Source organism: Arachis ipaensis, chromosome B8 (assembly GCF_059453495.1).
Source record: "Arachis ipaensis isolate K30076 ecotype BB chromosome B8, ASM5945349v1, whole genome shotgun sequence".
In the NCBI taxonomy this organism is placed as follows: Eukaryota; Viridiplantae; Streptophyta; class Magnoliopsida; order Fabales; family Fabaceae; genus Arachis; species Arachis ipaensis.
Window position 1 is genome coordinate 103,006,938 of NC_142443.1, and position 72,089 is coordinate 103,079,026.

The 72,089-nt window shown below is 37.7% G+C and overlaps 3 non-coding genes and 1 pseudogene across 3 annotated transcripts; 2 read left to right on the top strand and 2 right to left on the bottom strand.

Annotated features, from left to right (window-relative positions):
- Window positions 1–1,339: 1,339 nt before the first annotated feature.
- Window positions 1,340–57,173, bottom strand: LOC148549056 (uncharacterized; annotated as a pseudogene).
- LOC148549057 (small nucleolar RNA R71) lies at window positions 27,035–27,142 on the bottom strand. Its single transcript, XR_015898042.1, has one exon. It is a non-coding gene; the product is annotated as a small nucleolar RNA R71 (small nucleolar RNA).
- LOC148549058 (small nucleolar RNA R71) lies at window positions 45,571–45,678 on the top strand. The gene has a single exon (XR_015897115.1). It is a non-coding gene; the product is annotated as a small nucleolar RNA R71 (small nucleolar RNA).
- Window positions 56,667–56,774, top strand: LOC148549059 (small nucleolar RNA R71). Its single transcript, XR_015897261.1, has one exon. It is a non-coding gene; the product is annotated as a small nucleolar RNA R71 (small nucleolar RNA).
- Window positions 57,174–72,089: the final 14,916 nt, after the last annotated feature.

Here is a 72,089-nt window from a genome sequence, read left to right on the forward strand (position 1 = left end):
TACGCGTCAACTACATTCTGCTCAAGGCACGCGTCCGCATCATTTACGCATTCGCGTCACTGCATTTTCGCGCTAGGCACGCGTTCGCATCGTTCATGCGTTCGCGTCACTGCCTTTTTCTTAAAAGCTCCATTTTTGTGCTTTCCTTTCATTTTTGTATGTTTCCTTTTTGTCCTTTGAGCCATTCGTGTCCTATGAAATCTGAAAATACTTAACACACAAATTACGGCATCGAATGGTAATAAAAGGGTAATTAAAATTAATATTTTTAAAGCATAGGAAATATGTTTTTCACTTATATTATAAAATAAGGAAGGAAAAGTAAAACCATGCAATTTACATGAATAAGTGGGTGAAGGATTGAATAAATCACTTAAATTAAGCACAAAATACATCATAAAATATGGGTTTATCAAGCATCATTCACTTTCTTCTCTTTTTCTACAAAAACTCCATCAAATCCATCCGAATGCTACCTGAAATAAACAGAATTGCACACGACACAATGTAGCATCCATAGGGGCTAAAAAATATTTAAATCTTGATTAAACTAAAAAATTTGAATGCAAATTCACTAGAAAAAGATAGAAAAGATGCTCACACATCACAATACCAAACTTGAATTGTTGCTTATCATCAAGCAACCAAAACTAATATTGGCATAGGGTGTGAATTTGCATGAGAAATGAGTGTTCAATTAAGCTCCTGTCTCTTCTTAAAGTGGGGTTTATACACCTGAATAGTTTTGGCATCTCACTACCCTTTGAATCAGAGGAATGTCACTGTCATTCGGAATTAGAACCCGGATAATATTATGAATTCTCTAATATTTTTACTTCGGATTAATCCTTGAACATAGAAAATTTCTTTTAATTCTCTTTTCTTTGGTGCTTTGCACCTTGGGCCTAGCCATGACTTTAAATGCTTTGTCTCAAGCTTCACTTGACATAAAAACACCACAAGCACTTAACTGGGGAACTCTCTTTAAGTTCTGATTTTTCTTTCAGTTACTCCCAGACAGTGGTGGTCAAAGCATTGGGCATACTCTGTTAAATACAATTGATCTCGACTCTTAGTGCTTTGTCTCAAAGATTATTTGACACATGTACACCATAAGCATATGACTAAGGAAACAACTTTTTGAGCTTTTAATCATGTCTGACCTCCCTAGTCATTGATGCTCAGAGCCTTGGACCTTGTTTTTATGTTTCTTTTGATATTTATTTTGCTTCAAGGATTAAGCTTTAGTTTACTTCAGAGAATTCATAATATTTCTCAATTTCTCATGCAATACAAAGGATCATGCAGAAACCAAGACAAAACAGTAGAAAACATGAACTTAACATAGTAATGGCAGAATAAAATAGGAAGTGAAACAGGAACTAAGCCACCTCAGTTTCCATGGTGGGGAATCTCTCTCATCTGGATGTGATCCATATGGTCCTCTCAGGCGGCTATAATCCTGTTTCAGCTGGGAAATCTCCTGGCGCTGAGAGTCCTGAGCAGCCCTCATATGATCAAGGGTGGTGGTGAGATACTCCCAACGGTTATCTTGTGTCACCCTCATTTGCTCAATGGATGCAGTGTATTACTGCCAGCGGCTATCCTATGTGATCCTCATATGCTCAATAGAGAAAGTGAGCTGCTGCCAGTACTCCTGAGGTGGAAAGTAGTGTCCCTGAGGCAATGATGGCTGGTCCTGTTGAGCTTCTTCCTCAACTTATTCTTCTCTGGGGACCCTCTGCTGTTCCCTATGAGTCTCCATGGTCTTCTTGGTAATTGGCCTCTCAACAGGAATGGGGAAGTCATTATCCACCTTTACCCTTGCTGCTTCACACAAGCGGTAAATCAGATGTGGAAAACCAAGCCTAGCCTTCTTAAGAGGATTGGAGGCAATGCTATATATCTGTTCTGGAATAATGTCCTCTACCTCCACCATTTCTTCCTTAATAATATAGTAAATCATGGCAGTCCGATCCACAGTGCATTCGGACCAGTTGCTAGTTGGCATGATAGACCTTCGGATTGAAGTCTAACCATCCCCTAGCTAAAGGAAGAAGATCAGTGCTCTTTAGTTGGTTTGGCTTTCCCTCTGCACCTATTCTCCACTGAGAACCCGGAATGCATATTTCTTCAATGACTTGGTCCAGTTCCTGGTCCCTATGTATTCTCTCACTGTAACAAATAGACATATGATCTGGATCCGGCGAATATTTCTTGGACTGAAATCAATGACCTTTTCTCTTACATAGCTCTGATATTTCCTTTTATTGACCCCTCAACATCCTTGTAAATAACCCAGAGATTTCCAAAAAATTCTTGGACCATTAGTTGTCCAACCTCAGTGTGTGGGTTGCATAAAAAATGCCACCCTCTCCTCTGAATTTGAAATTGAATTTCCGGATATTCATCGGGTTGCAGTGCAAATCTCACTTCCGGAGTCACAGCCTTTTTGTAAGTATGATCATAAAAGTTTTCCCTATGGAGCTTGGAGCGGAACCTATGTGCATCATGAGAACTGGTGGCTGGCTCTTTGCCTTTCCTCTTCCTTGAGGACGCAATAGTTTTTGGTGCAATTACAATGAACAGAAAAAAATAACAAGCAAAGCGACAACACCAAACTTAAAACCTTTGCTCGTCCTCGAGTAAATTAGAAAATTACAAAAAGGAAGACAGAGAGAAAATCAAGAAGGAAATATGAAAATAATGAAATAAAAATTAAATTTAAAAATTTCTTTTCTGTTCTTTTTTTTTGAATTAAGTAAATACAGAAAAATAAAAAGAAAAGAAGAGAGGAGATGGGGCACGGTTGAGTATAGGAAGGGGGAGGTGAGATTGGTTAGGTAATGGTTTGGGGTAAGAAGAAAAGGTTATTCAGAGAAGTGGAGGGACGTGGTTTGTGTTTATAGAGGGGCTGAAGAGAAAAGGGATTGGTAGTAGGAAGAGAAGGGGGAGTGAAGAGTGTTGCTGTATGGTTAGAAGGGTGAATGGGGGGGGGGGGTTATATAGAGGGTTGGGTGGGGCTTCGTTGGGGGGGTGTCACGAGCTGGTGTCACGGGTTGAGTTGGGGGAAGGCTGGGATCACGGAATGTGTATGGGGAAGGGAATAAGGTAGGGGCAAGGGGTTAGGGACAGGAGGCACGGGTTGGTGTTCTTGAGAGAAGGGGATAAGGGGTTTTGGCTGGGAATTTATTGGGAGGGGAAGAAAATAAATTGGAATCAAGAAGAGGGATTCACGTGTGATGGGGTTGTCTTTGGTCAATATATGGGGAAGGAATTAAGCGAAAGTAGAACCAGGAGGGGGTGTGGTTATATAATCATGAGATATGCTTCAGGAAAAGTGATATTTGGTTTGGAATTAGACAATTTAGGGGAGCTGGTGCCTAACTTGAGGAGCATGGCGCCTAACTCCACGCTGAATTCCTGACCTGGCGCCTAACTTCTCCACGGTGGCGCCTAACTTGGGCTTGTGCGTCTCACCCAATGCCTAACTTGGGGATGAATGGCACCTAATTTCTCTGGCAACTCACACCTGGCACTTAACATGAGGTTTGTGGAGTTAGGCACCGGGATGAAAGTGGTTATTGGCCTTGATTGCTTCATTGGTGGTGCCTAACTTCATGGGGCCAAGTTAGGCGCCACCCCTCTAGGGAGCAACATCAATTTGTAAGCATCATTGGTGCCTAACTTCAAAGGGTGAAGTTAGCTCCCACCCCTTCAGCAAGCATCTCCCAAAATTGGCGTGTATGTGGTGCCTAACTTGAGAAAGCCAAGTTAGGCGCCACCCAATCCGAAACAACTTCCTCCAAGGTGTTAGAAACTCTGTCTTAATGTACTTGTTTCTGTTCTAATCACTGTGCATGATCCAAATACACGTAAAATAAAGGAAAAACAGTAGAAACTCAAACAAAACAAAACTAACTAAATAAAAATCAAAGTAAAAAAATCAAACTGAAGGATACAAAAATATCAGGTTGCCTCCCGACAAGCGCTTCTTTACCATCACTAGCTTGACGGTCAGTTCTGCTAGTTCAGCAGATGAGTGGACCTTTGGCGATCAATCTCGCCTCCAAGATAGTGCTTCAACCTCTGGCCATTCACTGTAAACCTTCTATCAGAATTCTCTTCTTGAATTTCTACATGACCATACGGTGATGCTCTAGTTACCACAAACGGTCCTGACCACCGGGATTTCAACTTCCCACAAAAGAGTTTGAGCCTTGAGTTGAACAATAGCACTATCTGACCTGGCTCAAAGACTCTTATGGCAATCTTCTTGTCATGCCATATCTTGGTTCTCTCTTTATAGAGCTTGACATTCTCATAGGAAGAATATCTGAATTCATCAAGCTCATTCAACTGAAGCATCCTCTTTAATTCCTGCAGCTTGAGCATCAAAGTTCAGAAACTTGATTTCCCAGTACGCTCTATGCTCCAGCTCAACTAGAAAGTGACAGGCTTTACCATAGACCAACTGATAAGGGGACATGCCAATAGGAGTCTTGTATGCTGTCCGGTATGCCAGAGAGCGTCATCAAGCTTCCTAGACCAATCCTTCCTTGAGTTGCTGACGGTTTTCTCTAGAATCCTCTTGAGTTCTCTGTTAGAGACCTCAACCTGTCCACTGGTCTGAGGATGATAAGGGGTTGCCACTTTATGACGGACTCCATATCTCTGCAGAAGTGAGTCCAGCTGTCTGTTGCAGAAGTGACTTCCACCATCACTAATGAGTGTCCTTGGGACACCAAACTGGCTAAAAATATATCTCTGAAGAAAGCTCATCACCACTTTGGCATCATTGGTGGGAAAAGCTACAAATTTCACCTACTTGGACACATAATCAACTGCCACTAAGATATAAGTGTTGGAGTATGAGGGTGGAAAAGGTCCATGAAGTCAATACCCCACACATCAAACAACTCAATCTCAAGAATAACCTATTGTGGCATCTCATGGTTGGAAGGGAGATTCTTAGCTCTCTCACATCTGTCACAGTTCTTCACAAATGCTCTTGAGTCCCAGAAGAGAGTCGGCCAGTAAAAATCGCTCTGAAGGACCTTTGTAGCTGTCCTTTCACCACCAAAGTGGCCTCCATAATCAGAGCCATGACAGTGCCAAAGAATCTGCTGTGTTTTCTCATCTGAGACACACCTCCAGATTATACCATCTAAGCATCTTCTAAAAAGATAGGATTCCTCCCAAAAGTAGTACTTTGCATCAGTCAGTAGTTTCTTCACTTGTTGTTTACTGTACTCTTTTGGAATGAACTTCATGGCTTTGTAATTTGCAATGTCTGCAAACTATGGAGCCTGTTGAATGACAAAAAGTTGCTCATCTAAGAATGTCTCAGTAACAGTTGTGGGTGGTTGCATTCCTTCTTCAGGTTCAATTCTGGAAAGGTGGTCAACCACTTGATTTTTGACCCCTTCCTGGCTTTGATCTCAATATCAAACTCTTAAAGGAGCAGCACCCATCTGATTAATCTTGGTTTAGAGTCCTGTTTGGTTAGAAGGTACTTCAAAGCAGCATGATCAGTATAAACAATAACCTTAGAACCAATTAAATAGGACCTAAACTTATCAACAGCATACACAACAGCTAATAATTCTTTTTCTATAGTTGTGTAATTCTTTTGAGCATCATTTAATACACGACTAGCATAGTAAATGACATGCATAAGCTTGCTTTGCCTCTATCCTAAAACAGTTCCTATAGCATAGTCACTAGCATCACACATTAATTCAAATGGCAAGTCCCAGTCAGGGGGAGCTATGATGGGAGCAGAGGTAAGGTTTACTTTTAGAGTTTTAAAGGCATGTAGACAGTCATCATCAAAGATAAAAGGGACATCAGCAACCAACAGGTTGCTCAATGGTTTAGTTTTAGAAAAATCCTTTATAAATATTCTGTAAAATCCTGCATGACCCAAGAAACTCCTGACTGCCTTAACATTAGTTGGTGGTGGTAATTTTTCAATTACCTCCACCTTGGCTTTATCAACCTCAATTCCCTTGCTTAAAATATGGTGTCCAAGAACAATACCTTCTGTAACCATAAAATGACTTTTCTCCCAATTTAAAATAAGGTTTGATTCTTGACACCGTTTCAAGACCAGAGATAAATGCTTAAGGCAGGATTTAAAAGAATTACGAAAGATAGAAAAATCATCCATAAATACCTCAATAAAATTTTCAACCATATCAGAAAAATTGAAAGCATACACCTTTGAAAAGTTGCTGGGGCATCACAAAGTCCAAACGGCATTCTCTGGTAAGCAAATACTCCAAAAGGACATGTGAATGCCGTCTTTTCTTTATCTTGAGGGTCCACTACAATTTGGTTATATCCAGAATATCCATCTAGAAAATAATAAAAAGCATGACCAGCTAACCTCTCAAGCATCTGATCAATGAAAGGCAGGGGGAAGTGATCCTTCCTTGTAGCAGTGTTGAGCCTCCTGTAATCTATGCACATTCGCCATCCTGTGATGGTCCTTGTAGGAATTAGCTCATTCTTTTCATTCTTGATCACCGTCATCCCTCCTTTCTTGGGAACTATCTGCACAGGACTCACCCATGGGCTATCAGAAATAGGGTATATAATGCCGGCTTCCCATAGTTTTATTACCTCTTTTTGGACCACCTCTTTCATGGTTGGATTTAGCCTCCTTTGTGGTTGCACAACCAGTTTAGTATCATCTTCAAGAAGGATCTTGTGAATACATTTGGTTGGACTAATCCCCTTTAAATCATCAATGGTCCACCCAAGAGCTGTTTTATGACTCTTGAGCACTGTAATCAGCGCCTCTTCCTCACCAGGCTTCAAGGAAGAGCTAATAATCACTGGATTTGAATCATTTTCACCTAGGAACATATATTTCAAAGAATGAGGCAAAGACTTGAGCGTAAGCTTAGGGACTTCTCCCTCCACCTTAGGCGTGCTCACCATATCCTTCTGAGGTGGTGAATCATCAATCTCAAGTAAATCATCCTCAGAGAGAGGATCTAGAATATCATCAAGTACCTCAGTTTCTAGTACCTCTTGAACAAGTGGTTTAACAACATCAACTCTCATACACCCCTCAGAATCATTAGGGTGTTTAATAGCTTCAAACACATTAAGGACCACCTGTTCTTCATTGACCCTCAGGGTTAATTCACCCTTTTGCAAATCAATCAGAGCTCTACCTATAGCTAAAAAGGGTCTTTCAAGAATAATAGAGGACTTTTTATTCTCTTCCATATCCAATATGACAAAATTAGAAGGAAAAATAAATAGACCCACTTTCACAAGTAAATCCTCAACAACCCCTATAGGAATTTTAATAGAAAGATAAGCAAGTTGAAGAGAAATACGCGTGGGTTTTACCTCCTCAATTTGGAGCTTTTTCATCACTGAAAGTGGCATGAGGTTGATGCTAGCTCCAAGATCACACAAAGCTCTCTGAATAGTGACATCTCCAATGGTGCAAGGAATTACAAAGCTTCCTGGGTCCTACATCTTCTCAGAAAGGTTATGTTGAATAATAGCACTGCACTTGGTCAATACCACTATCTCATTTTCCTTCCAATTCCTCTTGTTAGTCAACAGTTCTTTCATGAATTTAGTATAGAAAGGCATTTTCTCAAGAGCCTCAGCAAAAGGAATGTTGATTTGAAGCTTCTTGAAGACTTCTAAAAATCTAGAAAATTGCTTGTCTTTAGAAGCCTTCTGAAGTCTCTGAGGATATGACATTTTAGGCTTGAACTCAAGAGCCTTAGGCAATGTAGGATGAGTGTCAAGAGAGACTGGGAAGGGGTTGTCTGCACTCCTAAGAGGAATGTGTTCCACCTCCTCTTTCTTCTCCTCTGGAGCTTCTTTTTTAACTAGCTCCTCATTGACCTTAGTCTCAGAACCAGCTACTTTACCACTTCTCAATTGAATAGCCTTGCAATCTTCTCTTAGAATTTACCACTATATCATTAGGAAGTGTATTTGGAGGCCTCTCAGGTACTTGCTTGCTCAGCTGGCCTACTTGCACCTCCAAGTTTCTAAGTGAAGCTCTAGTCTCCTGCATAAAACTAGCCAGTAGTGCTTCCAAATTAGTGTTCTTCTGGGGTTGAGAATTTCCCTGCTGAGGTGGTTGCTGTTGAGAAGACTGAAACTAGCGGTTATTATAATTATTCTGTTGAAAACTGCCCTAAGAATTATTATTAAAATTATGTGGCCTCTGAGGTTGCTCTCTCTACCCTAAATTTGAGTGATTTCTTCACCCCTGATTATAGGTCTTGGAATATGGATCATTATTGGAGTTTGTAGGAGCATTCTCCATGTAGCCTATTCAGAAGGAAATTGAGCATAATCATAATTCTCACCTTGCATGAAGCTACCAATCATATCATAAGGATCCTCTTGAGGGGGCATTCTGAGCATTAACAACTAAAACCTGCATTCCACTCAAGTGTTGAGTAAGCATATTAATCTGTTGAGACATAACTTTGTTCTGAGCAAGAATAGCATCCAAGGTCTCGACTTCTAAAATGCCTTTCTTCTGAGGAGTTCCAGAGTTCACAAGATTCCTGTTAGATGAGTAGAGATATTGGTTGTTAGCAACCAATTCAATAAGCCCAGTAGTCTCTTCAGGTGTCTTTTTCATGTGCAATGAACCACTTACAGAATTATTTAAACACATTTTAGACATTTCACATAAGCCCTCATAAAAGATCTCCAGTTAAGTCTATTTAGAAAACATGTCAGGGGGGAATTGCCTGGTCAGCAGCTTGTACCTCTCCCAGGCTTCATAGAGGGTCTCACCATCTCTCTGCATGAAGGTCTAAACCTCCACCCTTAGCTTAGTCAGCTTCTGTGGTGGGAAGAATTTAGACAAAAATCTAGTGACTACCTTATCCCAAGTGTCCAGACTCTCCTTGGGCTGAGAATCTAGCCACAGCTTTGCTCTATCCCTCACAGCAAATGGAAAGAGCATGGGCTTGTAAACCTCAGGATTCACTCTATTCATTTTCACAGTATCACAAATCTATAGGAAATTAGAGATAAATTGGTTTGGATCTTCCTGCGAAAGTCCATGATATGACTAACTGAGGCTTCAGTTCAAAGTTGTTTATAGCTATAGGAGGCACCACAATACTATTCCCACAGAGATCTAGATTGGGGGCAGTGTATGAGACAAGTATTCTTCTCGGTTCATTCTTATTCAGATTCGCCACATTGGCATTAACATCACGATTATGATTCATAGTGGACTCTAACGCTTCCCTTTTAAAAGTCTTACTTAGATTTTCACTAGCATTGTAAAGCCTAGCTTGTTGCAAGCGCCGCCTCAAAGTCCTTTCAGGTTCAGGATCAAATCTGTAATAGGTTCCTTGTCTCTATTCCTGCTCATAAACAAATAGAAAACAAGAAAAGTGGGATTTCCTACGTCAGAGTGTAGAAAATTCCCAGTGAGGTAACCTGTGTAAGGAAATAAAATAGAACAACTAACTAATTAAAGCAAAAAATTTTCGAAAATTATAAATAAAATTAAGCTATAAAATTCAAAATTTATAAAAAAAAATGAACAAGAAAATTAAAATAAAATTAACTAGGTAACACCAAACTTAATTTCAGAAATTAAGAAAAAATACTAAGTAGAATTTTTGAAAATTAAGGAGCAACAATTAAATAAAATTAAAACTAAAATGCCTAATCTAAGCAATAAAACAACTAATAGCTGTCAATCACAGTCAATCCCCGGCAACGACGCCAAAAACTTGGTGTGAAATTTATAACCCACAAACTAACCGACAAGTGCACCGGGTCGTACCAAGTAATACCTCAAGTGAATGAGGGTCGATCCCACGAGATTGATGGACTAAGAAATAATGATTGCGTGATTTACTTAGTTAGACAAATAGAAAATGGTATTTTGGGAGTTCAAAAGCATTAACAGTAAATTCAGAATATCAGAAAGCAAGCAGTAAATTGGTGTGAATAATCTGGAAGAAAACAGTTAAGGTTTCAGAGATATTTATTTTTCGGATTAACTTTTCTTACCAACTATTTTAATCATGCAAGATTCAATTCATGGCAAACTATATGTGACTAAACCCTAATTCCTTAGACTTTTTTAGTCTCCTCTAACCTTCATCAAATGCCAATTCCTTGGTCACTTGATTCCAATTAGAGGGTTAAGTTCAATTCTAGTTTATATGCCACAGAAATCCTAATTATCCAAATATAAGAGGATTATATGTCACATATCCTATTAAGTTCAGATAATTAGAAATTTAGGAGAAAGTGTTTTCAAGCTGTTGTTCAAGCCAAGAGCTTTTTCAAGTTTTATAAGAACTCAATTAGAACAAGGGTCATACTTCCGTTCCACCCAGACTCATAAGATAAAGAACGAAAATAATTCTTGAAATTGAAATCAATGCATGAATTAAAATAGAAAATTAATAGTATTAATCCATAGAATAAACAAAACTCCTAACCTTAACAGTGGAGGTTTAGTTGCTCATGGTTCAGAGAGAAAACTAGGGTTCTATAAAACTGTAAAGTGCGGAATGAGGTAAGAGAGAAGAGAAGAGCCCGAAGGGCTGATTCTTTTCCCTTTTATATCTAATCCTAATAATGTAAATTATATTTTCTAAAACTAAATAATATATTTTCTTATTTATAAATAAAATAAAATCTTAATCAAAATATAAAATAAGATCTTCGAATGCTTCTTGCTACGTGGGGACAATGGAAATTACTAAAGGCTGGCGCCTAACTTCACAATTGTGAAGTTAGGCGTGAAGGGGGCAGCAAGCAATTGGGCGTGTTGGTTGTGTCTTGGGGCCTAACTTGAGAAAAGCCAAGTTAGGTGCCACTTATACAGCATGGTTTTGGCGTGTGAAGTCTCCTTTGGCGCCTAACTTGGGAAATCCCAAGTTAGGCACCACCAAGGCCGAATTGCTAGAGAAGAAGTATACAATATTATACATCGTTGGAAAGCTCTAGAAGTTAGTTTTCGAATGCCACTAGAATCACGTCAATTGGACTTCTGTAGCTCGAGTTATTTTTGTTGGAGTTCAAAGAGGTTAGGATTGACAGCATCATTCACTTTCTTCTCTTTTTCTACAAAAACTCCATCAAATCCATCCGAATGCTACCTGAAATAAAAAAAATTGCACATGACTCAATATAGCATCCATAGTGGCTAAAAGATATTTAAATCTTGATTAAACTCAACAATTTGAATGCAAATTCACTAGGAAAAGATAGAAAAGATGCTTACGCATCATCTATCCGTGAACGAGATCAACCATCGTCCTCACAATGTCAATCATAATGTCTTTTCAATTATAATCACAACACAAAAGAGAGAATCCTCAACCTCAAGTTGTCTCTCGCAATAAGAGAGAGGGTCCTTGTAAACTCTGAAAAATGAATAAATAATTGGAATATAAATTAATTATTTTTCAAAGAAATTAGGAAATTAATTTTTATGGTTTAGGGAAGTAGAAATATTAAAAATACGAATTTTGACACTAATTTTAAGGCTTTGGCTCAAAATTGGGACAACGGGCTATACCAATTGAACCGGACTCATGTTGGGCCCAAGCCCAACCTATAAAAGCTTGCAATCAGCCATCCTTTTGTTCCCATTCTGCATTTCACATTGAAAAAAGATGAGATCTTGAAGAAACACAAAACCCTTTTCCCCAAATATTCAAATCCTTATAACTTTCAATTCGGAGCTCCGATTAATGAATCGTTTGTGGCCACGCGTTTGTATCGGAGTCCTCTTCAATTCTATTTAAACAAAGTAGTAAGTATTCTTAAATCTTGTGCTCTGTTTTCTGTGCCCCCTTTTTCCATAAATTTGGTTTGAATTTTGAGTGATTTTGGTGGTTTAGGTGCAATCTAACGTTGGATAATTGTTAAATTTTACTCCAATAATCAATGGGTAAGGTAAAAAAACTCTAAATCATTGTGGTTTATCCAATTTTGTGTGCCCTAGTACTAATCTTGAGGAATTATATGAATTAGATTGATATTGTATTGAATTAGAGTTAAATTATCAAATTGGAGCTCTTGGAACAAACTTTTGGTGGCTGGAATTTATTAGAGTTGATTGAAAATCTTGAAGCTTGAACTTTGGTGGTTTTGAGCTTAGGGAGGAATCGGCCAAGGTATGATTTTGGTTTCTCATAAATGTGATTAATGATGAGAATTGTTGAATGGTTGAATGAATTGATATGTTGACATATTATTGTATATGACTTGTATATGATGGTTTGTGATATTTATGAATAGTAAATTGAGAATTGAATTATGTAATTAGGTGTGAAATGACTGAGGAAAGAGGGATAGATAATTGGTATTGAGGAATTGGTTGAAATTGTTATAAAAGTGGTTAGTGAAGAATTGATTGTGAACTTGTTGAGTTTGTTATAGGAATTGTGTTGATGAATGTTATTGACGAGTATTGACTTGAAGTATATTAAATTGAGAACCTTGAGTGAGTTGAGGAATTGAGAATTGAATAGTTTAAATGGTTGAATGATTGATTAAAGGTAGATGAGCATTTGGTATTGATTATGAGTGTTTTGGTTGATAGTGATTTGGTTTGAAAATGAGAATTTGGAAAATAGAGGTTTAGAACTCTTTTGGTAAAAACAGATTTTTAATGAAGTTTGGCAGTCCATAACTTGAGCCTCAGATTCTGGATTTGAGTGGATTTTGATTCTAATTAAAGATAATCTTATGAGCTTTAAAACGGTTTAAAGTTTGCAAAAGTTAGAATTTTGTAGAGAAAGTTATAGACGTCGAAAGTTGGGTGTAGAAAACTAATTTTTGGCTAAGTTGCAGAAAACTGGAAGTTCTGGTATGTGTGCGTACGCACAGAATGTGTGCTTAAGCACAGGATGGGAATGCACTCTGTTGCGTGCATACGCACAAACTCTGTTTTTTACATAAAACTCTATTTTTCACTGTTTGACCTTCCCAGCAAGCCTGTAAACCTCTGAAACTATTATTTTGATAGAAATTCATTATTTTTGAACTATTAACCGTTCTTCTAATTTTTCAAACCTTTATAGTTACTTTTTAAAGTCTCTAATTTAGTTTTTAATCTTAGGGAGTGGAAAAACCTGGAGAAGTAGTTAACTTGACGGTGAGGAAAGGTTTAGAAATAATGATTTGTGGTTGAGGAAGTGTTGAATGCCGAGATTATATGAATGAAGATAATGAAATAGGGTATGAAGTAATGAGGATAATGACAACGAATGATTTTGAATGGAGTAAAATACTATATGATGACGAGAATGAACTTGATTTGAAATTGTTTTGTGGAGATAGATCATGGTTATTTACCACCCACCAGATTTTAAAGAAATTTATTTTGTGAGGATCATGGTTATTTACCACCCACCAGGTTTTAAAGAAAATTGTTTTGTGGGGATCGTGGTTATTTACCGCAGATAATCCCCAATTTTGTGGTTTATCTTGTGCTTAATTTAGGGGATTTTATTAACTTATCCCACATTTATTCAATGAAATAGCATGATATTTTAATTGTCCCTAAATTTGTGCTTAAGTGTGAAAACATACTTTTTAGGCCTTAAAATAGCTAAATTTAATTCACTTTAATTCCATTCGATGCCTCGATATGTTTGTTGAGTGATTTCAGATTCATAAGGCAAGTATTGGATGGAAGAGGTGAAGAGAAACGCATGCAAAGTGGAGAATTCGTGAAGAAATAAGCATTTGGAGAATTGAAGTCCACACGAACGCGTCACCCATGCGTACGCGTGAAGAGGACATTCAAGCCACGTGCACGAGTTACCCACGCGTACGCGTGATGAGAGAATTTGCCAGCGACACGCACGCGTCGACCACGCGCACGCATGACGCTGATCACGTGACCTCATTAAAGTGAATTCGCTGGGGGTGATTTCTAAGCTTTCTAGACCAAAATCCAACTCATTTCTAAGGCTATATTATGCAGAATTGAAGATTGGACGAGGGGGGAGCAATTAGTTTAGGTTAGGTTAGGATGATCCTTTAGGTAGTTTCTAGAGAGAGAAGTGATAAACCCTAATTTTGTGGTTTATCTTATGCTTAATTTAGGGGATTTTATCAACTTTTCTCACATTTATTCAATGAAATATCATGGTTTTGTAATTCTCCCTTAATTTGTGCTTAAGTGTAAAAACATACTTTTTAGGCCTTAAAATAGCTAAATTTAATTCACTTTAATTCCATTCAATACCTTGATATGTTTGTTAAGTGATTTCAGGTTTAGAAGGCAAAGATTGGATTGAAGGAATGAAGGAAAAGCATGCAAAGTGGGAGAACTCATGAAGAAATGAAGGAATCGCTAAGCTGTCAATCCTGATCTCTTCGTACTAAAACGATCAAAACTTGAACTACAGAGGTCCAAATGAGGCGGCTCTAGTTTCGTTAGAAAGCTAACATTCGGAGCTTCAAAATAATATAAAATTTGTCATAGTTGCCTTGCATTTGGTGATGTGTACGCGTCATTCCACGCGCACGCATTGCAGGATCAGCGTGAGCCATTGTGAGCAACACGTGGCCTGCGATTTCTGAGGCATTTTGGGCCCAATCCAACTCATTTTTGATGCTATTGAACCCAAGGATTGAGGGGGGAATGGACTAAGTAGTCATAGTTGAGTTTTTATCATGTTTAGATGTAGAATTCTAGAGAGAGAGGCTCTCTCCTCTCTAGATTTTGGGTTCTTAATTCCATTTCTTTTTTTATCTAGATTTTAATCTTGTTTCATTTTAGTTTTCCTTTTACTTTTATTTGTTCTAGCATTTTAGTTTACTTACTTCTCTTGTTAATTTCTTATGTTGCTCTTTTTTATGTTGATGAACTATTTTTGAATTCTATTTTCTCTTAATACAATTTTATGTTTCCATGTCTCTTTCATGTTTATCTTCATTGTTATTGTTGATTTCTTGCTTATGTTAGTTATGGGCTTCTTTAATTCTTGCATTTGGTAATGTTTACTTTTCTTGCACTCTAGGTGTTTGATAGAATGTTTCCTCTAGTTATTGTGTAGTTTTCTTTACTCTTGGCCTAGGCTAAGGGAATTGGATGACCTTGAGTCATTGGGTCTCATTGAATTGGTGATTTGAGAACCTTATGTGTCAATTTGATAACCATTGACTCTAGCCTACTACTAAGTTAATTAGTAGCTAGGTTAGGACTTATGAATTGATGTTGATCAAGCCTATTTGACATACTTAATGCTTTGAGGTTGATATTGTACTAACTTCAAGCATAGAGGTATACTTAATAGGTTAGTCCCTCATAATCGTCAATATATGGTTTGTTGACAAAGATGGCGATCTCAAATTCCTATGCTTAGCCAAGAGTCTTTTCCTTTCTTTTATTAGTTCTTGTCATTTACTTTCTTGTTGTTTACTTTTCTTGCCAATTATAAAATCAAACCCCCTTGTTCTTCATAGCCAATAATTGATCACTTCATTGCAATTCCTTGTGAGATGACCCGAGGTTTGAATACTTCGGTTATTTTTATTGGGGTTTGTACTTGTTACAAATAAAATTTTGATTGAGGATTGTTTGTTGGTTTAGAAACTATACTTGCAACGAGACTTCATTTGTGAAATTCTATACCGACAAAATTCCTTTCAATCAAATGGCGCCGTTGCTGGGAAATTGCAATGGTGTTATATTATTGGCTATTGTGAATATGTGAATATGTTTGCCTTTTGCTTGTTTGTTAGTTTTTGTTAGGTTTAGGACTGTTGCTTATTTTTGTTAGCTTTTATTTTTATTTGCTACTATGAATTCTAATCCCTTTGGCTATGAGTTGGTTACAACTATGTTAAAGGGAATAGAAGCTTCAATGAGGATGTGCATCAAGGATTTGGGAATCAAAGATGGGAGGAGCCTCAAGAAATTGATCAACCTTCTTGGCAACAACCTCCTCCAGTTCCTTATGGGTACAATCCAACTCCTAATGCATACCAATCTAATGTATGTTGTGACCCTTATTGTGATTGTCAACCACAACCACCACATACATGTGACCCCTTCCCTCAACATAGCCCTCAACAACCATAATCACAAGCCCATACCACCAAACACCTCCATATGACCCTAATCCTTACCCACCATACCAACTACCTTGTGAATCATATGAACCATATGTAGTACCACCCCAATTCCATCACTAATACCCTCAAGAACCACTACCTCACTATTCTTGCCAAGATAAATCACCTCCCATGTATGATAACTTCCAACCACAAAATGAACTCCCCTTTCCACCACAACCCTCCATGGAAGAATACCCATATCCATTGGTCCAAGAGCAATATGATCCTACTTATGTTAGTCAAGTGGAACAAGAGCCACTAGATTGCTTCAAGGAAGCAATAGACCGGCCTCAAGCAATCGTCCGTCAAAAAGAGCACAAAGAAGCCCAAAAGATGTGCGAAGATATCATGGCTAAACTTGCCAAAATTAAAGCCACCTTGAACTCATGGGACTCATGCAACAAGCAAAGCACCTCCACGGATGAATGTGAGAAATCAATCAAAGAGTGGAGTATGAAGGAGATTTTAGAATCCCAAGATGAGGACAAGGAGAGGGGGTATGTCTTGCAACTAGTGGAGGAGGAAGAGATTGTTGAAGAAGAAGAAGTGGTTGAAAGCCTATGCAAAGTTGAACAAGAGGTGGATTTCAAGCTTGAGAACACTTCCACGCCAAGTGATGTTGTTGATGATTTTGTGGAAGTTGTTGAACTTTCTTCCATTGAACTTGAAAATGATGTTGAGGAGGATAATGCGCAACCTCCAAGGCATAGTATGAATGATGAAAGATTGGAAGAGGTTGATGAAGAGATGGATTCAATCATTGATGAATTCCTATCTATAATTGAATCCTCTCTCATTGGACTTGACATTGAGATCAAAGAAGAAGATGCATAACCTTCCATGCCCTTGGTAAGCAATGAAGAGGAGATTAACTTAGAAGAAAGCCACCAAGAGGATGAGGTTAAAATCGAGGAAGCTTGTGAAGAGGTGGAGGTAATCGAGGAAGAGTACAAGGGAGTGGAGCTTGCAAGATCATTGGAACCACCCCTTTCTAAGTCACCATCCTACACAACATTCAAGTGGGTAAAATTCTTATCCTTAAGCTTTACTTTCTCACTTGAATAAGGTTTGATTGAAAATGATGGTCAACTTAGAGCTCTTCGTGGGGTTAAGAGTAGGAGAGAGTTGTATAGTAGTTGAAAACATCACTCTAAGTTTATGATGGTTGCATGCTCAAAGTTGAATAGCGATGGTTGGTGTAGAACCAAATTGCATGGATCTAGGAAGTTGTTTGGAAGCTTCATTGAGAATTCGGCTTGTCTACCACCCAAGTGGAATCATGATGATCAATTAGAAGATGAGTGTGAAAATAAGATATGGGAACCCGGATCACAACATGAAGACCAATCTTGGGAGCTCATATATTGGGAAGAACTTCCCCCATGCTTGGTGAAGACGGTTGGAAATTCTGACAACCGTTTGAGGAGCAAGCATCCTTGGAGGTTCAAGGATGAATACAAGCATAAGCCACCATGACAAGGAGCTTCCCAAATGTCCAACTTAAGGACTTAAACTAAAAGTGCTAGGTGGGAGATACCCCACCATGGTAAACTCATTCCATTCTCTTGTATATATAATCAATGAATGCATTGAGTTGCCATTGTTAGGTAGTATTCTTCTTTGCATATTCTTGTTTATTTGGTGTTTTGGTTGTTATCTTGTTTGATTAAGATTTGTGCCTTAAGTTGTAGAGTAGTTGTTGTTGAGTAGTGTTTTACTTGAAGTGTAAGTTTTGTTTGTTTTGTATTTGAAATTTTTTTCAAAAAAAAAAAAAAAACCAAAAGATTTATTGTTAAATTTGAATTTTGGGTGATTTAGAATGTTTATAGGTTAGGAGAGTATTAAATTCTGTTTTAGACTTCTTTTTAAAAAAAAAAGGGGGGGGGGGGGGAGGGGGTCAACCCACGCTTAAGCGTGGGTGACACTTATGCATCGTTTGGCATTTTGACCCTCCTGGTACAAAAACCAGAGAGTTGTGCTAGAATTGTGCTAGTTTTGTGCGAAGATCCATGCGTAAGCATAGGTGACGCTTATGCATCGATTGTCCCTGCTGCAATCCACGCGTAAGCATGGGTGACGCTTATGCATCGATTGTCCCTGCTGCAATCCATGCTTAAGCGTGGGCGACGCTTATGCGTGGATTGCACCCTGTTTTTCTCCTTTCTCCTTTCTTTCTTTTTCCTTTTTCTTTTCTTCTTCTTTCTTTCTACCTTTCTTCTTCTCTCTTCTTCCTTTCTTACTTTCTTCTTTTCCCTCTCTTATAAAAAAAGAGAAAAAAATAAATTAATAAAATACTAAAAAGAATTCTTTTTCTCTTCTTCCATTTTCTTTTATTGCATTTGCATACTTTTATTCATTACATTTTAATTTCGTTCTTATAACTTGTTCTTATTTTATTTTCTAAGTTTCTTATTTTAATAATGGTGTTGAATTCTCTTACTCAATTGTTGAGAATTTCTTGCATTGTTTTGGTGCTTCGTGACTTGTTTAGCATTAATGGTCATATTTGTTCCACACACAAAATTAGTGCTTTAGTCCTTCCTAATTCATTATTCTTTGTTTCCGTACTTGATGCAACATGCTCTTCATGTTATTCACTTATACTTTGACTTTCCTCTTGCATCAAGTATTCATTGATTGGTGCGGAATTTATAACCATAAACTAACCGGCAAGTTTACCGGGTCGTACTAAGTAGTACCTCAGGTGAATGAGGGTCGATCTCACGAGGATTGATGGACTAAGCAACAATGGTTGATTAATTTACTTAGTTAGACAAGCAGAAAATGATGTTTTAAGAGTTCAAATGCATTAATAGTAAATTCAAAAAATTAATAAAGCAAGCAGTAAACAGGTTGTGAAATATGTATGGAGAAACAGTTAAGGCTTCAGAGATATCTATTTTCCGGATTGACTTTTCTTACTAACTATTTTAACCATGCAAGATTCAATACATGGCAAACTATATATGACTAAGCCCTAATTCCTTAGACCTTCTTAGTCTACTCTAACTTTCATCAACCGCCAATTTATTGGTCACTTAATTTCAATTAAAGGATGAAGTTCAATTCTAGTTTATGTGCCACAAAAACTCTAATTACCCAAATATAAAAGGATTATATGTCACGTATCCCGTTAAGTCCAGATAATTAAAAATTTAGGAGAAATTATTTTCAAACTGTTGTTCAAGTAAAGAGCTTTTCCAAGTTCTACAAGAACTCAATTAGAACAAGGGTCATACTTCCGTTCCACCCAAATTCATAAAATAAAGAACGAAACAATTCTTGAATTATAAATCTGTACATGAATTAAAATAGAAAAATAATAGTATCAATCCATACAATAGATAGAGCTCCTAACATTAACAGTGGAGGTTTAGTTGCTCATGGTTCAGAGAGAAAAACTAGGATTCAGGTAAACTGTAAAGTGCGGAATGAGGTTCCCGAGAAGAGAATAAGGGCTGATTCTTTTCTCTTTTATATCTAATCCTAATTAATATAAATTATAATTTCTAAAACTAAATAATATCTTTTCCTATTTTTAGTTAAAATACGGTTTAATTAGAAATCTAGATAAATCTTCGAAAGGCCTTAATTGGACGCTGGGACCACTTGGTGGTTGAAGATCTTGCGCCTAACTTGAGTTGGGGCACGCCTAACTTGGAGTGGCCAGTGAGAATCGGCATGCAAAGCTTTCCTAGGCGCCTAACTTGAGTGATCATGCACCTAACTTGAAGTGGAGGGGCATTACTTGCGTGTTGTTGTTGAGCCTTGCGCCTAACTTGAGAAATCTCAAGTTAGGCGCAGCCTTGGCAGATTTGGTAGAGAAGAAGAATAAACTATTATACATCGTTGGAAAGTTCTGAAAGTTAGCTTTCCAACGCAACTAGAATCATGTCCATTGGATTTATGTAGCTCGAGTTATTCAGGTTTGAGTGCAGAGAGGTCATGGTTGACAGCATCATTCGCCTTCTTCTCTTTTTCTACGGAAACTCTATCAAATCCAGTCGAATGCTACCTAAAATAAATAGAATTGCACACGACTCAAAGTAGCATCTATTGTGGCTAAAAGATAATTAATTCTTGATTAAACTCAACAAATTGAATGTAAATTCACTAGGAAAAGATAGAAAAGATGCTCACGCATCACAACACCAAACTTGAATTGTTGCTTGTCCTCAAGCAACCAAAACTAATACAGGCTTAGGATGTGAATTTGCATTATAAGTGACAGTTCAATTAAACTCATGTCTCTTCTTAAAGTGGGGTTTATACATTACAATCCTAAATAGTTTTGGCATCTCACTATCCTTTGAATCAAAGAAATACCACTGTCATTCGGAATTAGAATTCGGATAATATTATGAATTTCTCTAATCTTTTATTCTTCAGTTTAATCCTTGAACACAACAAATTCCTTTTAATTCTTTTTTCTTTGGTGCTTTGCACCTTGAGCCTAGCCGTGACTTTAAATATTTTGTCTCAAGCTTCACTTGACACAAAAACACCACAAGCACTTAACTGGGGAACCCTCTTTAAGTTTTGATTTTTTCTTTCAGTTACTCCCGGACAGTGGTGCTCAAAGCCTTTGGCATACTCTATTGATTGAATTTGATCTCGACTCTTAGTGTTTTGTCTCAAGGATTACTTGACACATTCACACCACAAGCATATGACTAGGGAAAAAACTCTTTGAGCTTTTAATCATGTCTGACCTCCCTAGTCATTGATGCTCAAAGCTTTGGACCTTGCTTTTGTTTTTTTTGCTGTTTCTTTTGCTTCAAGGATTAAGCTTTCACTAATTTCAGAGAATTCATAATAGTTCTCTAAATTCCTGTTCCTTATACATCAACATCCTTTGATTCAAATTCAGATATGCATTGTTCAAGTCATGCATTCAGAATCACAGAAAATACTACCACATTTAAGTAAAGAAGACTACTCTTAAATATAAACTCAATTTTTCATGCAATACATCACTTCTTTTCTTTTCTTTGTAGATTCAAGCTCAGTGAGCGGTACATGAGACAAATTTATTTATTATTTATTTATTTATATTTTTTAAATTAAAAGCAAATAACAGAATAAAAATAGCAAAATAAACTGGAACCTAGGAATTGAAATAACATAGGATCATACAGAAACCAAGTAAAATAGTAGAAGGGAATATAACATAATAAGAACGGGAGGAAATATAGAATGAAAGGAACTCAACCACCTCAGTTATCCTAGTGGCCGTCTCATTCTTTAGGTTGTGCTCCTCCGTGAATATGATTCACCTCCCTTTGGTGTCATTAAAATAAACAGAAAAGCCACAAGCGAAGTGACAATACCAAACTTAAGAGTTTGCTTGTCCCCAAGCAAAGAAAAATTAAAAACGGGAGAGGCATAAAAAAATGTATGGAGGAATAAAAACAAATATTAATGCAAAAGAAGCCGAAAATAATAAAAAGGCAAGAAAGATAAAAATTAAAACTTATTTTATTTTACTTTTTTTTATAGACATATATATAATTATTTATTTATTTTGTTATATATATATATATATATATATATATAGGGGGGAAAACGTATATCTGTATATAAGGGGGGATTATATAAGTATAAAAATATATAGTATGGGAGGGGGTATATATATATATATATATAAGGGACCACGGGTTTGATGCTTAAAAGGGATATAAGATCAATTTGATAGGATATTGATTTGGTTCAAAGATCTGTTGGATATGGTATGGATTTATAGAAATCAATCCAATGATGGCGCCTAACTCCCAGGATGCTACGCCTAACTTGAATGTTTAGGCAAAGACATTGCGCCTAACTTGGAGCCTTCCGAGTGTATCAACGATCCAGGCGCTTAACTGAAAATTTTATGCGCCTAACTTGTTCGGTTGTTCCCTTGGCCTTCAAACCTTGCCCTAACTTGAGAATTCTCAAGTTAGGCGTGGATGAGGTAGTAAAAATTTTTCTTGTGCGCATCATTGTGGCGGCTAACTTGAGAAACTTTAAGTTAGGCACCAACCCTCTTGAGAAGAATGCTTCTTTGCACGTCGCATGTGGCGTCTAACTTGAGATTTTTAAGTTAGGCGTTACCCAAATCTGAATTAATATCCTCCCGGGTGTTCGAAACTCTATATTCAGGAACCTGTTTCTGTTTCAATAACTTTGCATGATCCAAACACACATAAAATGAAGGAAAAACAATAAAAACTCAATAAAAATTAAATAAATAATAAAACCACTACAACGGAAAATAGACTAAGGATACGAAATCATCGGGTTGCCTCCCGACAAGCGCTTCTTTACCGTCACTAGCTTGACGGTCAGCTCCTCTAAGGAGGAGGATCATAGGGACTCAGCTCTTCACCCCTCACTGTGAATCTTCTCCTTGTGTCTCCATAAAGTAGCTCAATATGCTCCAGAGAGAGGATTTTGTTTACTGTATAAGTCCATACTAGATTGCTAGTCAACACCACCTTCATTCCTGTGGAGAAACCTTCAGTGGGGATCTTTTTGTTTCTCCATCCCCTGGGTATTTTCTTCTTTTTGGGAACTTCCTCCTTGGTGGATGATGCATTCCCGACACCAAACTTAGGTTTGATGTCAGGAGGAATTTTATTCATTGTCACCAAAGGAGGTTTGAGCTGCAGATTCTGCTGTCCGTCATCAGGGAGTTCTTGAAGGTTTGGATCAATAAGCTCAGTCTGCATGCACCTATTTTCTTCACCTGCTGAATGTATATCTTTGAAGACATGAAAGACCAGTTGCTCATTATGCACTCTAAGCACTAATTCACCTTCTTCCATATCAATTAGAGTCTTCCTGTGGCTAGTGATGAGCGGATAATTTATACGCTTTTTGGCATTGTTTTTAGTATGTTTTTAGTAGAATCTAGTTACTTTTAGGGATGTTTTTAATAGATTTTATGTTAAATTCACATTTCTGGACTTTACTATGAGTTTGTGTGTTTTTCTGTGATTTCAGGTATTTTCTGGCTGAAATTGAGGGACTTGAGCAGAAATCAGATTCAGAGGTTGAAAAAGGACTGCTGATGCTGTTGGATTCTGACCTCCCTGCACTCAAAGTGGATTTTCTGGAGCTACAGAACTCGAAATGGCGCGCTTCTAATTGTGTTGGAAAGTAGACATCCAGGGCTTTCCAGCAATATATAATAGTCCATACTTTGGCCAAGAATTGACGACGTAAACTGGCATTCAACGCCAGCCTTCTGCCCAAATCTGGCGTCCAGCGCCAGAAAAGGATCCAAAACCAGAGTTGAACGCCCAAACTGGCACAAAAACTGGCGTTCAACTCCACAATTGGCCTCTGCACGTGCAACACTTAAGCTCAGCCCAAACACACACCAAGTGGGCCCCGGAAGTGGATTTATACATCAAATACTTACTCATGTAAACCCTAGTAGCTAGTTTATTATAAATAGGACCCTTTACTAGTTTTTGACCATCTTTGGATCATCTTAGGATCTTAGGATCATCTTTGAACGCATTGTTCTTAGACCATGGGGGCTGGCCATCTCGGCCATGCCTGGACCTTTCACTTATGTATTTTCAACGGTAGAGTTTCTACACTCCATAGATTAAGGTGTGGAGCTCTGCTGTTCCTCAAAGATTAATGCAAAGTACTACTGTTTTCTATTCAATTCTTCTTATTTCGCTTCTAAGATATCCATTCGCACCCAAGAATGTGATGAAGGTGATGATTATGTGTGACGCTCATCATCCTTCTCCCTTATGAACGCGTGCCTGACAAACACTTCTGTTCTACATGAATTAAGCTAGAATGAGTATCTCTTAGATCTCCTAACAGGAATCTTCGTGGCGTAAGCTAGAATGATGGCGGCATTCAAGAGAATCCGGAAGGTCTAAACCTTGTCTGTGGTATTCTGAGTAGGATTCAATGATTGAATGACTGTGACGAGCTTCAAACTCGCGAGTGCTGGGCGTTAGTGACAGACGCAAAAGGAGGGTGAATCCTATTCCAGCATGATCGAGAACCGACAGATGAATAGCCGTGCCGTGACAGGGTGCGTGAGCATATGATTCACTAAGAGGAGGGGATGTAGCCACTGACAACGGTGATGCCCTTGCATACAGCCAGCCATGGAAAGGAGTAAGACTGATTGGATGAAGATAGCAGGAAAGCAGAGGTTCAGAGGAACGAAAAGCATCTCCATTCGCTTATCTGAAATCCCTGCCAATGAATCTACATAAGTATCTCTATCCCTTTTATTGTTTATTTTAATCTAATAAAGTATCATGTTTAAATCCGCCTTACTGAGATTTGCAAGGTGACCATAGCTTGCTTCATACCAACAATCTCCGTGGGATTCGACCCTTACTCACGTAAGGTATTACTTGGATGACCCAGTGCACTTGCTGGTTAGTTGTATCGAAGTTGTGACAATTATGAATTAAGATCAGAGCACCAAGCTTTGGAGCCATTACCAGGATTTGTTCGAGCCTGGACATCACAATTTCGTGCACCAAGTTTTTGGCGTCGTTGCCGGGGATTGTTTGTGTATGGACAACTGACAGTTCATCTTGTTGCTCAGATTAGGTAATTTTCTTTTTGTTTTGTTTTCAAAAATTTTTCAAAAATCTTTCAAAAATTCCTCACTTGTTTTCGAAAAAAAAAAATTTTTTTACTAAAAATAATGTTTTCAAAAATAAATTATTCTATGGCTTCAAAATTTTTAAGAATGAATTCTAGTGTTTCATGAAATATGTTGAATCATATCTGGCTATAAAGCCATACCCAAACTACTTTGGGATTGGTATTCAACTAATCACTCCAGCCCATGTAATTATATGTTAAAGCTTGGCTGGCTGTTAAGCCATGCCAGACCCTTTGATTGGAGCTTTAAGACTAACATGGTAAGATTCCTGGAATTCATATTAAAAATTTTGGAATCCTTATTTTTCCTTTTTCTAAATAACTTTTTGAAAAATATAAAATAAAAATCCAAAAAAATTAGAAAATCATAAAAATCAAAAAAATATTTTTGTGTTTCTTGTTTGAGTCTTGAGTCATGTTATAAGTTTGGTGTCAATTGCATATGCATCTTGCATTTTTTCGAAAATATCATGCATTAATAGTGTTCTTCATGATCTTCAAGTTGTTCTTGGTAAGTCTTCTTGTTTGATCTTGATGATTTTTTGTTTTGTGTTGTATGTTGTTTTTCATATGCATTCTTGAATTCTTAGTGCGTAAGCATTAAAGAATTCTAAGTTTGGTGTCTTGCATGTTTTCTTTGCATTAAAAATTTTTCAAAAATATGTTCTTGATGTTCATCATGATCTTCATAGTGTTCTTGGTGTTCATCTTGACATTCATAGCACTCTTGCATGCATTCATTGTTTTGATCTAAAAATTTCATGCATTGCATATTTTTCATGTTTTTCATAAAAATTTCAAAAATCAAAAAAATATCTTTCCCTTTTTCTCTCATCAAATTCGAAAATTTGGATTGAATTTTTCAAAAATTTTTAAAATCAAATTGTTTCTCATGAGTCAAATCAAATTTTCAATTTGAAAATCTTATCTTTTTCAAAATCTTTTTCAAAAATCAAATCTTTTTCAAAATTCATGGTTATTTTCGAAAATTCCAAAAATAATTTTCAAAAATCTTTTTCTTATTTTATATCATAATTTTCGAAAATAACATAATCAATTAATGTTTTGATTCAAAAATTTGAAGTTTGTTACTTACTTGTTAAGAAAGATTCAAACTTTGAGTTCTAGAATCATATCTTGTGATTTTTTTATGAATCAAGTCATTAATTGAGATTTTAAAAATCAAATCTTTTTCAAAAACTAATTTCTATCATATCTTTTCAAAAATATCTTCTTATCTTATCTTTTTCAAAAATATCTTTTCAAAATATCTTTTCTAACCTCCTAACTTCTTATCTTTTCAAAATTTGTTTCAACTAACTAACTAACTTTTTTGTTTGTTTCTTAACTTTTTCAAAACCACCTAACTAATTCTCTCTTTCTAATTTTCGAAAATATCTCCCCCTTTTTCAAAAATTTCTTTTTAATTAACTAATTATTTTTATTTTTATTTTTATTTCAAAAAAAAATTTTTTCGAAAAATACTAACAAATTTTCAAAAACCAATTTTCAAAAATCACTAACTCCTTTTCAAAATAATTTTCGAAAATTATACCTCCCCCATCCTATTCTATTTATTCATTCATATCCTAACATCTCATCTCACATCTCTTCCATTCTCACAGTTGTGTTTCTTCCATTATATTACATTCTTTGTCTCCCCCTCTTCTTCCACTCACACAGGGATCCCTATACTGTGGTATAAGGGATCTCCATTATTATTATTATTTTTTTGTGCCTTCTTCTTTGTCATATGAGCAGGAGCAAGGATAAGAACATTCTTGTGGAAGCAGATCCAGAACCTGAAAGGACTCTGAAGAGAAAATTAAGAGAAGCTAAAATACAACAATCCAGAGATAACCTTTCAGAAATTTTCGAACAGGCAGAGGAGATGGCAGCCGAAAATAATAATAATGTAAGGAAGATGCTTGGTGACTTTACTGCACCTAATTCCAATTTACATGGAAGAAGCATCTCCATTCCTGCCATTGGAGCAAACAACTTTGAGCTGAAACCTCAATTAGTTTCTCTGATGCAGCAGAACTGCAAGTTTCATGGACTTCCATCTGAAGATCCTTTTCAGTTTTTAACTGAATTCTTGCAGATATGTGATACTGTTAAGACTAATGGAATAGATCCTGAAGTCTACAGGCTCATGCTTTTCCCTTTTGCTGTAAGAGACAGAGCTAGATTATGGTTGGATTCTCAACCCAAAGACAGCCTGAACTCTTGGGATAAGCTGGTCACGGCTTTCTTAGCCAAGTACTTTCCTCCTCAAAAGCTGAGCAAGCTTAGAGCTGATGTTCAAACCTTCAGACAGAAAGAAGGTGAATCTCTCTATGAAGCTTGGGAAAGATACAAATAGTTGACCAAAAAGTGTCCTTCTGACATGCTTTCAGAATGGACCATCCTGGATATATTCTATGATGGTTTATCTGAGCTATCAAAGATGTCACTGGACACCTCTGCAGGTGGATCCATTCACCTAAAGAAAACGCCTGCAGAAGCTCAAGAACTCATTGACATGGTTGCTAACAACCAGTTCATGTACACTTCTGAAAGGAATCCTGTGTGTAATGGGACGCCTATAAAGAAGGGAGTTCTTGAAGTTGATACTCTGAATGCCATATTGGCTCAGAATAAAATATTGACTCAGCAAATCAATATGATTTCTCAGAGTCTGAATGGAATGCAAGCTGCATCCAACAGTACTCAAGAGGCTTCTCCTGAAGAAGAAGCCTATGATCCTGAGAACCCTGCAATAGCAGAGGTGAACTACTTAGGTGAACCTTATGGAAACACCTATAACTCATCATGGAGAAATCATCCAAATTTCTCATGGAAGGATCAAAAGCCTCAACAAGGCTTTAATGATGGTGGAAGAAACAGGTTTAGCAATAGCAAACCTTTTCCATCATCCACTCAGCAACAGACAGAGAACTCTGAACAAAATGCTTCTAATTTAGCAAATCTAGTCTCTGATCTATCTAAGGCCACTGTAAGTTTCATGAATGAAACAAGGTCTTCCATTAGAAATTTGGAAGCACAAGTGGGCCAGCTGAGTAAAAGGATCACTGAAATCCCTCCTAGTACTCTCCCAAGCAATACAGAAGAGAATCCAAAAGGAGAGTGCAAGGCCATTGACATAAGCGCCATGGCCGAACCTGTGAGGAGAGGAGAGGACATGAATCCCAAGGAGGAAGACCTCCTGGGACATCCAGTGATCAATAAGGAGCTTCCCTCTGAGGAACCAAAGGACTCTGAGGCTCATCTAGAGACCATAGAGATTCCATTGAACCTCCTTATGCCCTTCATGAGCTCTGATGAGTATTCCTCTTCTGAAGAGAATGAGGATGTTACTGAAGAGCAAACTGCCAAGTTTCTTGGTGCAATCATGAAGCTGAATGCCAAATTATTTGGCATTGATGCTTGGGAAGTTGAACCTCCCTTGTTCATCAATGAACTAAGTGATCTGGATCAACTGACATTGCCTCAGAAGAGACAGGATCCTGGAAAGTTCATAATACCATGTACCATAGGCACCATGATCTTTAAGGTTCTGTGTGACCTTGGTTCAGGAATAAACCTCATGCCCCTCTATGTAATAGAGAAACTGGGAATCTATGGGGTGCAAGCTGCTAAAATCTCATTAGAGATGGCAGACAGCTCAAGAAGACAGGCTTATGGACAAATAGAGGACGTGTTAGTAAAGGTTGAGGGCCTTTACATCCCTGCTGATTTCATAGTCCTGGATACTGGAAAGGAAGAGGATGAATCCATCATCCTAGGAAGACCTTTCCTGGCCACAGCAAGAGCTGTGATTGATGTTGACAGAGGTGAAATAGTCCTTCAATGGAATGAGAACTCCCTTGTATTCAAAACTCAAGGATCTCCCTCTGCAACCATGGAGAGGAAGCTTGAAAAGCTTCTCTCAAAGCAGAGTCAACCAGAGCCCCCACAGTCAAACTCTAAGTTTGGTGTTGGGAGGCCACAACCAAACTCTAAGTTTGGTGTTGAACTCCCATATCCAAACTCTAAGTTTGGTGTTGGAGAGTCTCAACAACGCTCTGCACATCTGTGAGGCTCCATGAGAGCTCACTGTCAAGCTATTGATATTAAAGAAGCGCTTGTTGAGAGGCAACCCAATGTTTATCTAATTCTTATTTTTATTGTTTTTCATGTTTTCTTAGGTTCATGATCATGTGGAGTTACAAAATAAATATAAAAATTGAAAACGGAATCAAAAACAGAAGAAGGAAAATCACACCCTGGAGGAGCATCTGTCTGGCGTTCAAACGCCAGAACAGAGCATAGTTCTGGCGCTGAACGCCCAGAATGGGAGCATCCTGGCGCTGAACGCCCAGAACAAGCATGGTTCTGGCGTTCAACGCCAGAAATGGCAGCAAAGGGGCGTTGAACGCCCAAAATGGGCACCAACCTGGCGCTGAACGCCCAGAGTTGTGTGCAAGGGCATTTTACATGCCTAATTTGGTGCAGGGATGTAAATGCCTTGACACCTCAGGATCTGTGGACCCCACAGGATCACCTCAGGATCTGTGAACCCCACAGGATCTCCACCTTACCTCCTCATAATCCTAGTTTTTTTTTCCACATCTTCTTCTTCATCTATTCCTTCTTCTTTTGCTCGAGGGCGAGCAACATTCTAAGTTTGGTGTGGTAAAACAATTATGTAAAGGATCTATAGCTCAGTGGTAGAACATGTGGCTGCAAATCAAGAGATCCCTGAGATACCTCAGGAGATGCACCTCCCTCCACATAATTATTAGAAGCAACTGAGGATAGAAATCCCAAAAAAAAAAAAAATCACTAGGAATCAAGCCGCAAAGGCAAGGAAGAGACATAGAAGAGCCCAAGAACATCATTGAAACGCCATCATCACTAAGGTGGATTCATTCCTTGCTCTTACTTTCTCTGTTTTTCGTTTTCTATGTTATGTGCTTATCTATGTTTGTGTCTTCATTACATGATCATTAGTAGTTAGTAACTCTGTCTTAAAGTTATAAATGTCCTATGAATCCATCACCTCTCTTAAAATAAAAACTGTTTTAATTCAAAAGAACAAGAAGTACATGAGTTTTGAATTTATCCTTGAACTTAGTTTAATTATATTGATGTGGTGATAATGCTTCTTGTTTTCTGAATGTATGCTTGAACAGTGCATATGTCTTTTGAAGTTGTTGTTTAAGAATGTTAAATATGTTGGCTCTTGAAAGAATGATGACTAGGAGACATGTTATTTGATAATCTGAAAAATCATAAAAATGATTCTTGAAGCAAGAAAAAGCAGCAAAGAGCAAAGCTTGCAGAAAAAAAAATAGGCGAAAAAAAAAAAAAAACAAAAATAGAAAGAAAAAGCAAGCAGAAAAAGCCAAAAGCTCTTAAAACCAAGAGGCAAGAGCAAAAAGCCAATAACCCTTAAAACCAAAAGGCAAGGGCAAATAAAAAGGATCCCAAGGCTTTGAGCATCAGTGGATAGGAGGGCCTAAAGGAATAAAATCCTGGTCTAAGCGGCTAAACCAAGCTGTCCCTAACCATGTGCTTGTGGCGTGTAGGTGTCAAGTGAAAACTTGAGACTGAGCGGTTAAAGTCAAGGTCCAAAGCAAAAAAAGAGTGTGCTTAAGAACCCTGGACACCTCTAATTGGGGACTTTAGCAAAGCTGAGTCACAATCTGAAAAGGTTCACCCGATTATGTGTCTGTGGCATTTATGTATCCGATGGTAATACTGGAAAACAAAGTGCTTAGGGCCACGGCCAAGACTCATAAAATAGCTGTGTTCAAGAATCATCATACTGAACTAGGAGAATCAATAACACTATCTGAACTCTGAGTTCCTATAGATGCCAATCATTCTGAACCTCAATGGATAAAGTGAGATGCCAAAACTATTCAAGAGGCAAAAAGCTATAAGTCCCGCTCATATGATTGAAGCTATGTTTCATTGATAGTTTGGAATTTATAGTATGTTCTATTCTTTTTATCCTATTTTGATTTTCAGTTGCTTGGGGACAAGCAACAATTTAAGTTTGGTGTTGTGATGAGCGGATAATTTATACGCTTTTTGGCATTGTTTTTAGTATGTTTTTAGTAGAATCTAGTTACTTTTAGGGATGTTTTTAATAGATTTTATGTTAAATTCACATTTCTGTACTTTACTATGAGTTTGTGTGTTTTTCTGTGATTTCAGGTATTTTCTGGCTGAAATTGAGGGACTTGAGCAGAAATCAGATTCAGAGGTTGAAAAAGGACTGCTGATGCTGTTGGATTCTGACCTCCCTGCACTCAAAGTGGATTTTCTGGAGCTACAGAACTCGAAATGGCGCGCTTCCAATTGCGTTGGAAATTAGACATCCAGGGCTTTCCAGCAATATATAATAGTCCATACTTTGGCCAAGAATTGATGACGTAAACTGGCGTTCAACGCCAGCCTTCTGCCCAAATCTGGCGTCCAGCGCCAGAAAAGGATCTAAAACCAGAGTTGAACGCCCAAACTGGCACAAAGACTGGCGTTCAACTCCACAATTGGCCTCTGCACGTGCAACACTTAAGCTCAGCCCAAACACATACCAAGTGGGCCCCGGAAGTGGATTTATACATCAAATACTTACTCATGTAAACCCTAGTAGCTAGTTTATTATAAATAGGACCCTTTACTAGTCTTTTTGACCATCTTTGGATCATCTTAGGATCTTAGGATCATCTTTGAATGCATTGTTCTTAGACCATGGGGGCTGGCCATCTCGGCCATGCCTGGACCTTTCACTTATGTATTTTCAACGGTAGAGTTTCAACACTCCATAGATTAAGGTGTGGAGCTCTGCTGTTCCTCAAAGATTAATGCAAAGTACTACTGTTTTCTATTCAATTCTTCTTATTTCGCTTCTAAGATATCCATTCGCACCCAAGAACGTGATGAAGGTGATGATTATGTGTGACGCTCATCATCCTTCTCCCTTATGAACGCGTGCCTGACAAACACTTCTGTTCTACATGAATTAAGCTAGAATGAGTATCTCTTAGATCTCCTAACAGGAATCTTCGTGGCGTAAGCTAGAATGATGGCGGCATTCAAGAGAATCCGGAAGGTCTAAACCTTGTCTGTGGTATTCTGAGTAGGATTCAATGATTGAATGACTGTGATGAGCTTCAAACTCGCGAGTGCTGGGCGTTAGTGACAGACGCAAAAGGAGGGTGAATCCTATTCCAGCATGATCGAGAACCGACAGATGAATAGCCGTGCCGTGACAGGGTGCGTGAGCATATGATTCACTAAGAGGAGGGGATGTAGCCACTGACAACGGTGATGCCCTTGCATACAGCCAGCCATGGAAAGGAGTAAGACTGATTGGATGAAGATAGCAGGAAAGCAGAGGTTCAGAGGAACGAAAATCATCTCCATTCGCTTATCTGAAATCCCTGCCAATGAATCTACATAAGTATCTCTATCCCTTTTATTGTTTATTTTAATCTAATAAAGTATCATGTTTAAATCCGCCTGACTGAGATTTGCAAGGTGACCATAGCTCGCTTCATACCAACAATCTCCGAGGGATTCGACCCTTACTCACGTAAGGTATTACTTGGACGACCCAGTGCACTTGCTGGTTAGTTGTATCGAAGTTGTGACAATTATGAATTAAGATCAGAGCACCAAGCTTTGGAGCCATTACCAGGATTTGTTCGAGCCTGGACATCACAATTTCGTGCACCAGCTAGGAATGGCCTTCCTAGAATTATAGAGGCATTCTCATCCTCCCCCGTGTCAAGTATCACAAAATCTATTGGGAGGAAGAACTTATCCACTTTGACTAAGATATTCTTCACTAATCCATATGCAGGCTTTAGAGATTTGTCTGCCATTTGTAATGCTATCCTTGTGGGTTGTGCCTCTTAGATTTGTAGCTTCTTCATTACAGATAAGGGCATTAGATTTATGCTTGCTCCCAGATCACATAACGCTTTTTCAAAGGTTGTGCCCCCAATGGTGTATGGAATTTGAAAGCTCCCTGGATCTGGCATCTTCCTTGGTAAGTGATTCTGAATAATGGCACTACATTCCTTAGTCAGGACCACTATCTCATCTCCCTTTAAAGGTTTCTTCTTTGACAACAGCTCCTTCATGAACTTGACATAGAGAGGCATTTGCTCCAAAACCTCAACAAAAGGAATATTGATTTGCAACTTTCTGAAGACTTCCAAGAACTTTAAAAACTGCTTGTCCTTGGTCTCCTTTTGAAGTCTCTGAGGATATGGCATTTTAGGCTTGTACTCGGGAGCCTTTGGCAATGTAGGATAAGTATCAAGAGAGTCTGGGAATAGGTTGTCCGCACGCTTTGGAGGGACGTACTCTACTTCTTCCTTCTTCTCCTCTGGAGCTTCTTTTTCAACTGGCTCCTCATTAACTTGTACTTCCGTACTTGCCACTTGTCCACTTATCAAGGTGATAGTGTTGCATTCCTCTCTTGGATTTGGAATTGTGTTACCAGGAAGGCTATTAGTGGTCCTATGATAAATTTTATTAACTTTTGTGGCTAATTGACCCATCTGAATCTCCAAGTTCTTGATTGATGCTCTGGTTTCCTGTCTAAAACTTGCCAATATTGCTTCCAAATCATTGTTTTGATGGGGTTGAGAAGTTGCTTGCTGAGATGACTGAAACTGGTGGTTATTAAAATTATTCTGTTGAAAACCACTTGGAGAATTATTATTAAAATTTTGTGGCATCTGAGGTTGCTCTCTCCACCCAAAATTTAGGTGATTTCTCCACCCCTGATTGTAGGTCTTAGAATAGGGATCATTATTGGGATTTCTAGGGGCACTCCCCATGTAATTGACCTGTTCAGAAGAAGATTGAGCATAATCATAATTTTTATTTTGCATAAAATTACCTGTCATGTCATAAGGGACATCTTGAGGTGCATTCTGAGTGTTGACAGCTAAAACTTGCATTCCACTCAACTATTGAGTAAGTAGATTTATTTGCTGAGACATAAGCTTGTTCTGAGCAAGAAGAGCATTAACAGCTTCCACTTCCAACACGCCTCTCTTCTGAGAGGTCTTAGAGTGCAAAGGATTCCTATTGGAAGAATATAAGTATTGGTTATTAGCAACCAACTCGATAAGCTCAATAGTCTCATCTGGTGTCTTCTTTATGTGCAAAGAACCACCTGCAGAATTATCCAAGCGCATCTTGGACATTTCACATAAGCCCTCATAAAAGATATCCAGCTGAGTCCATCTAGAGAACATGTCTGGAGGGCACTGCCTAGTAAGTAGCTTGAATCTCTCTCAAACTTCATCTTTCTATCTGAAAGTCTGAACCTCCACCCTTAGCTTAGTCAGCTTTTGAGGTGGGAAAAATTTAGTCAGAAAGCTAGTGACAACCTTGTCCCAAGTATCTAGACTCTCCTTGGGTTAAGAATCTAACCACATCTTTGCTCTATCCCTCACAGTAAATGGAAAGAGCATGAGTTTGTATACCTCAGGATTCACTCCATTGGTCTTTACAGTGTCACAAATCTGCAGAAAATTAGAAATAAACTGATTTGGATCTTCCTGAAGGAGTCCATGATATTGACAATTCTGTTGCACAAGAGTAACTAGCTGTGGCTTCAGTTCAAAATTGTTTGCAACTATAGATGGCACCACAATACTTTTTCTTTAAAGATCTGTATTGGGAGTAGTGTATGAGCCAAGCACTCTTCTGGGTTCTTCATTCCCAATTGGATTTGCCACATTGGCATTAGCAGCATGATTATGATCCATAGTGGACTCTGCATCCTTGTAGAGCCTTGCTTGTTGCAAACGCCGCCTCAAAGTCCTTTCAGGTTCAGGATCAAAGTCTAATAGAGGTTCCTTGTCCCTATTCCTGCTCATAAATAGACAGAAGACAAGAAAAGGTGGGATTCTCTACGTCAGAGTGTAGAGAATTTCCAGTGAGGTAACCTGTGTAAAGAAATAAAATAAACAACTAACTAATTAAAGCAAAAAGTTAGAAAATTATAAATAAAATTAAAGTGAAAATTTTGATTTTTTTTGTTTTTAATATATAAAAGAAAAGAACAGAAAGATTAAAATAAAATAACCAAGTGACACCAAACTTAATTTCAGAAATTAAGAGAAAACTAATTGATGCAAAATTTGAAAATTAAAGCTAAGAAGCAAATAGAACTAATAAAATAAAAGAAAAATGAAATGCATGTAATGAGTGGAACGAAGTAATATGAAACACAATAAGCAGGACAACAAAAATAAAATGAACAAAATAACTAAAGGCTTCTAAAAAATTAATATAAGAATATGAAAATAAAAAAATAAAAAGGGACGTAAAAACAAAACAAATGCAGGGGATGGGTGTGAATGAAACTGAAGACAATAAAAGGGAAAATAAATGGGGAAAAAATTTAATGATACCCAAAGAAAAACTAATTAAAGGAAAAAACATCTAATCTAAGCAATCAAACAATGAATAGTTGTCAATCACAGTCAATCCCCGGCAACGGCGCCAAAAACTTGGTACGAAATTTAAATCCACAAACTAACCGACAAGTGCACCGGGTCGTGCCAAATAATACCTCAGGTGAATAAGGGTCGATCCCACGAGGATTGATGGATCAAGCAACAATGATTGATTGATTGGCTTAGTCAGACAAATAGAAAATGATGTTTTGAGTTCAAATGCATTAAACAGTAAATTCAGAATATCAGAAAGTAAGCAGTAATAGAGTTGTGAATAATATATGGAGAAACAGTTAAGGCTTCAGAGATATCTATTTTCCAGATTGACTTTCCTTACTAACTTTTTTAATCATGCAAGATTTAATTCATGGCAAACTATATATGACTAAGCCCTAATTCCTTAGACCTTCTTAGTCTACTCTAACTTTCATCAACTGCCAATTCCGTGGTCACTTAATTCCAATTGGAGGATGAAGTTCAATTCTAGTTTATGTGCCACAAAAACTCTAATTACCCAAATATAAAAGGATTATATATCACGTATCCCATTAAGTCTAGATAATTAGAAGTTTAGGAGAAATTATTTTCAAGTTGTTGTTCAAGTAAAGAGCTTTTCCAAGTTATACAAGAACTCAATTAGAACAAGGGTCATACTTCCGTTCCACCCAAATTCATAAGATAAAGAACGAAAATAATTCTTGAATTATAAATCAGTACATGAATTAAAGTAGAAAAATAATAGTATCAATCCATACAATAGACAGAGCTCCTAACCTTAATAATGGAGGTTTAGTTACTCACGGTTCAGAGAGAAAAACTAGGATTTAGGTAAACTGTAAAGTGCGGAATGAGGTTCCCGAGAAGAGAATAAGGGCTGATTAATTTTCCTTTTATATTTAATCCTAATTAATGTAAATTATAATTTCTAAAACTAAATAATATTTTTTTCTATTTTTAGTTAAAATACGGTTTAATCAGAAGTCTACATAAATCTTCGAAAGGCCTTAATTGGACACTGGGACCACTTGGTGGTTGAAGATCTTGCGCATAACTTGAGTTGGGGCACACCTAACTTGGAGTGGCCAGTGAGAATTGGCATGCAAAGCTTTCCTAGGTGCCTAACTTGAGTGATCATGCGCCTAACTTGAAGTGCAGGGGCATTACTTGCGTGTTGTTGTTGAGCCTTGCGCCTAACTTGAGAAATCTCAAGTTAGGCGCAGCCTTGGCAGATTTTGTGGAAAAGAAGTATAAATTATTATACATCGTTGGAAAGTTCTAGAAGTTAGATTTCCAGCGCCACTGAAATCACATCCATTGGATATCTGTAGCTCGAGTTATTCAGGTTTGAGTGTAGAGAGGTCAAGGTTGACAGCATCATTCGCCTTCTTCTCTTTTTCTACGGAAAATCTTATCAAATCCAGCCGAATGCTACCTAAAATAAATAGAATTGCACACGACTCAAAGTAGCATCCATAGTGACTAAAAGATAATTAATTCTTGATTAAACTCAACAAATTAAATACAAATTCACTAGGAAAAGATAGAAAAAATACTCACGCATCATCGATATGCCCTTTGCCTATATTGCTCTCTTACTTACATGCGTAACTAACATGTAGTGAGAACCCTACTCTTATTTGGCATTAGCCCCCGCCTATGTTCTATTGCTTTGATATGTTTGTTGTAGGCTTAATTTTCTTTCTTTTTCTTTCCTTTTAGGTTGGCCATCAAAAGAGGCAAATGAAAAGCTTCAAAATGGGACAACAAACAAGTTCACCTGCACAACCTTTTGAAGGAGCTCATCAATTGTAGCAACCCGTCCACCTTGCTCTTCTTTGCATGCACCGAGGACGGTGCAATCTTCAAGTGTGGGGAGGTCGTTCAACCGATCTCCATGGGCAACAATTTTCTTTTTCAACACCAATTTTTCAATTTTTGTCTTTGTTAGATTAGTTGTTGCATTGCATGATAAGTTGCATGATAGTTAAAATTTGTACATATTTTACCACTTTTTTTTATGTTAGGACTACTTGGTTAGGGTGATGATTTCTTTTTCCAAGAAAAATTGTTTTAGGACACCCTACCAATTTGAAAAAAATTTTTGCTGAACTTGCTTGAAGAATTTATTTTGGAACATGGTTTTTGAGCTAAGAACACAAGCATGCGAGTTTTTAGCCCAATTGCGTGGTTACATCTTATAACCACTTATTTTCATTCTTGTGTGTATTATTCTCTTTCTATGATTGTAATCTTTGATTTGTTTGATTCTTTATGTCCATTATTCCATGTATACATGTATTTATATGATTGAGGCCATCATTTCATTTAGCTCACTTACCCAAATAGCCTACCTTTTATCAACCATTCTTAGCCAATTTTGAGCTTATTGAATCCCTTTTGTTCTTAATGTCAGCACACCACTACCCCTAAGTGAAAAACAATAAATGTCCCTTAATTTGGATCATTGATTAGCTTAGGCTAGTGAAGGTGTATATCATTTGGGTATAAAAAACTTGGGACATTGGTTGAGGTAAAAGTGTATTTTGTATTTTTATTGAAAATCATGGGATTGGGTACGTGCTTATGCATTAAATATGTAAAACCATATGCATTGATACGTTTGTATGTACTTTGTTGTGAAAAAAAATGTGTGTAAAAAAATGTAGAAAAAAAAATAGAAAAATAAAAGAAACAAAAATATATAGAAAAAAACGCAATAAAAAGGGGACAAAAATACCCCAAAGTAAAGTAACAATAACAATGCATATGGAATGTGAATTAAAGAGAATGCATGAGTATGTGAAAAAAGTGGGAATCATGGGTAGCTAGGCATTGTATTAGAATTGTATAGGTTGTTATATGTATTTGGTGAGAGCTTAGGTTAATCAAAGATTCAAATTTCAAGCTCACTTGACCATATGCATCCTTTACCTTTACCCTAGCCCCATTACAACCTATGAATAAGTTCTCATGATAAATGAATGCATGCATTGAATAATTGTTGATTGTTAAATGAAAAACAAATCTTAGAAAGCATGATTAGAAGAGAATTGAGTGATCAACCCTATACACTTGAGCGAGTAGAGCGGATACACTTCCGGTGAGGGTTTGATATTCAATTCCTTGTTTTCGGCTCTCTCCTCTCTCTAGATTTTGGGTTCTTAATTCCATTTCCTTTTTTATCTAGATTTTAATCTTGTTTCATTTTAGTTTTCCTTTTACTTTTATTTGTTCTAGCATTTTAGTTTACTTACTTCTCTTGTTAATTTCTTATGTTGCTCTCTTTTATGTTGATGAACCATTGTTGAATTCTATTTTCTCTTAATACAATTTTATGTTTCCATGTCTCTTTCATGTTTATCTTCATTGTTATTGTTGATTTCTTGCTTATGTTAGTTATGGGCTTCTTTAATTCTTGCATTTGGTAATGTTTACTTTTCTTGCACTCTAGGTGTTTGATAGAATGTTTCCTCTAGTTATTGTGTAGTTTTCTTTACTCTTGGCCTAGACTAAGGGAATTGGGTGACCTTGAGTCATTGGGTCTCATTGAATTGGTGATTTGAGAACCTTATGTGGTCAATTTGATAACCATTGACTCTAGCCTACTAGTAAGTTAATTAGTAGCTAGGTTAGGACATATAGATTGATGTTGATCAAGCCTATTTGACATACTTAATGCTTTGAGGTTGATATTATACTAACTTCAAGCATAGAGGTAGACTTAATAGGTTAGTCCTTCATAATCGTCAATATATGGTTTGTTGACAAGGATGGTGATCTCAAATTCCTATGCTTAGTGGTGTGCGAAATCGTGATCATTCCATTCCTTGGTAACGATGCTAAAAACTCAATACGCACGTTCATGATCTTATATCTGTTTCACAACTTCGTACAACTAACCAGCAAGTGCACTGGGTCGTCCAAGTAATAAACCTTACGTGAGTAAGGGTCGATCCCACAGAGATTGTTGGCTTAAAGCAAGCTATGGTCACCTTGTAAATCTCAGTCAGGCGGATTAAATTGTATTAAGAAATTATAGTAGATGAAAATAAATAAAATATAAAATAGGATAGTGATACTTATGTAATTCATTGGTGAGAATTTCAGATAAGAGTATAGAGATGCTTTCGTTCCTCTGATCTCTGCTTTTCTGCTATCTTCATCCAATCAATCCTACTCCTTTCCATGGCAAGCTTTATGTAGGGCATCACCGTTGTCAATGGCTACATCCCATCCTCCTGTGAAAATGGTCCAATGCGCTGTCACTGCATGGCTAATCATCTGTCAGTTCTCGATCATACTGGAATAGGATTTACTATCCTTTTGCGTCTGTCACTACGCCCAGCACTCGCGAGTTTGAAGCTCGTCACAGCCATCCCTTCCCAGATCCTACTCAGAATACCACAGACAAGGTTTAGACTTTCTAGATCTCAGGAATGGCCATCCATGGGTTGTAACTTATACCACGAAGACGCTAATAACTCGGACTCGGTCCCCTGTATTAGATATCCAAGAGATATCCATTCAACCGAAGGTAGAACGGAAGTGGTTGTCAGGCACGCATTCATAGGGGAATGATGATGACTTTGTCAGGATCATCACATTCATGTTGAAGTGCGAATGAATATCTTAGAAGCGGAATAAGTTGAATTGAATAGAAAAACAGTAGTATTTTGCATTAATCTTTGAGGAACAGCAGAGCTCCACACCTTAATCTATGGTGTGTAGAAACTCTACCGTTGAAAATACATAAGTGATAAGGTCCAGGCATGGCCGAGAGGCCAGCCCCCAAACGTGATCTAAAGATGAAACTAAAGATGTTCCAAAGATGTAAATACAATAGTAAAAATTCCTATTTATACTGAACTAGTTACTAGGGTTTACAGTAATAAGTAAATGATGCAGAAATCCACTTCCGGGGCCCACTTGGTGTGTGCTTGGGCTGAGCTTGAATTTTACACGTGGAAAGGTCATTCTTGGAGTTGAACACCAGTTTGTGACGTGTTTCTGGCGTTGAACTCCACTTTGCAACTTATTTCTGGCGCTGAACGCCAGACTGCAACATGGAACTGGCGTTTAACGCCAGTTTGCATAATCTAAACCCGGGAAAAGTATGGACTATTATATTGCTGGAAAGCCCTGGATGTCTACTTTCCAACGCAATTGGAGTCGCACCATTTGGAGTTCTGTAGCTCCAGAAAATCCACTTTGAGTGCAGGGAGGTCAGAATCCAACAGCATCTGCAGTCCTTCTTCAACCTCTGAATCCCTCAATTTCAGCCAGAAAATACCTGAAATCATAGAAAAACACACAAACTCATAGTAAATTCCAGAAATGTGATTTTTAATTAAAAACTAATAAAAATATAGTGAAAACTAATTAAATCATACTAAAAACATACTAAAAATAATGCCAAAAAGCGTATAAATTATCCGCTCATCACAACACCAAACTTAAATTGTTGCTTGTCCCCAAGCAACTGAAAATCAAATAGGATAAAAAGAAGAGAATATACTATAAATTCTAAAATATCAATGAAACATAGCTTCAATCAGATGAGTGGGACTTTGTAGCTTTTTGCCTCTTGAATAGTTTTGGCATCTCACTTCCTCCATTGAAGTTCAGAATGATTAGCATCTATAGGAACTTAGAATTCAGATAGTGTTATTGATTCTCCTAGTTCAGTATGTTGATTCTTGAACACAGCTACTTTATGAGTCTTGGCCGTGGCCCTAAGCACTTTGTTTTCCAGTATTACCACCTGATACATAAATGCCACAGACACATAACTAGGTGAACCTTTTCAGATTGTGACTCAGCTTTGCTAAAGTCCCCAATTAGAGGTGTCCAGGGTTCTTAAGCACACTCTTCTTTTGCTTTGGACCTTGACTTTAACCGCTCAGTCTCAAGTTTTCACTTGACACCTTCACGCCACAAGCACATGGTTAGGGACAGCTTGGTTTAGCTGCTTAGGCCAGGATTTTATTCCTTTAGGCCCTCCTATCCACTGATGCTCAAAGCCTTGGATCCTTTTTATTACCCTTGCCTTTTGGTTTTAAGGGTTATTGGCTTTTTGCTCTTGCCTCTTGGTTTTAAGAGCTTTTGGCTTTTTCTGCTTGCTTTTTTTTTCTCTTTTTTTTTCTATTTTTTTTTCGCCATTTTTTTTCGCAAGCTTTCTGTATTCACTGCTTTTTCTTGCTTCAAGAATCATTTTTATGATTTTTCAGATTATCAAATAAAATTTCTCCTGTTCATCATTCTTTCAAGAGCCAACATATTTAACATTCTTAAACAACAACTTCAAAAGACATATGTACTATTCAAGCATTCATTCAGAAAACAAAAAGTATTGTCACCACATCAAAATAATTAAACTAGTTTCAAGGATGAATTCGAAACCATGTACTTCTTGTTCTTTTGTAATTAAAACATTTTTCATTCAAGAGAGGTGATGGATTCATAGGACATTCATAACTTTAAGGCATAGACACTTAAATACTAGTGATCATGAAGACAAAAACATAAACAAACATAAAGCATAAAAATCGAAAAACAGGAAAATAAATAAACAAGGAGATTAAGGAATGAGTCCACCTTAGTGAGGGTGGCGTCTTCCTCTTCTTGAAGAACCAATAGTGCTTTTGAGCTCCTCTATGTCTCTTTCTTGTCTTTCTTGCTCCTCCCTCATATCTCTTTGATCTTCTCTAATTTCATGGAGGATGATGGAGTGCTCTTGATGTTCCACCCTTAATTATCCCATGTTGGAACTTAATTCACTTAGGGAAGTGTTGATTTGTTCCCAACAATTTTGTGAAGGAAAGTGCATCCCTTGAGGCATCTCAGGGATTTCATGGTGAGTAATTTCCTCATGCTCATGTTGAGGTCCATGCTCTCTTGTTTGCTCCATCTTTTTTTTAGTGATGGGCTTATCCTCTTCAATGAGGATGTCTCCCTCTATGTCAATTCTAGCCGAATTGCAGAGGTGGCAAATGAGGTGAGGAAAGGCTAACCTTGCCAAAGTAGAGGTCTTGTCAGCCACCTTGTAGAGTTCTTGAGGTATAATCTCATGAACTTCCACTTCCTCCCCAATCATGATACTATGGATCATGATGGCCCAGTCTATAGTAACTTCAGACCGGTTGCTAGTAGGAATGATTGAGCGTTGAATGAACTCCAACCATCCTCTAGCTACTGGTTTGAGGTCAAGCCTTCTTAGTTGAACCGGCTTGCCCTTTGAGTCAATTTTCCATTGAGCTCCTTCCACACATATGTCCATGAGGACTTGGTCCAACCTTTGATCAAAGTTGACTCTTCTAGTGTAGGGGCGTGCGTTCTCTTCCATCATTGGCAAGTTGAACGCCAGCCTTACATTTTCTGGACTGAAATCTAAGTATTTTCCCCGAACCATGGTGAGCCAATTCTTTGGGTTCGGGTTCACACTTTGATCATGGTTCCTGGTAACCCATGCGTTTGCATAGAACTCTTGAACCATTAAGATCCCAACTTGTTGAATGGGGTTGGTTAGAACTTCCCAACCTCTTCTTTGGATTTCAAGTCGGATCTCCGGATACTCATTCTTTTTGAGTTTGAAATGAACCTCAGGAATCACTTTCTTCTTGGCCACAACTTCATAGAAGTGGTCTTGATGAACCTTAGAGATGAATCTCTCTATCTCCCATGACTCAGAGGTGGAAGCGATTGCCTTCCCTTTCCTCTTTCTAGAGGTTTCTCTGGCCTTAGGTACCATAAATGGTTATGGAAAAACAAAAAGCAATGCTTTTACCACACCAAACTTAAAATGGTTGCTCGTCTTCGAGCAAAAGAAAAGAGAAAGAAGTAGAAGAAGAAGAAAAATGGAGGAGAGGGAGCGGGGTGTATTCGGCCAAGGTAAAGAAGATAGGGTTGTGTTGTGTGAAAATGAAGGAGGGATTGAGGTGTTTATATAGCGAGGGGAGAGGGAGTAGGTTCGGCCATATGGGGTGGGTTTTGGGTGGGAAAGTGATTTTGAATTTTGAAGGTAGGTGGGGTTTATGGGGAAGAGTGGATGGATGTGAGTGGTGAAGGGGTAATAGGGAAGAAAGATTGAGGTGATTGGTGAAGGGTTTTGGGGAAGGGTGTTTATTGGGAATGGTGAGTGTTGAGAAGAGTGAAGAATATGAGTGGAGGTAGGTGGAGATTCTGTGGGGTCCACAGATCCTGAGGTGTCAAAGATTTGCATCCCTGCACCAATTAGGCATGTAAAATGCCTTTGCATGCAATTCTGGCATTTAAACGCTGAATTGATGCTTGTTCTGGGCATTCAACACCCAGATGCAGCATGTTTCTGGCATTGAACGCTAGTTCTATGCTTGTTTCTGGCATTTAACGCCAGTTTCATGCTCTGTTCTGGCGTTAAACACCAGCCAGATGCTCCTTACTGGCGTTTAAATGCCAATAAGCCCTTCCTCCAGGGTGTTCTATTTTCAATGCTGTTTTTTCATTCTGTTTTTGAATTTTTTTTTGTAGTTTTTGTGACTCCACATGATCATCAACCTAGTAGATCATGAAATAACAAAGAGAAAATAAAATAAAATATATTAAATAACATTGGGTTGCCTCCCAACAAGCGCTTCTTTTAATGTCAATAGCTTGACAGTGGGCTCTCACTGAGCCACATAGGTGATCATGTCAATTTTTTTAGACTCCCAACACCAAACTTAGAGTTTGGATATGGGAGTTCAACACCAAACTTAGAGTTTGGCTGAGGCCTCCCAACACTAAACTTAGAGTTTGATTGTGGGGGCTTTGTTTGACTCTGTACTGAGAGAAGCTTTTCATGCTTCCTCTCCATGGGTGTAGAAGGAGATCCTTGAGTTTTAAACAAAAGGTTATCCTCATTCAGTTGAAGGATCAATTCTCCTCTGTCCACATCAATCACAGCTCTTGCTGTGGCTAGGAAGGGTCTTTCAAGGATGATAGATTCATCCTCTTCCTTCCCAGTGTCTAGGATTATGAAATCAGCAGCGATGTAAAGGCCTTCAACCTTTACTAGCACGTCCTCTACTTGTCCATAAGCCTATTTTCTTGAGTTGTCTGCCATCTCTAATAAGATTCTGGCAGCTTGCACTTCAAAGATTCCCAGTTTCTCCATTACAGAGAGTGGCATGAGGTTTATCCCTGACCCAAGGTCACATAGAGCCTTCTCAAAGGTCATAGTGCCTATGGTACAAGGTATTAAGAACTTTCCAGGATCCTGTTTCTTCTGAGGCAATCTCAGTTGATTCAGATCACTCAGTTCATTAGTGAGCAAGGGAGGTTCATCTTCCCAAGTCTCATTACCAAATAATTTGGCATTCAGCTTCATGATTGCACCAAGGTACTTGGCAACTTACTCTTCAGTAACATCTTCATTCTCTTCAGAAGAAGAATACTCATCAGAGCTCATGAATGGCATAAGGAGGTTCTATGGAATCTCTATGGTCTCTAGATGAGCCTCAGATTCCTTTGGTTCCTCAGAGGGAAACTCCTTATTGATCTCTGGACGTCCCAGGAGGTCTTCCTCACTGGGATTCACGTCCTCCTCCTCTTTTGTGGTTTCGGCCATGATGGTCATTTCAATGGCCTTGCACTCTCCTTTTGGATTTTCTTCTGTATTGCTTGGGAGAGTACTAGGAGGGATTTCAGTGATCCTTTTACTTAGCTGGCCCACTTGTGCTTCTAAATTTCTAATGGAGGACCTTGTTTCATTCATGAAACTCACAGTGGCCTTAGATAGATCAGAGACTAAATTTGCCAAGCTAGATGGATTCTGCTCAGAATTCTCTGTCTGTTGCTGAGTGGATGATGGAAAAGGTTTACTATTGTTAAACCTGTTTCTTCCACCATTAGTAAAGTCTTGTTGAGGCTTTTGTTGATCCTTCCATGAGAAATTTGGGTGATTTCTCCATGAGGAGTTATAGGTGTTTCCATAAGGTTCACCCATATAATTTACCTCTGCTATTGCAGGGCTCTCAGGATCATAAGCTTCTTCTTCAGAAGGTGCCTCTTGAGTACTGTTAGATGCAGCTTGCATTCCATTCAGACTCTGAGAAATCATATTGACTTGCTGAGTCAATATTTTATTCTGAGCCAATATAGCATTCAGAGTGTCAATTTCAAGAACTCCCTTCTTCATAGGCGTCCCATTATTCACAGGATTCCTTTTAGAAGTGTACATGAACTAGTTATTAGCAACCATGTCAATGAGTTCTTGAGCTTCTGCAGGCATTTTCTTTAGCTGAATGGATCTACTTGCAGAATGGTCCAGTGACATCTTTGATAACTCAAACAGACCATCATAGAATATATCCAGAATGGTCCATTCTGAAAGCATGTCAGAAGGACACTTTTTGGTCAGTTGCTTGTACCTCTCCCAAGCTTCATAGAAGGATTCACCTTCTTTCTGTCTGAAGGTTTGGACATCCACTCTAAGCTTACTAAGCTTTTGAGGAGGAAAGAACTTGGCTAAGAAAGCCGTGACTAGCTTATCCCAAGAGTTCAGGCTATCTTTGGGTTGAGAATCTAACCATACTCTAGCTCTATCTCTTACAGCAAACAGAAAAAGCATAAGCCTGTAGACCTCAGGATCAACCCCATTGGTCTTAACAGTATCACAGATCTGCAAGAATTCAGTTAAGAACTGAAAAGGATCTTCAGATGAAAGTCCATGAAATTTGCAGTTCTGCTGCATCAGAGAAACTAATTGAGGTTTCAGCTTAAAGTTGTTTGCTCCAATGGCAGGGATGGAGATGCTTCTTCCATGTAAATTGGAATTAGGTGCAGTAAAGTCACCAAGCATCCTCCTTGCATTATTATTATTTTCGGTTGCCATCTCCTCTTCCTTTTCGAAAATTTCTGTAAGGTTGTCTCTGGATTGTTGTATTTTAGCTTCTCTTAGTTTCCTTTTCAGAGTCCTTTCAGGTTCAGGATCTGCTTCAACAAGAATGTTCTTGTCCTTGCTCCTGCTCATATGAAAAATAAGGGAACAGAAAATAATAATAGGGATCCTTTTTACCACAGTATAGAGGTTCCCTTGTGTGACTAGAAGAAAAGAAGAAAAAGAATGAAGAAGAGAAGAATTCGAACTCAAAGGAGGAGAAGGGTTCAAATTTTTGGGTGGAAGAGAAGTGTTAGTAGATGAATAAATAAATAGAAGGAGATGAGAGGTGAGAGAATTTCGAAAATTAATTAAAATAAAAATTAAAAATTAAAGTTAAATTTTGAAAATCAAAGTTTGAAATTAAATTAAAAATTAAAATTTAAAACAATTAGTTAATTAAAAAGGAATTTTGAAAAAAAAGGAGGGATTTTCGAAAATTAAAGGTAGAAAGTTAGTTGGGTAGTTTTGAAAAAGATAAGAATCAAACAAAAAGTTAAGTGGTTAAGAGATTTTGAAAATCAAATTTTGGAAAGATAGGATTGAAAAAAGATGTGATTGAAACAAAAAGATAAGATTGATTGAAAAAGATTTGAAAGTCAAATTTTGAAAAGATAGGAAGTTAGAAAAGAAGTTAGAAAGGATTTTAAATTTGATTTCGAAAAAGATATGATTGAAATTGAAAAAGATATGATTGAAAATTATTTTGAAAAAGGTTTGAAAAAGAAATTTAAAAAGATTTGATTTTGAAAATTAAAGTTGATTACTTGACTAACAAGAAACAAAAAGACTTGATTTTAAAATTTAAATATTGAACCTTTCTTATTAGGCAAGTAACAAACTTTACATTTTTGAATCAATCACATTAATTGTTAGTAATATTTTCGAAATTATGAGATAGAATTAAGAAAAAGATTTTTGAAAAATATTTTTATAATTTTCAAAAATAAATAAGAAAAAATAAAAAAGATTTGATTTTTGAAAAAGATTTTGAAAAAGATAGGATTTTCAAATTGAAAATTTGATTTGACTCATAAAAAACAACTAAATTTTAAAAAGTTTTGAAAAAGTCAACTCAAATTTTCGAAAATTTATGAGTGAAAAAGGGAAATATATTTTTTGATTTTTGAATTTTTAATGATGAAAGAGAAAAACACAAAATTGACTCAATGCATGAAAATTTTTTGGATCAAAACATGTGATGCATGCAAGAACACTATGAATGTCAAGATGAACACCAAGAACACTTTGAATGTCAAGATGAACACCAAGAACTTAGTTTTGAAAATTTTTAAGAAAAGATAAACATGCAAGACACTAAACTTAAAATTTTTTATTCTTTAGACATTAATAATTCAAGAATGCATATGAAAAACAAGGAAAGACACAAAACAAGAAAATATGAAGATCAAACAAGAAGACTGGCCAAGAACAACTTGAAGATCATGAAGAATGCAATGCATGAATTTTCGAAAATAATTTTTAGAAAATTAAAAAGATGCAATTGACACCAAACTTAAATCTTGACTCTAGACTCAAACAAGAAACATTAAATTATTTTTGATTTTATGATTTTGTTAATTTTTTTTATTTTTCAAAAACTAATTGGAAAAAACAAAAAAAGAAGAAATTATTTTTTTGTATTTTTTGAAAATAAGAAATAAAAAGCTTAAAATTAAAATAAAATTACCTAATCTGAGCAACAAGATGAACCGTCAGTTGTCCAAACTCGAACAATCCCCGGCAACGGCACCAAAAACTTGGTGTGCGAAATCGTGATCATTCTATTCCCTGGTAATGACACTAAAAACTCAATACGCACGTTCATGATCTTATATCTGTTTCACAACTTCGTACAACTAACCAGCAAGTGCACAGGGTCGTCCAAGTAATAAACCTTACGTGAGTAAGGGTCGATCCCACAGAGATTGTCGGCTTGAAGCAAGCTATGGTTACCTTGTAAATCTCAGTCAGGAGGATTAAATTGTATTAAGAAATTATAGTGGATGAAAATAAATAAAATATAAAATAGGATAGTAATACTTATGTAATTCATTGGTGAGAATTTCAGATAAGCGTATAAAGATGCTTTCGTTCCTCTGATCTCTACTTTCCTGCTGTCTTCATCCAATCAATCCTACTCCTTTCCATGGCAAGCTTTATTTAGGGCATCACCGTTGTCAATGGCTACATCCCATCCTCCTGTGAAAATGGTCCAATGCGCTGTCACTGCATGGCTAATCATCTATCGGTTCTCGATCATACTGGAATAGGATTTACTATCCTTTTGCATCTGTCACTACGCCCAGCACTCGCGAGTTTGAAGCTCGTCACAGCCATCCCTTCCCAGATCCTACTCAGAATATCACAGACAAGGTTTAGACTTTCTGGATCTCAGGAATGGCCATCCATGGGTTCTAACTTATACCACGAAGACGCTAATAACTCGGACTCGGTCCCCTGTATTAGATATCCAAGAGATATCCATTCAATCGAAGGTAGAACGGAAGTGGTTGTCAGGCACGCGTTCATAGGGGAATGATGATGACTTTGTCACGATCATCACATTCATGTTGAAGTGCGAATGAATATCTTAGAAGCGGAATAAGTTGAATTGAATAGAAAAACAGTAGTACTTTGCATTAATCTTTGAGGAACAGTAGAGCTCCACACCTTAATCTATGGTGTGTAGAAACTCTACCGTTGAAAATACATAAGTGATAAGGTCCAGGCATGGCCGAGAGGCCAGCCCCCAAACGTGATCTAAAGATGAAACTAAAGATGTTCCAAAGATGTAAATACAATAGTAAAAAGTCCTATTTATACTGAACTAGTTACTAGGGTTTACAGAAATAAGTAAATGATGCAGAAATCCACTTCCAGGGCCCACTTGGTGTGTGCTTGGTTTGAGCTTGAAGTTTACATGTGGAGAGGTCATTCTTGGAGTTGAACGCCAGTTTGTGATGTGTTTCTGGCGTTGAACTCCACTTTGCAATTTGTTTCTGGCGCTGAACGCTAGACTGCAACATGGAACTGGTGTTTAACGCCTGTTTGCGTCATCTAAACTCGGGCAAAGTATAAACTATTATATATTTATGGAAAGCCCTGGATTTCTACTTTCCAACGCAATTGGAAGCGCTCCATTTGGAGTTCTGTAGCTCCAGAAAATATACTTTGAGTGCAGGGAGGTAAGAATCTAACAGCATCTGCAGTCCTTCTTCAACCTCTGAATCTGATTTTTGCTCAGGTCCCTCAATTTCAGCCAGAAAATACCTGAAATCACAGAAAAACATACAAACTCATAGTAAAGTCCAGAAATGTGATTTTTAATTAAAAACTAATAAAAATATGATGAAAACTAATTAAATCATACTAAAAACATACTAAAAACAATGCCAAAAAGCGTATAAATTATCCGCTCATCACTTAGCCAAGAGTCTTTTCCTTTCTTTTATTAGTTCTTGGCATTTACTTTCTTGTTGTTTACTTTTCTTGTCAATTATAAAATCAAACCCCCTTTTTCTTCATAGCCAATAATTGATCACTTTATTGCAATTCCTTGTGAGACGACCCGAGGTTTGAATACTTCGGTTATTTTTATTGGGGTTTGTACTTGTGACAAACAAAATTTTGATTGAGGATTGTTTGTTGGTTTAGAAACTATACTTGCAACGAGACTTCATTCGTGAAATTCTATACCGACAAAATTCCTTTCAATCAAGAAGTTCTCTCTTCTCTCTAGAATTAGGTTAGAATTAGGTTAATCTCTCTTAGATCTAGGTTTAATCTCTTATTTTCATCTTGTTTTACAAGTTCTTGTTCCTATATCTTTGTTCTCTTAAGTTTTATTGTTAATTTCTCCTTTGAGCCTCTTTTATGTTTATGAGCACTCTTGTTAATTTCCCTTTTCATTTAATGCAATTTATGTTATATGTTCCTTTATTGTTTAATTGAGTTGTTAATCTTACTTTTCTTGTATTGGGTAGTTGTAGATTTTATTCTTCCTTGCAATTTACCATGATTTTATCTTATACCTTCCAAGTGTTTGACAAAATGCTTGGTAGGATGTTAGAGTAGTTTTTGAGCATTCTTGGCTTGGAAAGAGAAATTAGACAATCTTGAGTTATTGATACCCAACTTATGTTGGTGATCTAGAGTTATTAGTTAATATTATTTCCATTGACTCTAATCTCTTGCTAATCCAATTTGTGAGTTGATTAGGACTTTTGGATTGAGATTAACTAGTCTTATTTGACTTTCTCTCAAGTGAAGATAACATTATACCTTCTTCTTATGTTGGAGATGACTAAATAGGATTAGCTCTTGTTAATTATTGTGTTATGATTGATGACTAGGATAGAAAGCCTATATTCTCACTTGCCATGAATGTATCTCTTTATTAATTGCTTTCTTTATTTGTTTGCTTTACTTTTCTTGTCATTTATTTTCTTGCCCTTTTTATCAACCCAACCCCCTTGAACTTCATAACCAATAATTAGGCACTCGATTGCAATTCCTAGGGAGAATAACCTGGGACTAATACTCTCGGTTATCTTTATTGGGTTGGACTTGTGACAACCAAAAATTAACCTTTGATTGAGTGTTATTTGTCGGTTTGGAACTATACTTGCAACGAAGTTATTTCCTCTAACCGAGAAGAAATTCCTAACCGACGGGTTCTACTACATAAAGTTTTGGTGCCATTGCCAGGGAATTACAATGCGTGCTTGTTATTGGTTATTGTACATATGTTAATATTGTGAATAGTTTGCTCTTTTGTTGGTTTGCTTCTTTGAGTTAGTAGTTAGATTTTATCTCTTTGTTTCTTGTTGCTTTTTGTTTTTGTTTTTCTACTATGAATTCTCATCCTTTTGGCTATGAGTTTGGTTCTAACTATGTTGTAGGGAATGGAAGCTACAATGAGGATATACATCAACGATAGGACAATCAAAGGTGGGAGGAGGCTCAAGCATTTGATCAACCTTCATGGCAATAACCTCCACCAATGTACTATGATCAAGAACCATACCATGATGCATACCAATCTAATGGATGTGGTGACCCTCATTGTGGTTGTCAACCACAACTACCACATATATATGACCCATTCCCTCAACATAGCCCTCAACAACCCTACTCACAAACCGCATACCACCATTCACCTCCATACGATCCTAATCCATATCCACCATACCAACCACCTTATGAACCATATGAACCATACCTAGAACCACCACATTTCCAACACCAATACTCCCAAGAACCACTAATTCCATATACACCACCTCAAGATTTTCACCAATATGAATCACCTTCTAACTACAATACCTTTCCCTCAAACAATGAACCTTCTCTTCCACCACTGGTGCAGAATTTATAACCCACAAACTAACTGGCAAGTGCACCGAGTCATACCAAGTAGTACCTCAAGTGAATGAGGGTCGATCCCACGAGGATTGATGGATTAAGCAACAATGATTGAGTGATTGGCTTAGTTAGACAAACAGAAAAGACTGTTGAGAGTTCAAATGCATCAAACAGTAATTTAGATAATTAGAAAAGCAAGTAGTAAATTGGTGTAAATAATATGGGAGAAAATAATTAAGGCTTCAGAGTTATCTATCTTCCGGATTGACTTTTCTTACTAACTATTTTAATCATGCAGGATTCAATTCATGGCAAACTATATGTGACTAAACCCTAATTTCTTAGACCTTTTTAGTCTCCTCTAACCTTCATCAATCCCCAATTCCTTGGTCACTTAATTCCAATTAGAGGGTGAAGTTCAATTCTAGTTTATATGCCACCAAAACCCTAATTACCTAAATATAAGAGGATTATTTGTCACGTATCTCGTTAAGTCTAGAAATTAGTAGTTTAGGAGAAATTGTTTTCAAGCTATTGTTCAAGTAAAAAGATTTTCTAAATTATATAGGAACTCAATTAGAACCAAGGTCATACTTCCGTTCCACCCAGATTCATAAGATAAAGAACGAAAATAATTCTTGAAATAAAAATCAGTACATGAATTAAAATAGAAAAGTAATAGCATTAATCCATACAATAGACAGAGCTCCTAACCTTAAAAATAGAAGTTTAGTTGCTCATGGTTCAGAGAGAAAAACTAGGATTCAAAAAACTGAAAAGTGCAGAATGAGGTAGAAGAGAAGAGATCAAAAGCCCGAAGGGCCCTTTTATATCTAATCCTAATTAATGTAAAGTATATTTTCTAGAACTAAATAATATCTTTTCATATTTTAAAATAAAATAAAATAAAATTTTAAATCAAAATAAAATAACTCTTCGTGCATCTTCACTTGGACGAATGGGGACCACTTGATATGCTAAAGGTAGCGCCAAACTTGGAGAATCCAAGTTTAGATTCGTTGAGGCCGTTTGAAATCTTCAAGTTTCTCTAGCCGGTGGCAAACTTGAGGTATCTCAAGTCTGGCTTCATCAAGTCCGTAAGCACTCCTTCAAGTATCCTTGGTTGGCGCCAAACTTGAGATATCTCAAGTTTGGCTTCAAATGAACCACATGCAATCCTTCAAAGTTCTCCTTGCTGGCGCCAAACTTGAGGTATCTCAAGTTTGGCTTCAAATAATCCGTGTGCATTCCTTGGAGTTTTAAGTGTGGCGCCAAACTTGAGGTATCTCAAGTTTGGCTTCACTGATGCCGAAAGCAATGGGGCTTGTGTAGTGCTCCTGGCGCCAAACTTGGAGAATCCCAAGTTTGGCGCCATTGAGGCCGAGTGTGCTAGAGATGAAGTGTGCACTATTATATATCATTGGAAAGCTCTGGAAGTTAGCTTTCTAATGCCATTAGAATCACGTCAATTGGACTTTTGTAGCCCAAGTTATTTTTGTTGGAGTGCAGAGAGGTCAGAGTTGACAGCATCATTCACTTTCTTCTCTTTTTCTACAGAAACTCCATCAAATCTATCTGAATGCTACCTGAAATAAATAGAATTGCACACAAATCAATGTAGCATTCATAGTGGCTATAAGATATTTAAATCTTGATTAAACTTAATAATTTAAATGCAAATTCACTAGAAAAAGATAGAAAATATGCTCATGCATCACAATACCAAACTTGAATTGTTGCTTGTCCTCAAGCAACCAAAACTAATATAGGCCTTGAATGTGAATTTTCATGAGAAGTGAGTATTCAATTAAGCTCCTGTCTCTTCTTAGATTGGAGTTTATATACTGCAATTTTGAGTCGTTTTAGCACTTCACTATCTTTTGAATCCGAGGAGTGTCACTTTCATTTGGAATTGGAATCTGGATAATATTATGAATTCTCTTGTCTTTATACTTTGGTTTAATCCTTGAATACAGAAAAATTTCTTTCATTCTCTTTTCTTTGGTGCTTTGCACCTTGAGTCTAGCCGTGACTTTAAATGCTTTGTCTCAAGTTGCACTTGACACAAAAACACCACAAGCACTTGACTGGGGAACTCTCTTTTGGTTCTGACTTTTCCTTCAGTTGCTCCCAGACAGCGGTGCTCAAAGCCTTTGGCATACTCTGTTAAATGCACTTGATCTCGACTCTTAATGATCTATCTCAATGATTACTTGACACAATTACACCATAAGCATATGACTAGGGAAACAACTCTTTGAGCTTTTAATCATGTCTGACCTCCCTAGTCAATGATGCTCAGAGCCTTGGACCTTGCTTTTATTTTTCTTTTGTTGTTTCTTTTGCTTCAAGAATTAAGCTTTTGTTTACTTCAGAGAATTTATAATAGTTCTCTAAATTCCTATTCCTTATGCACAAACATCTTTTGATTCAAATTCAACTATGCACTGTTCATATCATGCATTTAGAATCACAAATAATACCACCACATTTAAGTAAATAAGACTACTCTTAAATATAAACTCAATTTCTCATGCAATACATCACTTCTTTTCTTTTCTTTTTTTAGATTCAAGCTCAGTGAGCAGTACATGAGACCATTTTTTTAAACTAAAAGCCAATGACAGAATGAAACTAAATCTTAGAACTGAAAGTACTAAAGATCATGCAGGAAATCAAAGCAACAGAAAATAGAAGACAACAAAATAAGAACGGAAGGGAAAATAGAATGAAAGGAACTCAACCACCTCAGTTATGCTGGTGGCCATCTCATTCCTCCGGCTGTGCTCCTCCATGAAGAACATTCATCTACCCATGGTGCCACTGATGATAAGTTAAACAGAGAGCACACTCTACAACACCAAACTTAAAAGTTTGCTTGTCCCCAAGCAAAGAAAAACTCTAGGGTGTCAAAAATTCCTTTTAATTTCTCCTGTTCTTATTCTAATCACTCTGCATGACCAAAACACATGTAAAACATGAAAAATTCTAAAAAAAATTGAGATAAAGTAATTTAAAACCAAAACTAAAATAACTATAATGCTAAAATCAAAATAACTATAAAATTAAAACCAAAATAACTGCAAAACCAAGGATACTAGTAGCTGGGTAGCCTCCCAACAAGCGCTTCTTTACCGTCACTAGCTTGACGGTCAGCTCCTCTAAGGAGGAGGATCATAGGGGCTCAGCTCTTCACCCCTCACTGTGAACTTCTTTTCTGTGCTCTCATTGATCAACTCTATATGTTCAAGGGACAGGATCCTGTTCACTATATGAGGCAGGATTGGACATGTAGTGAATACCACCTTCATTCCTAAGGAGAAGTCTTCAGTGAGAATCTTTTTGTTTCTCCATTCCCTGAGTACTTTCTTCTTTTTTAGGAATCTCCTCCTTGGTGGATGATGCATTTTCGACACCAAACTTAGGTTTGATGTCAGAAAGAATTTTATTGATTGTCACCAAATGAGGTTTGAGTTGCAGATTCTGTTGTGCATCATCAGGGGGTTCTTGAAGGTTTGGATTAATAAGCTCAGTCTGCATACACCTCTCCTTTTCACCTACTGAATGCATATCTTTGAAGATATGAAAGACCAGTTGCTCATTATGCACTCTAAGCACTAATTCACCCACTTCTACATCAATTAGAGCTCTCCCAGTGGCTAAGAATGGCCTTCCTAGAATTATAGAGGCATTCTCATCCTCCCCCATGTCAAGAATCACAAAATATGTTGGGAGTTAAAACATACCCACTTTGACCAAGATATTCTCCACTAATCCATATGCAGGCTTTATAGATTTGTCTGTCATCTGTAATGCTATCCTTGTGGGTTGTGCCTCTTGGATTTGCAACTTTTTCATCATAGACAAGGGCATTAAATTGATGCTTGCTCCTAGATCACATAACGCTTTCTCAAAGGCTATGTTCCCAATGGTGCATGGAATTTGAAAGCTCCCTGGATCTGGCATCTTCCTTGGCAAGTTATTCTAAATGATGGCACTACATTCCTTAGTCAGGACCACTGTCTCATCTCCCTTCAAAGGCTTCTTCTTTAACAACAACTCCTTCATGAATTTAACATAGAGAGGCATTTGCTCCAAAACCTCAGCAAAAGAAATATTGATTTGTAACTTTCTAAAAACTTCCAAGAACTTTGAAAACTGCTTGTCCTTGGTCTCCTTTTGAAGTCTCTGAGGATATGATATCTTGGACTTGTACTCAGGAGCTTTAGGCAATGTAGGATGAGTGTCAAGAGAGACTGGAAGGGATTGTCTACACGCCTAGGAGGGGCGTGTACTACTGTGCCTTTAGTCTAATCTGGAGCTTCTTTTTCAACCGGCTCCTCAGTAACTTGTGCTTCTGTACTTGCCAGTTATCCAATTTTCAAGGTGATAGCCTTGCATTTCTCTCTTGGATTCACCACTGTATCACCAGGAAATGTACTTGGAGGCCTCTCAGGTATTTGCTTGCTCAACTGGCCTACCTGCACCTCCAAGTTTCTGAGGGAAGCTATAGTTTCCTGCATAAAATTATTTAATAGTGCTTCCCAATCAGTGTTCTTCTGGGGCTAAGAATTTGCTTACTGAGATGACTGAAACTAGTGGTTATTAAAATTATTCTATTGAAAACCGCCCTGAGAATTATTATTAAAATTATGTGGTCTCTGAGGTTGCTTTCTCCACCCCAAATTTGGGTGATTTCTCCACCCCTGATTATAGGTCTTAGCATATGGATTATTATTGGGGTTTCTAGGAGCATTCCCCATGTAGTTGACATGTTTAGAAGGAAATTGAACATAATCATAATTCTCACATTGCATAAAGCTACCAGTCATGTCATAAGGAGCCTCTTGAGGTACATTCTGAGTATTAATAGCTGAAACCTGCATCCCACTCAATTGTTGAGTAATCAGATTCATCTGCTCAGACAAAATTTTGTTCTGAGCAAGAAAAGCATCAAAAGCCTCTACTTCCAAGATGCCTTTCTTCTGAAGGGTCCCAAAATTCACAGGATTCCTGTTAGATGAGTAGAGATATTAGTTGTTAGCAACCAACTCAATAAGCTCAGTAGTCTCCTCTGGTATCTTCTTCATGTGCAATGAACCACCTGCAGAATTATCTAAACACATTTTGGACATTTCACATAAGCCCTCATAAAAGATATCCAGTTGAGTCCATTTAGAAAACATGTTCGGAGGGCATTGCCTGGTCAGCAGCTTGTATCTCTCCCAGGCTTTATAGAGGGTCTCACCATCTTTCTGTCTAAAGGTCTAAACCTCCACCCTTAGCTTAGTCACCTTTTGTGATGGGAAAAATTTAGTCAGAAATCTAGTGACCACCTTGTCCCAAGTATCCAGACTCTCCTTGGGTTGAGAATCTAACCACAGCTTTGCTCTATCCCTCACAGCAACTGGGAAGAGCATGAGTTTGTAAACCTCAGAATTTACTCCATTGGTCTTCACAGTATCACAAATCTACAGAAAATTAGAAATAAATTGATTTGGGTCTTCTTGAGAAAGCCCATGATACTAACAATTTTGTTGCACAAGAGTGACTAGCTGAGGCTTCAGTTCAAAATTGCTTGCAGCTATAAGAGGCACCGCAATACTTTTTCCATAAAGATCTGCATTAGGAGCAGTGTATGAGCCAAGAACTCTTCTAGGTTGCTCATTCTTATTTAGATTATCCATATTGGCATTCACAACACGATTCTAATCCATGGTGGACTCTGCAACTTCCCTTTTAAGAGTTCCACTCAGATTTTCACTACCTTTGTAAAGTCTAGCTTGTTGCAAGCGCCGCCTCAAAGTCCTTTAAGGTTCAGGATTAAAATCTATAAGAGGTTCTTTGTCTCTGTTCCTGCTCATAAACAGACAGAAAACAAGAAAAAATGGGATTCTCTACGTCAGAGTGTAGAGAATTCCCAGTGAAGTAACTTGTGTAAAAAAATAAAATGAAAATACTTACTAATTAAGGCTAAAAAATTCAAAAATAATGACCATAATCAAGCTAGAAATTTTGAAATTTAATAAGAAAATTAAAATGGAAATCAAAATAAAATAAACTAGGTAACACCAAACTTAATTTCAGAAATTAAGGAAAAACTAGCACTAGAAGTCAAAATTATAAGGCAGAATTAAATAAAATTAAAACTAAAATGCCTAATCTAAGCAATCAAATAACTAACAGTTGTCAGTCACAGTCAATCCCCGACAACGGCGCCAAAAACTTGGTGCGAAATTTATAACCTACAAACTAACCGACAAGTGCACCGGGTCGTACCAAGTAGTAACTCAAATGAATGAAGGTCGATCCCACGAGGATTGATGGATTAAGCAACAATGATTGAGTGATTGGCTTAGTCAGACAAACAGAAAAGAGTGTTGAGAGTTCAAATGCATCAAACAGTAATTCAGAGAATCAGAAAGCAAGTAGTAAATTGGTGTAAATAATATGGGATTGACTTTTCTTACTAACTATTTAAATCATGAAAGATTCAATTCATGGCAAACTATATGTGACTAAACCCTAATTCCTTAGACCTTTTTAGTATTCTCTAACCTTCATCAACCGCCAATTCCTTGGTCACTTAATTCCAATTAGAGGGTGAAGTTCAATTCTAGTTTATATGCCACTGAAACCCTAATTACCCAAATATAAGAGGATTATATGTCACGTATCTCGTTAAGTCCAGATAATTAGTAGTTTAGGAGAAATTGTTTTCAAGATATTGTTCAAGTAAAGAGATTTTCCAAGTTATATAGGAACTCAATTAGAACCAAGGTCATACTTCTATTCCACCCAGATTCATAAGATAAAGAACGAAAACAATTCTTGAAATAGAAATCAGTACATAAATTAAAATAGAAAAGTAATAGTATCACAATAGACAGAGCTCCTAACCTTAACACTGGAGGTTTAGTTGCTCATGATTCAGAGAGAAAAACTAGGATTCAGAAAACTTAAATTGCGGAATGAGGTAGAAGAGAAGAGATCAGAAGCCCGAAGGGTTGATTCTTTTCCCTTTTATATCTAATCCTAATTAATGTAAAATATATTTTATAGAACTAAATAATATCTTTTCCTATGTTAAAATAAAATAAAATTTTAAATCAAAATAAAATAACTCTTCGTGCATCTTCACTTGGACGAATGGGGACCACTTGATATGCTAAAGGTGGCGCCAAACTTGGAGAATTCAAGTTTGGCGTCGTTGAGATCGGATGAAATCTTCAAGTTTCCCTAGCTGGCGTCAAACTTGAGGTATCTCAAGTTTGGCTTCATCAAGTCCGTAAGCACTCCTTCAAGTCTCCTTGGTTGGTGCCAAACTTGAGATATCTCAAGTTTGGCTTCAAATGAACCGCATGCAATCCTTCAAAGTTCTCCTTGATGGCTTCAAATCATATATGTGCATTCCTTGGATTTCTGAGTGTGGCGCCAAACTTGAGGTATCTCAAGTTTGGCTTCATTGAGGCCGAAAGCAATGGGGCTTGTCTAGTGCTCCTAGCGCCAAACTTGGAGAATCCCAAGTTTGGCGCCGTTGAGGCCGAGTGTGCTGGAGAAGAAGTGTGTACTATTATATATTGTTGGAAAGCTCTTGATGTTAGCTTTCTAATTCCACTACAATCATGTCAATTGGACTTTTGTAGCTCATGTTATTTCTGTTGGAGTGCAGGGAGATCAGAGTTGATAGCACCATTCACTTTCTTCTCTTTTTCTACAGAAACTCCATCAAATCCATCTGAATGCTACCTGAAATAAACAAAATTACACACAACTTAAAGTAGCATTCATAGTGGCTAGAAGATATTTAAATCTTGATTAAACTTAACAATTTGAATGTAAATTCACTAGAAAAAGATAGAAAAGATACTCATGCATCAACCACCACCTTCATTGGACCAATCTCTCCAACCCCCAATGTAAGAACAACAAGAACTTCTAACTCGTTGCCCAAAGTAAGGGGAAGTCGTGGCTAGCTTAACCGAATTGATGAGTCAATTGGCATCATTGTGCTCAACTATCCAAGATACCATTGTTGTTAAATGTGGAGGATTAGTTGAGGAGCACAATAAGAAGGAGAATTTGGAGCTTCAAGGTGGAGAAGAGGAGTTGAAGCAAGAAGTGCAACAAGAGGAGGAAGCCAAGATTATTAAAGAAGAGGAAGAAGTAGTTGAATATTTAGGAGATGTTGAGTGCAAAGAGGAATCTCAAGTTGAAGAGCCTTCTTCCATGGCATTTGAAAGTGATGTCAAGGAGGATAGTGCACAACCTCTAAGGCACAATGTGATTGAAGAATTAGAAGAAGTGGTACAAGCAACAAGTCCTCCTATCTATGATGATTCTGCATCAACATATGATCCTTTTGAGATTGATGAATCCTTCCCCATTGGACTTGGAATTGATGTTGAGGTAGATTTCACTCAGCCTTCTATTTATGACTTGAGTGATGGGGTAGAGCTAGAAGAAATTGGTGAGGAAGAATTTGAACTTGAGGAAGCTTGGCAAGAGGTAGAGCTTGAAGAACCTTGCCAAGTGGTGGAAGCCCCTAGAAGAGGATGGACGGGAGTGGAATTCGCCTTGTCAAGATCATTGGAAACTCCTCCACCTTAGTTAGCATCTAATCCTTCATTTGAGTGGGTAAAACTCATTACTTTTAGCTTTATTATCCCAGTGGAATTTGGTTTACTTGAAACAGATGGCCAACTTAAGTAAATCTAGGCTCACTATGGTTGAAAGCTCAAAATTGAGGAGCAATGGTTGGACTAGTGCTCAAATGGATGGGTCTAGGAGGATAGTTTGGTGCTTAAGTGAGAATTCAGCTTGCTTACCACCCGGAGGGAATTACCGTGATCAACTTGAAGACGGTGTGAAAACAAAGTTTGTGATCCATGATTACAATATGAGGATCAACTTTGGGAGCTCCAAGCTTTTGAAGAACTCCATTAAGGCTTGATGCAAATGATTTGGAATGTTGGAGCACAATGGAAGACTAAGCATTGGTGGAAGTTCCAAGATGAATTCAAGCACAAGCCACCTTGATGAGAGCTCCCCATAAGTCCAACTTAAGGATAATAAATAAAAGTGCTAGGTAGAAGACACCCCACCATGGTAAACTCTTTTCACTTTTCTCTTTTTCTAAATATTGGTAAAATAAATTTAATTTCATGTTTATGTTGGTTTGTTGAGTTTATTTAGTAGTCTAGTAAGGTTTTATGGTGTTTTGGTAACTGTTTAGAGGTTTGGAATACTTGGTTTGGTGCTAGAACTTGAAAAATTTTGAAAAACATAGCACCCAGCCACGCGTATGCATCACCCATGCGTACGCGTGACCCCCAAGTTTCTAACCCCTCACGCGTATGCCTCGCCCACGCGTACGCGTGACCCCCCAAATTTTTCAAGTCCAGTACAAAAACCAGAGAGTTGCACGCGAAGTGTGCTGAAATTGTGCCTCTAGCACAATTCTGGCCCACGCGTATGCGTCACCCACGCGTACGCGTCATCTATCTCTCTGCACTCTCACGTGTGCGTGTCGATGATGCGTACGCGTCACACCTCACTTCTGCCATCCATGCATGCGCGTGAGCTGACGCGTACGCGTGACCCCCTGCCTTGTTTCACTCACTTCTTTTCTTCACTTCTTTCCATTTCTTTCCTTCTTCTCTCTTCTCCTCTTTTCTTTCCACCCTTCAACCATCATCCAACACTACCATTCACCATCTACCATTATTTTCTTTAGTTTGTTAGTTGTTAGTTAGTTAGTTAGTTATTTAGTTAGTTTGATTTATGTTTAATTTTCTATTTTTCATTATAAGTGTTGGATTATTAATTTGATTTGCTGGTTCTTGATACTGAAATTATTCATTGTTGGATTTCTTTTATTGAGGTCATAATTTGTTACTTGATTTTGAGTTTTTCATGTTTAACATTGTTGAATACCAAGTACATGTGACATTGCCTTCAAAGCATTTTAAATCTTTGGGAATTGCATGTTTTGGCCAGCATGTGATTTGATTTCTTTATCTATGATTAGGCAATTGTGTATTGTCAATGCATTTTTTGTTAGGTGATGCTTGTTTATGATTGACCCTTATTCACATCACCTATTTCATGCATTGAGAGTTTGAAATTGTGGAATTGGATCAAAAGCTTACCTAGTGACATATTTTTGAGATTTGTAAAGTTTTGTGGACCATGCTTGCTATTTGATTGAGTTTAATTTCTATCTTCTTTTTCCTAAGTTCCATAGCACCCATGTGTTCCACCTCTATGTCACTTAGGTGTTGCAAACAAACTTCAATATGTGTCATTGTTTGATGTGTGAGCTCTATATTTCATTTGGTTCATTAAGTTTAGTTACACATCAATCAATGTCCATTTATTATCCAATTCACAATTGCTTGATTATTTGCTTGAGTGCTTTCATGCTTATTTATTGCTTGTTTGTTTGTCTTAACTTACAAGTTTCTTCAAAGCATCTCAAGCACACTAAAATGAGTGAGATGCATACTTTCTCTATGTAATCGTGATAAAGCTTCTATGTTAGTGTGTGTGTTCTAAACCACGCACAAACTTAGAACTAACACATTATTCTTCTTAATGTCACACTAATTCACTCATTCAATTCTAGTGATTTACCTCATTCCCACAATTTACGCTTCCTTGCTTTTGCATTTTCTCATCTTACTGTGCTATTTTCTATTTTTCATGGGTAAGTCATCATAAGCAAAGATAGAAGTGGGAAAAAGAACATGCAGAAACCGGTTGATCCACCAGCTGAAGGTGGCAATCCGGAAAGTCGCCGTACCCCCTTGCTCATCTTTGAATGCACCGAGGACGGTGCAAACTTTTAAGTATGGGGAGGTCGTCCAACCAATCGGCATATTTTGGGTGACAAATTTCTAATCCCAACACTTTTGCATTTCCTTTTTTGGTCATTTAGAATGTTTTGTTGCATCTTTTTATTTTGCATATATATAATAAGATTTGTCAAAATAATGAAATTTTCCAAGGATTTTATTTATAGGGCACCCCAATTGATTTGAGAAAAAAAAATTTTTTAGAACTTGCTTGAATTATATATATTGTAGAACATGTTTTGAGCTAAGAACACATAAGCATGTGAGTTTTGAGCCTAATTGTGTGGTTACATCATATAACCAATTATTTCCATTCTTGTGTGTATTATTCTCTTTCTATGATTGTAATCTTTGATTTGTTTGATTCTTTATGTCCATTATTTTGTGTATGAATGTATTTATATGATTGAGGCCTTTATTTCATTTGAGCTCACTTACCCAAATGCCCTTACCTTTTATCTACCATTGTTAGCCAACTTTGAGCCTATGTTAATCCCCTTTTGTTCTTAATTCGAGCACATTACAAGCCTTAAAGCGAAAAATAATAAATGTCCCTTGTTTGGATCTTTGATTAGCTTAGACTAGTGAGAGTGTTTATCATTTAATTGTGGGAGAGTTGGGAACATTGGATACAGGTAAAAGTGTGTTTTGTATTTTTGTTAAAAATCATGGGAATTGGGTACATACTCATGCATTAAATATTTAAACCATTTGCATTGATATCTTTGTGTATAATTCATCAAAAACAAAAACAAAAGAAAAAAATGTAGAAAAATAAAAGAAGAAAAAATAGAAAAAATGCAATAAAAAGGGGACAAAATGCCCCAAAGTGAAGTTCAATAATAATCAATGCATATGGATTGTGATAAAAAAGAGAATGCATGAGTATGTGAAAAAATGAAGAATGGGTAGTTAGGTCTTTTCATTTTAAATTGTATAGGTTGTAGGTTAGGTGAGGGCTCAAGTTAATAAAAGATTCAAATTTCAAGCTCAATTAACTAAATACAATCCTACCTTGATCCTAGCCTCATTACAACCTTATGAAAAGTCTGTGATGACTTGCATCATTTACCTTTTTCTCTTATCTAAAAAGAACCATAAAAGAGCATAATCTCATTTGATCATTACAATTCATGAACTAATTGATGAATATTATGGTACATTGCTTTGAAATAGGTTTGTGCTGAATTTCAGGTGAAAAGAGCAACAAAAAGGGAAAAAAACAACAAAATAAACCTGGGCGTGTGAAACTGGTGTGTCACTTAGAACAAACGCCATGAAAGTATGTGGGCGTGGCACGCCAGGAGTTGGGCGTGGCACGCCAGTTGTATTTTCCAGAGAAGGTTCTCAAAGCTTTAACATGGGTGTGACACGGCAGGAGTTAGGCGTGGCACGCCAGTAATGATTTCCAGAAAGGAATGTTTGGGTTTTAACAAGGGTGTGGCACGCCACCTGCTGGGCGTGGCATGCTAGTATCATTTTCCAGAGAGCAATGTTGAAGGCCACAAAAGGGGCGTGGCACGCCAAGTCCATCACACACCATGGGCGTGCCACTTGAACCATTGGGCGTGGCACGCCAGTTCATAATTCCAGAAGGGGACAACCACTTGGGCGTGCCACTTGGTATCGAAGGCGTGGCACGCCAGCTCTAGTCCATCACTTGGGCGTGCCACTTGAAGACCCAGGCGTGGCAAGCCAAGCTTGAAGAAGACACACCAATATGGGCATGCCACTTGAACCATTTGGCGTGGCGTGGCATGCCAGTTCATCAATCCAGAGAAGAGGTTGAAGACCCAAACACTTGGGCGTGCCACTTGGTGTCGAAGGCGTGGCACGCCAGCAATCATCCTCACTTGGGCATGCCATTTTGGTCCCAGGTGTGGCATGCCAATGCTTAAGAAGACCAAACACCAAGGCTGGGTGTGCCACTTGAGGTCGAAGGCGTGGCACGCCAGCATTCACCACCAACTTGGGAGTGCCACTTGATGTCAAAGGCGTGGCACGCCAACTTGAGCAACCAAAGAAAAGAAGACTGGGCGTGCCACTTGAATGCTGGGTGTGGCACGCCAGCTACTAGAGCAAGGAAGCATGCATTATGGGCATGGCATCCCACACACTGGGCGTGGCACGCCAGTTATGATTTTGAGAGACGAGAAGAAGGGTCTTCATGGTGGCGGCACGCCAACTACTGGGCGTGGCACACCAATAGTAAAATCCAGAAAGGAAGATGAAGAAACCATAATGGGCGTGGCACGCCAAACCTTGGGCGTTCCACGCTAGTTCAATTGTCCATGGAAGAAGAACAAGAAGGAAAAGCCTGGGCGTGCCACTTGGGATCGAAGGTGTGGCACGCCAGGCTAACCAAGCTTTAAAAAGGCCTGGGCGTGCCACTTAGGCTCGAAGGCGTGGCACGCCAGGCTAACCAAGTTCAAATAGACCCTAGGCGTGCCACTTGGGTTCGAAGGCGTGGCACGCCAGGGAGCTTGATGCATGGGGCGTGCCACTTGAAGAGCTGGGCATGGCGCGCCAAGCCAAACTTAGTGGCTAGGCATGGCACGCCACTCAAGCGCCAGTCACACGCCAAGCCTGGATAGTCACATTTTTGGAGTTTCTCTTTCCCTCCAACTGTAATTTTCTTTTCTCTTTTGTATTTCCTTAATTCTAGTGCTATGAGTAGAATATATAACCCCTGAAAGTACTGAGAAGGGGTTGTTGAGTAGTAGTTTTGTTAAACTATAGTTAGATTTACTTTTCACATCATCTTCTTCCATCTCTTGTACTTTTCTCTTAAGCTATGAGTAGCTAAATTCCCTCTCATTGAGAGAGGGAGCTCTGTTGTACTTGATGGATTAATGATAGTAAATTTCTTCTTCTCTTCTTCTTCTCTTTAATTTTCTAGAAGGAATTTCATTCTTCATGCTAGTGTTTAATCATCTTGGGAAAGAGGTTGAATGCAAAATGGGTTTCATGGGAACTTTGGAAAAGGAAACATGAAACCATGCTTGAAATCCCTTCTCACACTTGAGTAGGTCTGGGTTTTGGTGATTGGATATGGTGACATATAATTCACCCTCTACTTGGATCTATGAGGATGTGTGGTATAATCAGGGACCAAGCATATTTCTCTTCATGAGCAATTAGACCAAGGAATTGGCTATTGATCAAGATGTGAGAGATTGAATCACCAAGGGATTGGGGTTCAATCAATCATGATTGCCAAGAGATCAATGAGTTGCATGATTGAAGATGAGATGAGCTGGATTTAATCTAAAGAGAACAACATCTCCTGATCTCAATGAATTTCCCCTATTTTCATCTTCCATATTCTTTATAGCTTTCTTTACATTCTGTTATTCCCCATTCTCATTTACAATTAAGTCATTTATGTTTCTGTACTTTACATTCTTGCCATTTACATTTCTGCTCATTTACAATTCTGCAATTACAATCTTTATTGCTCAGCTTGACTAATTCACCCATTGATTAAAATTGCTCAAATCTACCAATCTCTGTGGATACGATCCCACTCCTAGTGGGTTATTACTTGACGATATTTTTGGTGCGCTTGCCAAAAGAACGGATTCATTATTTTTTATATGGGGAGTGAGTTTTGGCCATCAAGTTTTTTGGCGCCGTTGCCGGGGATTGGTTTGAATTTGACAATGATTAAATTGATGGGTAGCTAGATTAAGCACTTTTGATTACCTTGTTAATTCCTTTAACTTTAGTTCTTTAGTTTTCTTAGTCTTTCTTTTTCTTTTAGTGGAACATTTTAGCTGTTCAATTGTTCATATTTCCATTCTTTTTTTTACTGCTCTATTAACTGTTTGATTAAATGCACCAACCAAACTAACCACTAGTCTTAACAAGGAGTGATTCCTTCACTTGTTCTCTGTCTGTTGTTTGTTGAATGTATGACAGGTAGGAGAGGAGAAACTTCATCCTCTTTTGATAGTGAACCTGAGAGGACCTTCCTGAGATTAGGGAGGGAAGCAATAGGCAAAGGAGTAGTTGGAGAGGAAGTAGTGGAGGAAGATCTGGAAGTTACTATGGAGGAAGAGGTGCATAACCATGTTGGAGTAGATGCTGCCAATCATATTGGACAAGCGAGGAGAGTTTTAGGCTCCTACATCAACCCAAATCCAGGAAACTGTGGGAGCAGCATTCTAAAGCCAACAATCCATGCTAACAACTTTGAGTTGAAGCCTCATCTCATCACACTTGTCCAGAATAATTGCTCATTTGGAGGGAATGTCCAAGAGGACCCAACCAACATCTCACTATATTTTTAAGGATTTGTGACACAGTAAAGTCAAATGGTGTGCACCCTGACGTTAGGATTTTTGCCAGTAAAGAATGTCATAAAAATAGTCGCATTGTAGATATAGTCTCTAAACCGACAAAAATCCCTTCGTACAAACATTTTGGTTGTCACAAGTAACAAACCCCTTTTTAAATTGATAACCGAGTATTTAAACCTCGGGTCGTCTTCTCAATGAATTGCAGGGAGGTGTTCTTATTATTGATTATGAAAAAGTGTGTTTTTGGGGAATGTTGAGTTTGGGCAATGGGCACAAATATATTTAAATAACAAGTAAAATAAATAAATAACTGTAAACTAAACACTTGGCAAGGTAAGAGAAATTGGAAGTCCAGACCAAGTTATCCTTATCAATGATAATGAAAATTGAATCTTAATTCCACTTAGTCAACCTTTACTAAAGTAAAGGAAAGTCAAGGGACTAATTAGTTTGATCTTCGAATCCTATTTATTTCTTAAGAAAAGATTGGGATTATTGAAGTTCAATTCAATTGGCAAGATAACAATTAACAATTATGCTGTTAAGTTGGATAACTCCTGAGTTACTGATTTCTTAACCAAAACCAAAAGGGAAAAGTAAATCTACTGGAATAAGAATGTCTTCAGATGGGAAGCAATAATCATGTAAATAAAAGAGAGCAATAATAACTGAAATACCTCAAATAACATTAATTCAAGTAATCTGGAACAGTTCATAAACTAAATTAGGAAAATAAATAAAAATAAAGAACCTGGAATTGAGAGTTACTCCTAAAACTAAGAGAAGTCCTAAATCCTAAGAGAGAGAGGAGAGAACCTCTCTCCAAACTAAATCTAAATCATGAGAAGTGAATTATGAGAGCCTCCTGATGAATGGATGCATTTCTCCACTTTATAGCCTCTAATCTGTGTTTTCTGGGCTGCAAACTGGGTCAAAAACAGCCCAGAAATCGCCCCCAGCGTATTCTGGTACGTTCAGGTCGCGGGCAAGTGACGCGGAGGCGTCGCCGGATTGAAGTTTGCAGATGCGACGCATCCGCGTGGATCACGCGTTCGTGTCGCCTATCATCAAGGAAACTATGACATATTATATATCAAATTGAAGCCCCGGACGTTAGCTTTTCAACGCAACTGGAACCGCGTCGTTTGGACCTCTATAGCTAAAGTTATAGTCGTTTGAGTGCAGAGAGGTCAGGCTGGACAGCTTAGCAATTTCTCCAACTTCTTGCATTCCTTCCACTTTTGCATGCTTTCTTCCCATCCTCCAAGCCATTCCTGCCTTATAATATCTGAAAACACTTAACACACATATCAAGGCATCTAATGGTAATAAGAAAGGATTAATAATAAGCAAATATAAGATCAAAGAAGCATGTTTTCAATCAAAACACATAATTAGGAAGGAAATATAAAACCATGCAAATAGTATGAATAAGTGGGTAAAGAGTTAATAAAAACCACTCAATTGAGTACAAGATAAACCATAAAATAGTGGTTATCAACCTCCCCACACTTAAACATTAGCATGTCCTCATGCTAAGCTCAAGAGGAATTATAAAGATGAAGGGGAATGGTAGAATGTATGAAATGCAACCTATCTATATGAATGCAACTACATGCAAAAAATGTTTCTACCTACTTGGTTAAAAGTAAATAAATTCTCCAAGACAAATATGAATCAAATTCCACTAATTTAAATCATACAGTGAAAACAAATAAACTTGTAAGAAGATAGCTCATGAAAGCAGGGAACATAGAATTAAGCACTGAACCCTCATTGGTAGTGTATATCACTCTAATCTCTCAAGTGTATAGGGTAATTCACTCTACTCTTCCCTAATCATGCTTTCTAAACCTTGTTATTCATCTAACCAATCAACAAAAATTTAGTGTACCAATGCAAAATATCATGAGGTCTTTTTCAAGGTTGTAATGGGGCTAAGGTAAGGGTAAAGGTATATATATGGCTAAGTGAGCTATAAATTGAATCTTTGACTAGCCAAGCTCTCACCTAACATACATACACTCTATATAACTTTAAAATCATACCTAGCTACCCATAATTTCCACTTTTGTATGATTCCTATACTCATGTACCAAATTTTTCTTTTTTTAATTTATCACATGTGCATTGATTTTTCATTAACTTATCATTGGGGTAATTTTGTCCCCTTATTTATTTATCTATATTATATATATTTTTTTTTCTTTTTCTCTCTTTTTTTTTGAATCATAAAAGCAAACATAACTTATCAATGCACAGGAATTTTTTATTATTTTTCTATTTTGGTTTTTCATGAGTAGGTTCCCAAATTCCTGATATTCAAATAAATTAGAAATATTATACTTTTCCTTTATTAACCCATGTTTCCACAGTTTCCCCATACTTTATTAACACACTATCTTAAGCTAACCAAAGATTCAATTGGGATATTTAATTATTTTTCTGCTTTAAGGCGAGTGATATGGTAAAATACAGAACAAGAGGGGGTTAAAAGGCTCAAAGTGGCTGACAAGAGTGATTTAAAGGGTAGGCTTATTTGGGATAAGTGAGCTAAAATCAAATAATGGCCTCAATCATATGCAAACATGTAAATACACTAAATAATGGACATATAGGTTGGAACAAAATATAGATTACAATCATAGAGAAGAAAACACACAGGAATAAAAATTTATGGTTAAATAATGTAACCATGTAAATAAGCTCAAAATCTCACAGGTTGTGTGTTCTTTAGCTCAAAAACCATGTTCCAAATACAACTTCAAACAAGTTTTAACATAAATTTTTTTTTATTAGTGAAATGCTATAAAATTTCTTGAAAAAGAAAATATTACTTCAACCAAGTAGTAACTAAATGCATAAAATCAAATAAACATGCAATTAAATATGCAAATGCAACAACTAACAAGGAAAAATAAAACATTGGTGTTTGAGATAGGAAGGTACTAACCCACGGAGATCGGTATGTTTGAGATAGGAAGGTACTAACCCACGGAGATCGGTATCGACCTCCCCACACTTAAAGATTGCACCGTCCTCGGTGCATGCTGAGATTTGCAGGTGGATGGGTTGTTTCGACTGTTGCTTTTCTCTAAGGATTATGCAGATGGACTTGTCTGTCTCCCCATGTAAAATGTCTTTCGTTTCCCTTCCGGGTGGCCATCCTGAAAGAAAAAGGGAAGAAGAGTAACCCGGAAATAGAGATAAGAAAATAAAAGAAGTATGGGTTAATGCCAAATGATAAGGGTCTCAATTACATGGTAGCTACAACATGCAAGTGAGAAAACAATAGAAGCACATGGCATACCAGTGGTGCAAAAAATGTTGCAACAATGAGGGAGAGTATGGGTAAAGAGAGATAATATAAATTCATATCAATGTAAAAGTAATACAGGTATAAAAGATTGGCATTGATTTAAATAATATTACCTAACCAGAATAAAACAAGTCATAAGCACCAAGATAAAACCAGAAAAGAAATAACAGTTGAATAAAAACATTTGAACACCAATGGTAAAATAATAAATTTAGAAAAATAAAAATATGCAATGAATGAAAGTATGCAAATAAATAAAATAAAATAAAATAAGAGGGAAAAAGGATGAGAAGAGGAAAAAGAAAGTGAGAAAGGAGAGAGAAGGAAGAAATTAGGATTAGAAAAGAGAAGATAAGAAAATTGGCACTAATCTGGATAGGTTGTGCGACGCTGGCGACGCGATCGCGTGGGTGACGCGGTCGCGTGGTGCGCGATATGGTTGGGTGACGCGGACGCGTGGGGCACGCGATCGCGTGACTCGATCTGTGCTAGTGGCGCGAGTGCAGCCTCGCGGTCGCACAACTCTCTGTTCAAAACTCAGTATTGCCAAAATCCAGGGTGACGCGGTCGCGTGGTTGACGCGATCGCGTGGGTGGCCTTATTTCCAATATGACGCGGACGCGTGGGTGACGTGTTCGCGTGGCAGGGCTTGTGCTACTAGCACGGGTCCAGCCCAACTTCAGCTCAACTTTCGGCCATGCACCTGGTTGACGTCGATTTTCAGGTCACGCGGCCGCGTGGGACATGCGGTCGCGTGGGAGGCCATTATTCCCATATGACGCGGTCGCGTCAGCGACGCAGTCGCGTCAGCGACGCAGTCGCGTGGGGTGATTTGTGCCATTTGCACGCCTCCATCGCTGCTCCTGCGAAACTCTCTATTCATATTAATATTGTCTCCCATCTCCTTGCGACGCGGACACGTCGCTGATGCGGTCGCGTCGCGTGCTCGCCCTCTTTTTTTTAATCTGAAAAGATGCAGAATGCAGTGTTAATATGAATGTGATGCAAAACTCCAGGTTCAATAAAATAAAATAAAATTCAAAAAGAAATAAAACTAAATAAAAATGAAAAAGAACGATCATACCATGGTGGGTTGTCTCCCACCTAGCACTTTTAGTTATAGTCCTTAAGTTGGACATTTGGTGAGCCTCCTGTTATGGTGGCTTATGCTTGAACTCATCCAGAAATCTCCACCAGTGTTTGTGATTCCAGTAACCTCCGGGGTCCCAAACTAGGCATGTAAAACCCTTGAGCAGCTTCAAAAAGATTCTTAGGCTCCCGGGGTGTTGGATGTCAGAACAGATTCCAGGATCCCAAACCTTGCTTTTACACCCATTTTTGTCGGGATCTGTATTTTTCCAGCCAGGTGATAAGTAATTTGAATTCTCACTGCAGCTACCAAACAGCTTCCTAGACCCATTCAGTTGAGCTTTACACCAACCTTTGCGTTTAAACTTAAAGCTTCTGACCATAATGAACCTTGCAGGATAATTCTTACCACTAGCCATCTTCCTCTTACTCTTAATGCCACAAAGAGCTCTAAGTTGACCATCTGTCTCCAGTAGCCCATATTCAAGTGGGATTAGAAAGCTATGGGATATGAATTTTACCCACTTGAATGTTGTGAAGGATGATGGCAACTTAGGGGGAGGGGTTTTTAATGAAATTGCAAGCTCCACTCCCTTGTGCTCTTCTCTGATAACTACCACTTCTTTGCAAGCTTCTTCAATTTCAACCTCCTCCTCTTGGTAGCTCTCTTTCAATTCAATATCCTCTTCATTGCTTTCCAAGGGCATGGGAGGTTGTGCTTCTTCTTCTTGAATCTCCATCTCTTGATCAACCTCTTCCAAGTCTTCAACTATGATATGCTTTGGAGGTTGTACACCCTCCTCAGCATCAATTTCAACCGTCTTGGAAGGAGGCTCTATGACTGGACTTTCCCATGGAGGTTCTGCATCTCCTAAGTCTTCAACCACTTCTTCTTCTTCTTGAACAATGACAGCGTCTTCTACTTGTTCTAGTACGAATTCATTCTCTGTCTTGTCCATTGGGATTTCTAGTATCTCCTTCATGCTACGCTCTTCACTAGATTGTCCACATGGAGCTATGGCTGATCCTTGTGTATTT